The sequence below is a fragment of the Pygocentrus nattereri genome, chromosome 6 (assembly GCF_015220715.1).
Source record: "Pygocentrus nattereri isolate fPygNat1 chromosome 6, fPygNat1.pri, whole genome shotgun sequence".
NCBI lineage: Eukaryota > Metazoa > Chordata > Actinopteri > Characiformes > Serrasalmidae > Pygocentrus > Pygocentrus nattereri.
The window spans coordinates 32,184,202-32,256,290 of NC_051216.1; the positions used below are offsets into that span (position 1 = coordinate 32,184,202).

Below are 72,089 nucleotides of genomic sequence, written 5' to 3' on the forward strand. Positions count from 1 at the left end.
TCCTAAAACTGATCAAATAAATATAAATCTGTTTAATCTATGTGATTTGTGGTAAAAACTTTCATAGATTAAATTCAGTGGCCATTGAGTGGACAGTGTTTAAAAACTCCAGCAACACTGCTGTGTCTGATCTACTCATGCGTATATATATATATATATATATATATATATATATATATATATACAAGAATTGGAGCTGGTTGGACACAAAAAATACTAAACATAAATACTAAAAAATGTTATATATATAATTTTTAGTATTTATTTTTATCACATTTTTTAGTATTTATTGTGTCCAACTAGCTTCCATTCTTGTTTGTCAAAAAAACTGCAGGGATATTTTTTTGACACCCAAATGTGAGTCTTAGAAGTTGGTTACATTTTCTGCTTTTCTTAATCCATATAATCCCACACACATTCAGTGATGCTGAGGTCTGGACTGTGGGCTGACCAGTCCGTTGTTCTGAGAAGGCCAGCAGCTTTTTTGTTTGATTTGTCTTTTTGGTCTATCTTTTTTTCTCAATAGCATCTTCTTGACACCTACAGACTCATAGTTTTGAGTGGTCTTCTTACAGTGGAAGAGTGGAGCTTGATTTTCTCAACTCTCTCAAAGACGAAAGCTTTAGGTGCTGTTTATCTGATGGCAGCAGGTTTTGTACAGTTATAAAGTTTTTTTTTAGATGTTTTATTAATTCTTTGAACTTTTTTTTTTCCTCTTCCTTAAGCAGGTGGATTACCTTCTATCTAATCTTCTCAGAATATCTCCTGAAAATGAATAACTTGTAACCTAATGGCTGCTTTGACTGGACATTAAATAAATGAAGTTCTCTGAGTTTTATCTCATGGGATTCTTTTTGCACACATTTAAAGTAATTCCACACTAAAAGTGTGGAAGTACGTCTGGTATTAACTAGTGTCATACGTCATCATTCCCATCATCTGCTGTAGTTAAGAAATAAGATCATGTGAGTATTGTATTTACAGTCTGTGGGAGGTAGCTGGTGATGCCTACAGGATAATACCGTCAATTCTACAGCAGGACAAGACATGCAGCTTGTTTATGGGGTGTATCTCCTGCTGGAGCCCCACAGGTAGACAGGGACTGAGTAATTGTGTGAGAATGCGCTCCCACCCATACAACGGGGTGGCAGGGGTGCCAAACCGCTTCACCAAACCCATGGCTAAGCCATAACGTGTGACTCACGCTGGGGTTTAGTAACTTGATACAAAGGGCACCGTCCTGTCTGAGCCGAGTTGGAGCTGCTAAAGTAAGCGACTTCCGGCTCCTGCAGGGCTGATCTTTTATCATTAGCTGATTTGCGTCAGTCAGCCTTTCTCGTAAATCATTCATACCTGCTTTGCAGTGCACACTCAATAAACATTTGTTGACATTTATGTAAGGCTGTTACAAGGGTGTTACTAAACCTTCAAACCTATTAATTTCAGTGCCAATATCACAGCAGGTTGTTCTCTTAACTCTCTCCATTGTGTATATATCACACCCTCTTTTCAAATATTGTTTCATTTTTTTCTCATAGCTCATTTAAACAAGCAGGTTCTAAAGTTTCAGTTGATGGCACTCGTGTTCTTAACCCCTTAAATGGCCAGGGGCCAAAGTTTTATTACACTTCCATGACCTAAGAATAGCTCAGCCGGTTTGCATTGAAGTCCCTGTAGTTAGTCAATAATAAGCTGTAGTATGTAATAAGCCTGAGGAGTTAAGGGCTTAAGTAGACCGAAAAAACATACTTTACCTGTTTTTGCGATTTTTTTGACATTGCAATGAAAGGAACGAAATGAAAAAAGACTAAAACCTCAAACCTCAGTATACATAGTAAACTCTAAATATACATTAAGTCAATAAATTAACATAATTTATTAAATGAGTAAAGGTAGTTACATATAAATAATTATGGAATAAAAATGAAATACAGTACATAATAATAATAATAATAATAATAATAATAATACTAGTAATAATAATAATAATAATAATGAAATATTACACTCACATTTTCTAAGCTGCTTCTCCCTCAGGGTCACGGGGGGGATACACCCTGGACAGGTCACCAGTCCATCGCATTATATTAATTATAATATAATATAATTACACTCTTAAAAAATAAAGCATTCTTGATGCCATAGAAAAAACACTTTTCTCTCCTTAAAAGCACTTTTCGTGGGATGAATAGAGAACCATTTTTATAAATGACGTGAATGAATATGCAGAATCTTTTTCTAAATTCGAGCTCCACAAAGTAAAAGTGCCTTTGCACCAGCTGTTAAAGGTTCTTTACACTCACATGTCTTTTTCAAGCATGGCACCACTTTTAATTCTGTAAAAACCTTTCACTGGATGGTTCTTTAGGAAACCAGTTTTGCAAATCAGACATGTAAACGTGAAGACCCTTTTTGAAGTATTAAGAACCTCCACGCTATGAAGAGGGTTCTAAGAAGAACTCTAAAATGTATATAGAAGCTTTGCATTATCTAAAGGTTCCTTCACACTTGCAAGTCTCTTTTTATGCATGGTTCTTTAGGGAACCAAAATTGTTCTTCTTCTATAACATCAAAGAACCCTTTGTGGCACTTTTTTTCATTCCTAAAATTCAAATTGTTTAAAAGTGCTGTTTGCGCTAGGCTAAAGAACCACAGCTGGTTCCGTGAAAACCTTTCGATGGGCGGTTCTTCAAAGAACCATGTTTGAGAAGGTTAACTGTGAAGACCCTTTTCAAAGAATAAAGAACCTCCACATTATTTAGGTTCTAAGAAGAATTCTTAAATTGAAGCTTTGCGTTATCTGAAGGTTTCTTCACACGCACAAATTTCTTTTTAAGCATGGTTCTTTAGGGAACCAAAAGTGGTTCTTCTATGACATCAGTCAAAGAACCCTTTGTGGCACCTTTTATTGTCAGAATGCATTCCTAAAAATAAAGGTGCTTAAAAGTGTTCTTTGCACTATGGTTCCCTAAAAACCTTTCAGTGGGTGCTTCTCCAGAGAACGTTTTGAGAAGGATGACTGTGAAGAACCTTTTAAAAGTTTAAAGAACTTCCACATAATGTAGAGGTTCTAAGATGAATGGTATCATTGATGCAGAGCCATTGAAGGTTCCTCACATTCACAAAAAGGAACCAAAAGTGGCACTGCTCATCCTTTGTAACACCTTATTTTAAAAGATATTGCACACATGACCAGTAATAATGAGATGATCACCTTGACATAAGCCCTTTTTCGCTGCATCGCTTTTTAAAGATCATTCAGTGGGAGTGCAGTCATTGTTATAGAATAGACATTTTAATTAGAAAGGGCTAAATTCTCTTGATAACTCAATTGGCTCCTCTCGTGGAGCAGTTGGAGGGAGGCAGCGTTCACACCAAATTCCTTTCCAGCTAGAACGGCTGGTGGATGCCGGTCTCCATGGCACCCAGTGGAGCAGATGGAATCGACTCTCGGCAGTTAAGTGAAATGTAGAAACTTCAGTCGTCAGTTTCTAATCTGCCCCTGGCTCGGGGGTTTATGTCAGCTCTGCGCTGATATTAAGAGCTTCTCTATGAGTCACTCAGGTATTGAGGGAGAATACAGTGCCCGTGCGAGTGCTTTTTAAGGAGGGATTTTATTACTAATATTCTCATGTGCCATGGAAAATTTCCACACCGCCTCTGTAGTATCTCTGATATAGACACTTCCAAGAACATTTCTCCATGGCCACACAGATGGATAGCACATAAGTGTGCTAGATAAAAGCAAGCCTGGCTGTATAGATGCAGGAGGCCCATCTTTGCAAAGCATTTTACTGTGTGTCAAGTGGTTCCCTGCTGTATTTGTTTATGGCTTGGTACTAGAGCCAGAGGCCTGGAGCATAGAGGACAAGAAGACACAGGGTGACTATTCAGAAAGGCAATTTGAATGTGTCCCTTTTCATTCTGTTTTTCCTTCACTCCGTTGATCTGAAAAGGTCAGGGTTGACTGAGATAAATGTTTGTCATGACCTTTTCTTTTCACAAGGTGTTTGGGCATTACGCCATATTCAAATCAGCTTCATAGGTGGCAGTATTTTTTATTTTATTGATCACATTTCCCTCAAATACCCTGTTGGATGTTATGACAACTTTTGGATTTGTTTAATGGCCTTAAAAGAATCTGTAAGAAACAGAAAAAGAGTCTTTAAAGGTGCCAAAAAGGGTTCTTTAGAATGCTACAGAAGAATCTCCTTTGATATCCCAACTAACCTTTCAATGCATGGCTCTTAAAGGAACTATTATTGAAAATGTGTGAATGTGAAGAGTCTTTGCTTTATGTCAGATTCCTACAATGATTTCTTTCTTAAGCCAAAAACCATTTAGGAATGCAGCATGTAACAGTGATGCAGTGACATTACTTGCCAAAGACACTATGTCATGAGCACATGACATCAATGACATCATGGAGACAGAGATTACTCCGCTTCACCTTTGGCCTATAAGAGCATAATGCTCAGTTTGAGGAGGAGCAAGATAAAAGAGTGGCCTCTGCTTGAAGCCTTCTGGATCTACTATCAGTCCCTGCTATAGCCCCAAGGAGACCCTAGCAAAGCATAAATTAGCATTCCGTCCATGCCCCAGCATGCCCCTGGAGGACACCCGTTGATGTCATCGCCCGGCGCTTGCCTCAGAAGTTATCAAAGGAGCGATTTACTCCCATTACACACCATTCAGAGGTTTACATTTCTGACATACTTTCACTCTGGACGGCTTCACCCTCTGGAGATCCTTTTTCTCATTGGACTGAGAAGCTAAACTTGCCATCACAAGTCTCTTGTGATAGTCATAACGCCTGTCTTACAATGCAATTACAGCGTTGTTGTTTATAGAAATCTGCAATTATCTGTAAAATTTGTGGACCAGTTAAGTGCACGCATTAGTGACATTAGCCTGTTTAAAATCAACGTACTGTGCTAAAACTAAATTGCAGGAGCCAGTATCAGATCATGGCTTCACTAGGCCCCTGAGTTTCTTTGGAGGACACCTACACTTTGACATGAGCGCAAAAATAATGATTAAAAAAATTAATTTGAAAAATATATTTAATAAACAGATCGTGTACAGTTTGCACAAGGTTGGGGAAAAAAACAATAATTGGAAAAAATATTATAAATGCTTAATTATTGTGCAATAGCCTAGTGTCTCCTGCATAGCTTTTGCACTTTTTTGAGTAGGAGGGGTTTTATTTAAAATTCAGTTGCAGGTTATGGACTGAGGTTCCTTTATTTCATTCATTTACATATTCAAAAGCTATTTCTTCATCTAATTTTTGCATATGCAGTGGATTGTACCCTATCTTTGAGCTACCACAGACCTGGTGGTCTAAGACCCCTTGCAGTCAGGGGCCCCTGACCTTGTCATTACTTGAACCCTAGCAGTGACCACATACTTGCACTGCGGTGCCTCTAGTAAGGGTCAACAGACAGAGGGAAGCTGCCTGTTCCTGGATCAGCTCTGGATGTGTTGACTTTTTTCCCGTTGTTTCACTGAAGTGGTGGCCTGGGCTATGGCACACATGTGGCCCCCATGACCACCTGCACTGCCTCCACATTCCAAACAGTAGTGTGAGGGGAAGCAACATCATTGGAAACACCTGGGCCCGACCAGGCCATTAGCGCACGCCCTGCTGTAGCCCGACTCTGCCGGCTTTGTGCTGGCTGCCTACCCCTGCTGAGCGCAGGCCATATCCAGGCACAATAGAATAAATGGCAAATGCTACAGACTTGCAAATGTAGAACTACCGCTGGGAACCACATTGTGTGCTCTATTGACAGCGTTCATTGAGAGGGTGCTCCCACCTTTCATATATTTTCTGTTTATTCTTTTTTGTTAACATGCATGTGTTGTGTTTCTGAAGTGTTATTTGTTGTATTAATGTGGATGGCTTTGTGATTTGTTCATTTCAGGTTAGCTATTGTATTGCAGTGATAAGGTGGTGAAAACAGCTTGTGCATGCATAGCTATTATAGCATCGAAATATGGAGAATGAAATGCAGCGCGGGTGTGGGAAACACAGCTCAGTGTTCCTGTGAAGGGTTGCGTCAGTACTGTCACTGTTCATAGGAAGAGTCAATGAACAAAGTTCTAAAAAAGGAGGTAACACTTTAATGCTATAGGGCATTGTTCATAAGGCTACATGACACCTACATAAGCTTTCCATGATAACTAACATAAGTTACATAAATCTTTGTGAATTGGATTATTCCAATAGGTCTTGGCTGTCATTTTTTTTGTCAACTTTGATGTCAAATTGACATGACGTTTATATCAGGGGATATCAATTATTTCTGACATTAGTTTGTAACATGATGCTTTTTTGAGTAAAATGACATTTCTATTACATTTGTGTTTCTGAAGTGCATTACACTTTATTCACTGTAACATACATTAAGACATAATTAGATATCTTTAATATGACAAATGCTAATAATTGCATTATTGGCTGTAATAACCCACAAAAAAACACAAGAGCTTGTAATAACAAGCCTGTCTCATCTCATTAGTGTATAATTGGTGATATATCATTTCTACAGGTTCCAGGTAGAGCTGTGTTCCATATTTTCAATTTTTAGTCAACAGGAGTTAGAGGCTAAAGAGCACTAAACAAGTTTTCAGTAAATCTGCATCACAAATTTAATACTTATTGATGATTACACAAAAACCTGAATTCTTTCAGAGTTTCACTGTTGCTGCATTTGATTATTAAAACTGATTTAAACTTAAAATATTCCCAGTTTATATGTTTTTGGCTACCAAAATGCCACAAAATTATTTTCATGTTAGATTATGAGAAGCAAATTGACTTATTGAAAACTTATTTAGTGATTAGTGATGACTACTCTATGGAAGATTTCAGTGTTTCTGACTTATTAAACTCTTATCATCTGTAATGCTATAACCTCTAGAAGTCATTTTACCTGTATGATTAAATGTTGCCAATTATACTGCAATAATATGTGAATGTAGGTGATTAACTTGCAAAACAAAGTGTTTAATGTGCATAATTATGAACAATAATGGGTTTATTCATGATTTTGACATAACAGACCTCCAATTATGTACTAATACAGGTCATAATGAATAAAGCCTAATACACAGTGAATAAACTGTTTATAGGTATCTTATTTGGACTTCACTGAACAAATAAAAAGACCTCAAATAACCCCCAATATGTGTTCCTTAAAATAAAATCTTATTGTGGGATGGAATGGAAGGGAAGGTGTGGTTTTGTGTCACGTTTTAGGTTCGGGTGGGTTTATTTTTTGTGTTGTGAGAAAAGAGAATCTCACAGATGAATAATGACGCTAAGGATAGAGCACACTGTTGGCATATCCAGGATTTGGTTTTAATCCTTGGAGAAATTCTGACAGTCTGTCAAGTCTCATGATGGACCTTGCTGCCCTGTAAACACCATTACTGAAAGCATGTATACTCAAATAGAATACTCCACACTGTACGCTCTCCCCCAAGCAAATAATGAGAAACATGCAGCCATATCAATGTGCATTCCGTTTCTTTTTATTGTGTTCTTCATATTTGTACACATTTAAAGTGTGGATCATTACTCACCGTTTCACTTTTTTGAACTTGGAGGTAGGGTGAGAAGAATGCTTGGCCAGCCTGAAACCCAGCAGACAATGTAGCTGTAGATTGTACCACACAGAAATCTACATTGTATGCCAGGTTCAGGACAGCACAAAAGGATCCATCCTTCGCGCTCGCGCGAGGGAAAAAAGTGACGGGTCCTCGGCTTCACGTTCATTATTTCTCAGCCGTCAGCAACTGAAGGCATTCACGCAAAACACACAGCCGCTGTGACAGCCTAATCACATAGAAAATGTGACATCTCGCCTTTGTCCTTTGTCATTGAATCACTCAAACTGAATCTTCAACAATCAGCAGAGAGACAATGGCTGGATCCATTCATTGGTGCAATGCCGCTGTGTCAAAACATGAGTCTGCAGTAATTTGGGGTTGCTTCAACAATGCCTCCATATGGCAGAATGTATGTCAAATTATTTGCAGAAACAATAGGGCAGAAAACAGCACACTGATAGAGATGTACAAAGAGGTCAAACGTCTAATGCAGAGACACCGTTCTGGTGGTAGTAGCTAACGCAGGGGGGAGGGGTCCAATAAGGGCCTTCTTTAGTGCCTGTAACACAGAAAGAGCGCTATTCTGTGTGGTCACAGGATGAAGCCCACATTGTGATAACATACCACACAATCTGAAAGGAATGTGCCAACAGGAAGTCGAATGCCATCAGAGACCCAGTAGCCAGATGTAGCTGCTGATTGCAACACAGGATCTACACTGACTACTGAGCACCTCATGAACAAACCAGCATGGCACAGGAGCTTCACCACCCGGCAATGTCTTCATCATCCAGTCTTCATCAAAGTCTTCCTCGCCTTCGCAGCCTTCGGCCACTGAGAAAGAGAGGAGGGGAAAGAGGTGGTTAGGCAATATGAAGTCGTGAGGACAGTCCCTCTTTAGGCTTGTGTTCAGAGCAGCGGGGTGGGTGTGGGGATAATTTCCTGATGGGCATTTCTAAGCACGCTGTTAAGACTTGCAAATAGTTCTCATTCTTCTCCATTAGCCTGCAGGCAGGAAGGTAGACAGACAGAAGCTGTGGCTCCGCTGCATGTGAAGCGCTTCTGTGCTCATCGCTCCTTGTTAACCAATCAGACCTGCTCCGGCTGGGGGGGGGGGGGGGGGGGGGGGGGGGGGGGCAGGCATTTTCTGTTCAGACAATGCTTTGTGCTCTTATGAATGAGTCGAATTCAGAAATGCTGAACCGAGTATTTAAATACAGTGGCCTCCAAAAGTATTTGGACACCTTTTCACCATTGGTAAACTTTTAACAGAATGATATAAATTCCAACCAAGCATAGAGGTGGAAACGTCAATGTCTGGGGCTGTTATTCTTATAGTGGTGTCTGTTTTGCATAAGAACACCTCGTAACTTATATTTTTTAAAATTGTCTTACACTTTTGCATATGGCTGTACGCGGTATTATTGTATATGGTGTCACCTCTTGCATGTCAAAGATAAACCTCCATTGTATGTAACTTCAATGAATAAAAAACAATGATTTTTGATTCTGACTTACACATTTGGAAAGAAATGGAAAGACCTTTTTATGACCCTGGACAAGGCTAAAGATCACCACTAAGAATTGCAGGAATGATTGAGGCTTGATCTGCATAGTCTTTGACCATTGTGAACCAAAATTTTATAACAAATGTAGTCACAAGAAGTTAATTCATGACACTCTAGCATAAAACCAGCAGTAAACCTTTGCAATCTCTTTCAAGCTTTTGCTGGGACATATGCAAGTACAGTCAAAACTAGACAACACTTGGGGATGTCCCCGTCCCAACATGCTGACCTGTGCTGTACCAATCTGCTTCATCGGATGCTATAAGACGAATGTGAAAGTTTGTATGAGATTATGGTAATTCTTCAAAACAACCCTCCTCACCCCTGAGTGAATTCAGCAGACAGAGCGGATGAAGGCGCTCTCTCCGCACCCTCTTGTAATGGCTCCAGCTCAGCATACCTGAGACCTTGTGACTGTATTGATCAAACATTCTTTGACCAGCTGATGGTCACTTGACTCCAATTTTTCTCCATTAAGGGAAATGCTCTCCCTCTCCGTCCCCCCTCTGAATTCCAGCACTTTGTCCCTGCTATTGCTGTCAGCGTCTAGCGGCTGCATACATAAGCAGCCTCTGGCACAACCTCTGGTGGGTAATGCTTGCCCACATGCTAAGGGTGGCACAGAGATGCAAAGAGACAGTATACACTCTCCTGCACCATTAAACTGCTTGGCCAAACCATAATCTATACTCCATACAAAGTTACTAGGATAAAGCTATAAGGCTCGGTATTCAATAATGAGCTGTCCACTGTCATGGCAGAGGTCCCTAAAGAGAAATGGTCAGCGTGAGCACTGAAGAAAAAAAAAAGTAAAAAGTCAGACTTGTCACTTCCAAGAAGCTAGTGCAAAAATTGCAACATGTTGACTAAGTGGAATGTGTGTTTGTGGTCTGATTTATAAGCTGTGCTGACAACACATTGTGGTATTTTAAGACACTGTCAGCCATATAGCTCCAACATGAAACTCTACAATGCTATAGCTTAGTAGTCTGTTAATAATGGTTAATAATTACTAATTACTTCTCTCAATCTGTAAAGGGATACTTATGACATAACGAAATCTTTTTACTCATTACTTTGCTTCTGCGTTACTGTTGTCTCTAAAAACCAATTAACTGACTGGAAAGAAGAAGGGAAAACCCAATAGCATTTTCAGTACTTTACTTGAAAAGCAAATAGCCAATCACTGTAAACATCATTTAGAAGGCCTGTTGCTATCTGTGTCTTTTAGCAACACATAGCCAGTTAAGCTTAATTAAAAATATCACCAGCCTATGCTGTTTTAAAACATAGAAATTCATCACTGCAGACAGGTAAAAAACTGCTACCTCAAAATAAAATATTTATGAATAAAATGTAAGGCTTACAGAGCTGTTCTTGTTCCTGTTATCCATCAGTTTCAAATTAGCATGGTTTGATGCTAACTACTTTCAGAGTTTATGCCGCTTCCCCTATTCCCTCTGTAGTTCTTACATTCACAAAGTTGCACAGTCAGCTGTTGCAGGTTTGTGCATGCAAATGCACATTATGTACAAGAACATGGATGGATAATCTATATAGAGGAAATTTACGCTTTAATTGCATCATCACATTACTGTAACACATTTCTTTGTGCTATGTTACCTCCAATGCTGAAGATGTGGTAGGCTCAGGCTTGCCATTTCTACAAATGTTCTAATTGGTTCCAAACCCAGTTTAATAAACTCTGTTGATAGTTAGTTGGCTGAAAAGTATGCGTACTGATACTGAGTGTCAAAGCAGCTGCTAGAGTAGGGGTTTAATGCTAGGGATATATTGTGCTAGTTGATATTACTAGCTGAGTATCAGATATAAACTCATAATCTTTGGGTTAATATTCATCACTTCAAACGTGTTTGTTTGCTTGTCATTCAAACTAAATTTCGCCCCCGATGCACATGATGGCAAAGTTATATGAGCAAGTGATATGTGGTATGTGTGTGGTGTGATGGAGGAAAGTATTGCCTTAGGTTCCCTAGGGAGGTATTTGCTTCCTGCTGCAGCTCTGCTGTCGGCCCCTAGGGACAAGCCCCCACCCTGGAGAACTTAATAATGACCTGTAGACACCAGGAGGATTCTGGCACATTCCTTCATAATCTTCCAGAAATAACATTAAGCCGGGGGCTGGCCAGCCAGACAATACATGGACAGAGAAAGGCCCAGTGGAATCAGGGTGATGTCTTATGTAGGTTAGGAAGAGGTACAGTCTGTAATCTTGTCCACAATGTAAATTATTTTGAACTAGGTATCAACTGGAACTCAGCAAATCAATAACGTTTAGAGTGGTTCAGATGCTGTGTAGTACTTTTACACTTTAACCGCTTAACAAGCCATGGGTAAGTCCAAAGTTTTATTACACACTTTTATAACCTAAGAATAGCTCCATTAGTTTGCATTGAAGTCTCTGTAGTTACTGAATAATAAGCCTTTGTATGAAATAAACCTGGAATGTTAAGGGGTTAATGGTTATCACTTATCACCACTCAATGAATTATTATCTTGAATAGGTTATTTGGTGTTTTTTGTGAAAACATTTGTGTAATTTAAAATTTTGTGTAATACATAAAACCGACACACCTATGGATACATTTTAAGGGCTTATGCCAACAAGCATCAGTTGTCACAACATTTTCTGGGGTAAAATAACATCGAAATTCAGCCTTTATCACAACTGATGCTTGTTGGAATAAGCCTTTATGCTAATGAAGTTTTATATCAGTTGGCATGAAGGGCTTATGTAGGTTTAATATAGCCTTATGATTGCTACTCTGCAGGAAAGTGTTATTATTATTTTTTCCTCTACCTGTGTGAATCATGTGATAATATATGAATAAAGATGCATTTTCAGGTATGTTTAGGCATGTCATTTCTACCAAATGTTCAGCAACAAATATGTCACTGCTGAAGTTTCTCATTTTTATATATAAACAAAATATATTACACATGTAAAATGACTTACTTAAGAATTTGAAGTGATTGTTTGTGAAGTGAACTGGACCTTGTGAACAATCTGGACCTGCAAGAAAGAAAAACACTGAGTAAATATTAAATTTAACACATTTAAATATAAATATATTCCAAAAGCTTCAGAAAAGCTGTAGAACTCACTCTGAGCGGGCTATTGGTAAACTGACTAAATGACAGCCAGTAGGCCCATTGCTATCTATGGCTATTGTTGGGTAGAAGTATTAATGGTCAAGGTTGACATATAATGGGAGGAGCATGACCCTCTAATAATAAAAAATGGAATCCTTAGGAATGAGAAGGAGCTGAACCAAGCCAGCCCTCTCAAAAAGCATGAAGCTTAAGCTAATCTATCAATGCTCCACAGGGAAGATCTTTCTAAGCCAAAGAACACTGCATACTGACTCTTCTGACTAAGAGATCTGCGACAAATCTACCTTCATCTACTTCCAAAGAGATAAAGACATAAAGAAGAGAACAAGGTGCTATCACCCACTAACGTTACAGAGACCAAGACTGATTCAAGGAACCACTGATTCAAACCATGTCTCATCCAAGAGTAGATGATCAAAAGGAAACAAGTACTGAGCTTAAACCTAAAGAAAAACAGAATCCTTTAGGATCAATCACAGCAAGACTGAAGCCACCAAGGTGTGCAGAGATGTTTACTGTTCAATCAAGTGAAATCTACTACATAGCTTCTTTAGAAGGTGGTAATAATACAGCATCAATTATCATAATCAATCAATTATCACTGTAAAAATATTCAACAAAAAATGTGCTATTCATTGGCTGTTTTTAAATATAAATGCTTGTTAAATTACTTTTATTGCCTATATTCCACAGCTGTGTAAATAGCTCCCTCAGACATATTTATGTAGGTAATGTATTTTTTAATGATTCTGAATCAAACCAAAACACTGAACTGAATTAAGTCTTTGAGAAATTTCAGCTTGTGTGATGCTTTGAATCGTTTCCTAAACAATCATGGGCGAATTAGATCATGCGGTCACAGATTTACACCCTTACTTAGGAGCAAACTTCATTCTCTTTTTTGGATTTCTTCTCATTACTCACATTCATCTGTTAAGAAAACGTCCTCTGAATGCTCCTTAGAAATATCTGCTAACACTAAGAAATGCTGACTGAACTTGCGTTTCTCTCTATCAGCAGTGCGTAGCTTTGAGCTAGCTGTGGATCGTGTTGATGTTGTTGGTGAAGCAGATGTCTGGCAGATCCACAACTCGCTTTTTGGGTACTGCTCACACTCCTCACTATTTTTACTATCTGTGCTCGAGGGCTGAAAGTGGGTGGGGAGGTGAGAGGAGGGAGGGGGTGGCGGGGGTAGCCTTGCTGGCTGGGCTATTCCTGGAGCCCCAGCATGTTTCAGTTGATGTGGGTTTCCTCTGAGCTGCCTAAGAGATGACTGAGCCTGACCACATCCACATTTCGAGAGGAGCAAGAGCCGAGCCCCTGACCAAAGTTCTGTCAACGTGCTCTGCCACCGAACAGGAACTGAATCATTACCCTCTCCCAGCAGAGGAGGTGGGGCAATGGTCGGGGGGCAGGGGATGAGAGAGGGGGGGAGTAAGTGCTAATGGGTGTGCAAGTGTGTGTGTGCGTGTGTGTGTGTGTTCCTCTTTGGGTGCAAGGCCAGGGTTACACGATACAACCTTCATGCAATGTTTGTCATTTGCAGTACAGTTCTACTTTGCTTGCTTCAATTGGTCAACCAATTGAAATCACTACTATCTCATGCAACCCACTGTAAGCAATTTCCAATCAGTGAGCTCAATAAGGTCAAATGACTAAGCACAGAATATTTGAAGTTAATCAGGAGACACTGGACAGGTGCGCCAGTAAACAAACAACTGTTTCATGAAAAAAACATGTACAATACAGCTGCATGAACAGCTGTCTACCAGCCGTGAGACCTAATCTACATAAATACTTCTTTGTGCAACTCCATCCTAATGGGGTATATTAGGGATGTAAATGATTAACCAGTTAACCGGTAACTGTTCACTGACAAATGCACAATTGTTCAACCAGCTAAAATGTTAATTTAGTTCTATTTATTTACCAAAAACAGCAGCTCTTAGCTGAAGTGATTTAACATTCAAATTGAGGAACATTTCTGAACTGTACATTTGAGGGCATGGTAGGAAACTTTTTACTAAAAATTGTTTTTAGGACCACTTTGAGAGTGAATGACTAAAACAATGTATCATATCCAAAGCAAGCAATGACATATTTCGTCCATGTTCTCTGAGAGAATGTGATGCATGGCAGTGTGAGGAAATCACACATGAGTGCGTAAAATTAGGACATTAGGACAAAATTAGGACAATAGTGCATTGAGCCAAAGATAGCCCCGGTCATGGCATTTATGTTAGTTTTAACTTGAGCTAGTAATGATTGATAAATATACCTATAGAACTTTAGACTATAAAACGTTCAGTAGACCATCACAAATTATTTCATCAGCTTTTTAGGTTGCATAATCGTGAACACATTATATTGGGTTTTCATTTCAGTTATGTTTAATCGTGTTTTGGGCCAAATTTATCCTGGCCCCACTTATCAGTAGGATTCCACAACCATACAAGGAACACATTTTAATATCTTGTTGCATTAATCCAAAATTCAAAGTTGGTGTGTGTGCTGATAAGTCAGGGCCGGCTCTTCCATTAGGTGATATAGGCAAATGCTAGGGGCGCCATCTGTCCAGGGTGGCGCTGGCGTGCATGTTTTTTTTGTTTTTTTTTACACATGAACAATGAATAAATATGAAAACAAGCAAAGTCCACATAATCCTAACTTCATTGTATAATAATATTAGTCAAATTAATGATTATTACAATAATAACACACAACACCTATCAGGTAATATAATATGGTGAATTAACCATATGTATGTTGTACAGTAAAAGTTCCTTTCAGAAAAATAGTTACTAGCTAGCAAGTGATAGCGTCAGTTACCCCATTCCCTAAACTCATTAAAGAAATTTGAAAAGACCCCCCCCCCATTTTCACTAAATAAGCAGGTCTTAATCCTCCTTGATTAGAGACTCTCTACAATAAGCAGAAAGTTGTTCTCTGCACTACTTTATGTAAAATAGTTTTAATATATTTTTTGTGCAACACCTTTATATTTATTCATTGTTATACAGTTATATTTATAATTCATTTACTTTTTACTTTTTGTTTCTTTAATACTGATTTTACTGTTTTACCATTGTTTTTGTTCTAAAATAAAAAAAAACTCAAAAACATAAAGCTTTGCAGTGTCTGTGTGAGTGTATAAACCCAATGATTGATAATGCAGGGGGCACTAACTAAAATCTCGCCTAGGGCACCACATTGGCCAGGGCCGGCTCTGTGATAAGTGCTCGTACAACAGGTGTGTTAGAATAGCTTTGAATGCAGCTCAGCCACTCAGATTTCAGAACTGTAACTACTGATAGTCTCATAACAGTTGTTTTGATTAGCTTCTTTCTTGACTTTAGGCCTAACTGACTAGGCTGACTAATGATGGTCAATTCTTGATTAAAAGACCTCACCAAAATAGTGTATTTAATGTCAATTAAAAAAAACCTTCTTAACCTCTTAACATTTTTCTCCAAGATAATAAATGGGGGCTAGTGGCATTTAGATCATAATGGAGGTACAAGCAAGACCTACAGCCTGTTGCATGTCATAGTTACACATTACAGTGATCATTTAAAAAGAAGTGCACGCTGTCCTGTGATATTTCACTAAAACTTTTATCAGGAGCCTTACTGACACAATCACAGCCAACTGGACATTTTTTTGCTACTTATGGCACTGTAGCAGTACTCCCACTTTAATGTCAACGTGGCTATATCTCTGCCAGTCAGCACTCATACTCTGGCCGAAATCGATTTTCTTCTGAAGACCCTCACTGCGTTCTCTGTCTTCCACACCTTCCTGTCCCAACGGTGGAAGCCGTCTAAAAAATGTCGGTTACAGTTTCTGTCAGGACTTCCTGTGAAGATACACTTACGAGCGCCTTGAACATGGCTCTGTTCCCAGAGCAATCCGCACAAAGAGGGTGGGGGTAGGGTGGGGGTATGCCGGTCAAAACACAGACATATCGCCTTTGCCATGAGGTGGACCCTTTTCATTGCAGAAGCTGACAGGTTGTTGTTAAAGTCTAATTCAATTTGAAGAAAAGCCAGACTTCAGCTGTGACAGACTCGGTGAAGGCTTGTGTCTGGGCGGCCTGGTGTTGATAATTTCCTTTGATAGGGTTTCACTGATACAACAATATTTAGAGGTTCACCAGGGATCTGAGCCTTCATCAGAGGCCTGGGAGAGATTAATTTCAGTCCCCTAAGCCTACTCGCCCCACACATGGAGAGGCAAGACACAGATCCCTGCTCGTGTGTTCGCCTTTCCACCAATTAGCATGTAATTTCATTAGCCCAGGAGCCTATCAGATAAGGCCATTTGCTCTGAAATTGGAAGGGATCAGCGTAATTGGTTCTGACCAGTTTCTAAAATGTTGCTAACCAGTGAGAGGCCAGGGGAAAGGCACAGTCTCCATTTCTCTTAAGAGGTCATGGAACATGAGAGTTCCCTGCCATTGAAGGCTGGCTGACAGGACGGCTGGGATGTCCATGTGCTTTATGGCTCTTTAATGTGGCTCTTATTAAAGTGAAGCTCTATGGATGGGTCGAGTTCAAAGTGAAAGGCAATCCTTCACCGCTCGGCTAAGTATAGTGACGTACCACCCATTGAGGATAGAGCACACACTCAACCTGCCGTCCAGGTTGAGCCATTGGAAACTTCACTATTACAGTTCTGCTGAGAACAAACCCCTTTGCAGTGTTGATGGGAGCGGGCTGGCACACTGCAGAGGCTACAGCCCCTTTACGAGCTCTTGGAAGGGTCACGGACTTGAATGAAGGAATCTGGCTCATCAGAACACCACTCACACACACTCTGGACCTTAAATCCTCCAGCGTGAATGACTCCCCGAGTTGCCCCAGGTTCAGCTGCGCTCTTGAACCACGCTCAAGCGTATAGCATTACGCCTAAATGAAGGCCGATAAATTCTGCTCCATTAGAGCAGCACAACTCCTTAAAATAGCAATAATGCTCACTCTGTTTCAGAGCATGCTGACCCTGCCGCTGATATCTGAACCACATCCACCCCAAGCGCACATCATGAAGGCAGTAAAGAGTTTTGGGAGCAGATTCTCAGTGGGGCTGCCAGTGCTCCAGCTCCAATGCTTCCGCCAAAAGCATCCACAAGGCTGTTTCAGGGGCCTACAGAAATCAGAGCCTTCAACAAAACATGCATTCTGTTTGAACAGCTCTCTCTCTCCCTTGAGATAGAAAAACCTCAAGAATATACACTGCAGCCTGGAACTATTTGGACAGCAACACAGTTTTTGTTGTTTTGGCTCTGTAGTCCAACACGTTGGACTTGAAACAAAACAATGGCTCTGAGGTTGAAGTACATGCATGTCAGCTTTAGTTTCAGGGCATGTATATGTTTATTGAATCATGTAGGAATCCCAGCTTTTTTATGCATACCCTCAAATGCAAATCCCTTCTAACCAATGACTGCTAAATATATATAAATATATACACACACACACACACATAGAAAGAAAGAGTTTTTTTTTAACATAAAAACCTTGGTGCTGATTAGCCAGACAAGACTATAATGCTATCATTTTCAGTTCCTGATTCCTGATTGTTTCATTGGGTTTTTGTTGACATTGTTCTTTATCAATGGTTAATTTTTTTTGTCAATGGTTGAGTAATTGATCTAGCCAGCCAAAAGCATTCTAAACTCCATAGCTGATTTATCTACAGTTTTCATGTCTTACTGTGAAGTAAAGTGCATCCAATACATTTTGAGGCATGTGGTTGAATCTGAGCTGCTAGGATGTTCCTGAGATGTTTCTGTGCACTTCAGAATTCATCAGCTGACACATCCTCAATAAATACATGTAACCTGACTTTTCTGTTCTTGAGACTTAACAGTGGTTTGCATGTTGTGCCAAATCTACTGAGGTTGCAGTGGTGTATTCTTTATTTTATGATAATCACTACTTCCTGGAACGTTTTCTTGATATTTTAAATTGTTGAAGATATTTTTTTTCTTTATAATTGAAAGTAGGGATGAAAGATATATTATTGAAAATAGGCCTGATTGGAGCTGGCCAAGCCAATTTAATGTTGGCATATTTCAGTATATTATTTCAATTAAAAGTTCTAGAAATATGCTATTGTGTTTATCCTACGCAGTGTGATGTGTGAGTTTAAAAAGTCTAATTCAAACAGATCAAGAAAAAAAAAAGCATACAAGGCCAGTCACAGACATCCTAAGTGAAAGCATTTGTTGGCCATTCACTTTTGTGGTCTTTCATGGTCATTCTTGCATACTTTCTTTTTAACAATGTACCAAACAGTTGATTTTAACAGCTAGTGTTTTGGTTATGTCTCAGATTGATTTATTCACATTCCACAGCCACATGATTTGCTGGCATCAACACTTATTTGGTCCTTGTGTTGAGAGACAACAGCAACAGATTCCAGATGCAAACACCACATCTAGAATCAACTCTAGACATTATTGTAAGTTTTTTTACATGAACTAATGATGTAGCTACACAATAAACAACTGAGACACCAATTACATATGGCCCCCTAAAATGGAGGGGAGCTAAGCATAAAAAGGGCTGGAATTCCTATATGACTCACTCAATGTAGATTTAAACTGTCTTGGATTAGAGCTGACAGTCTGCACTTTAACCTCATATACACTGTTTCATATCAGATCTGTGCTTCAGTATAGCGCCAAAACAACAAAAACTGGTGAGAGAAAGACTGGAGAAAGATCTCCATTGATTCTTCTTTTCCATGACATGTTTCCACTTGTGGAGCCTCTTCCTGACCACCCTGGGCTTACTGGAATTCAGTGCATCTCCTGTGTGTTGCCCAGGTGGGGAAACACTGCCCAAATATGGGCAAGCTGACACACACAAAGCAGGGTGTGTGTGAATGTGTGCCCTGCCATTACCTGAGCACTCACGTCACACACACATACACACCCAACTCTCAATTTCACACTATCGTATCTCCTACCATATCTCAACTGTAATTACCAACAGCAGTTAGGTGTGATAACAAAAAGGGAGGAAATGCAAGCAGCTTAAGGCATACTGGTCTTCAAGACCATGCATTTTTAAGCTTGAGAGACTTCAGTTGTTGTGTAAACGAAGAAGTGTAAGGCCAGCAGAAAGAGAAAAATCTTTTCTCACCTTACTCATGTTATATAACCTTGACCCTATGGCAAATTTATGGTGGGCATGGCACAATGACCTACTTAGTGACATCACTGTTGCAGGTACACACCCCTATATACATATACGTGTTACCTTAAGCTCTCCACCCTGATGGAACGTGCCAACGTAAGCAAAGCACTCCCCCTTCCACCTGCCACTCCTGCCACAGTGAGTGTAGGTGTAGCGTATGACAGAGCACAAGTGAAAAATGAGCATTCTATTCTCTCTTCCAAAAAAAAAAAAACCTAATGGTTCACCATGGCCACCGAAACTTCAACTACTGCAGAAGTGTGACCTCAAAAACTCCATGATGACACAAATCAACATGTACACATTTTATGCTACTTACTGTCAAAGCATCAGGGGTATGATTAGACAGAATAATGTGGCTAAGAATTTTGCTAATGAGGAAGGGCTGAATTCTTTTATCTGTTCCAGTCCCCAAAGTTAATCAAGTCATCAGAATACTATCTGTACATCAGGTTTTTATCAGAGACAGCGGAAGCCCTGTAACATGATAAGACTGTGCTAGCACTTAGACCAACAGCAAGCACTTTCTCAGACGGAAGCGTGCCAGTTTGTGACTTTCACAAACCAACTCGCCTTCCTTTTTTTTCTTTTTCCTTTTTTTCACGTAGGGTAATCCACAGAAAGAACGCACGTGTAGGGCGGCCGTGTGAACGGAGCCTGCCTGAGCTGGAGGGAGGGGTTTGGGAGTGGTTAGTATTGTGTAGCGCCAAAGCACAAAGGGCGTGAGGGTGTATGAGGCTGAGGTGGGAGGGGGCCGCACCTTCCGGTGAGAGCACGGCCGCACGCACAGGGGTCAACGTGTGACCGGCGCATTCCTTTCTGGCGGGACGAGGCGTTGGTCCAACAGAAACGCGCACACACCCTCCCCACGCCCCACAGCCTGCTCCTCTATTTCCGGTTGGGGTCTCCGATGGTGGCCACTAGCCTTGAGGTCTAATTTTAGGGTGGCCATTGTTTGCAGTAGTTTCCGGCAGGAAAATAATTAGGTTAGTGTGTGAGATGGCAGCCTAGCAGACTTTGCCCATTTTCTTTTAGTCAGTATAGCTGAGTTGCAAAGTGACTTAGTAAGTTAGCAGTTAGCAGAGACGTTTGTGGCAAATATCTGCACATTAGTTACTTTTAGAATATTTTAGAATATTGGGGTATCTCTCTCTCTCTCTCTCTCTCTCTCTCTCTATATATATATATATATATATATATATATATATATATATATATATATAAATCATTATCTGACCATTATGTACTAGACCAGTATATATGCAAAATACAGACCATACTGACCAACATATTGCCATATTGTCATTTTAAGCCTTTAAATAACACTCTTAAAGCACTCTTGGAGTTCTTTTGTAAATAGTTTCTTTGTAGGCGCAATGGGCAGAACCTCCTGAATGTATAAATGGTTCTGTGCATGGTAAAATGGTTCTACTCTAAGATGAAAATATGTCAGACGTCCCTGAATTCCATAGCTTTGAAATTACTCAACTAGCTCACGCAAGCTTTTTGGTGGTTTACGAAGGTCAACTGTGCATTTGCTCTGGATGCTGAAGAATAACAGCTGGACAGGAGTTCGAGTCCAGCATGGCTGTCTATACATACTCTGTGTTTGTCCAGTGACTAAGTCCACATAGACAAACACACGTAGCCCAGACCTTTCGACCACTGATTCATTCTGCGCTCTGAGCCGTACAGACTCATGAACACATACGCACACACACGGACACACAGCCTCGCTGGCCCAGCGTCACTGTAACAGCTGGTCAGTGAGAGGCAGAAGGTACTGTAAATCTAAACACCAGTGTCTCCACCCACCCAGTGACAGCCAGTGGGCCGGCCGGCAAACCAGAGAGTTTGTCCTCTGATTACCCGAGAGTGACTGACCAATCAGAACTGGCTTTTGGCTGGCCCATTCATAAAGAAGTGGCATTGTGCTGTGTAGGATACTGTATACATTGTTCCTCCTTCTGAGTTCACTAGAAGCAGCCGCAAAGCCATGCGCTTACTCAGTAGGGGGACACCCGGGGGGAGAGAAACACATTGTGACAGCCACCATGGGGGATCCCCCCCCCTGAAAAAAAAATTTAAAAAGGCACTACCACATGTAAACCAGCTTTGTGTCAGCCTTAAAGCGAGAAGAAGCAGTCACAGCACAGATCAGCCTGACCTATCTTGTCAGCTCAAGAATCAGTTTCAGTTACAGTAATTTCCCCCTTATAAGGTTCCTCATGTGACACATTGAGAAAAACGAGAACACTTCATAAATGGCAGTCGAAGCCACACTCACTAACATACTCAGACTCATACTCATGAACATACAGCCTTAACATATAACTTTCTTTCACAGTCATTTCAAAATTGTAAGATTTGTCAGAGTCCCTGTCCTGCGCTCTCTTCAGTTTCAGAACAGTTCTCAGCCTAGTTATCACAAATCTGAAAACAATTTCTCAATTTTAACGTGCACCATATGATATCCATTAGTAGCCAGCCCTGTGCTTTCTTTTTTTTTCTTCCCCCCTTCGTTCACTTACTCAGTCTGGGTGAAAGGAGTATTTCCTGATGGCTGAACGGTGTTGCCTGTGCATGTGCCGGGTCTCCTCCGACTGCCCCCCCAAGTCCAGCCTCTTCTGGAGCCGCAAATGGATAAAGGGAGCGGGAGAGGGAGAGAGACAGCAAGAGAGATCAGATTCACAGGCTGTCATTGCTCCGGAACTACTGCTAACTCACTGCTGGAAAATAAAAGACGTGCTCCACTCAGCTCGGCTCAATTACCGGCATTCTCCGTAGGAGTGCCAGCCCCTGAAACGCTCTGTCTCTAAGTCTCTCGCTCTCTTTCGTCCCCTCTCTCTCTCTCTCTCTCTCTCTCTCTCTGTCTTTCCAGTCACATTCTTCGGCGTCTAATCAGTAACAGTCTTAAAGTGACAGCAGCAGCAGTAGCCATAGCTGTGGTGGTGGTGGTGGAGCCAGAGGTGATTTCTCTCCTCTTCAGCCAAACACCTCTCTCCGCTGCTTCAGCCAGAGCTGACTATCACCCTTATCACTGTCATCGGATTTAAAAGCCTAGCCTTCCCTCCCTCCTCCCCTCCCTCTCCCTTTCACATTTACATTGCTTCCCTCCCTCTAGAGCCACCCTCCCTTCTCTCTCTCTCTCTCTCTCTCTCTCTGTCTCTCTCTCTCTCTCTGTCTCTCTCTCTCTCTCTCTCTCTCTCTCTCTCTGTCTACCTCTCTTTCTCTCTGCTCCTCTGCTCGGGTGGTTAGACGCTGCAGGCCGGCTCGCTGAGGTTTTATAGCTCTGCTCAGAGGGGCTGAGCATTTTTGCCGGCAGCCTATCACTGTTCAGGGCAGTGTCCTGTTTCAGCACTCTGAATTGAGAGGTTAGACAGAGGACACTCATTGAGAAAAAAAACGGCGCAAAAGGGTAGGAGTGGAGAATTGAAAGAGAGAGCAAGACAGCGAGAGAGAGAGAGAGAGAGAGAGAGAGAGAGAGAGAGAGAGAGCCGCAGATCCTCCAAAGCAGGAAACTCCCCTGCCTACAAGCCTGAAGAATGGTCAGTGTCTCTAAATAAGGCCAACGTCTGGCACTCTCTGTCCAGCCGCTTCCCCCTCGCTCAGTGAGCCTAATGAGGCTTTATGAAGTACAGCACCGCTCTCTCCACGGGAACCCTCGCAAACCTCACACGCAAGCTATGACTATGTACAGCTGAAGAAATAAACCCCTCACCGTGCAATAGTGCTTCGCTTTAGACATTATGCCATAAATATTAACCCCTTAAATCCTATGCTCAAACTAATCTTAGGATTTATTATCTAGTAATTACTGTTAATTACACAGTAACTACTATGGAGCCAATATATAAGGTATGCAGCTGTGGAGCTGTAGGAAACTGAAAGGGTTAACACATCATTGCTGCCATAACAAAACTTTGTATCTTTGAAATGGTAACTTAAAACTTTTAATGAATGTTAATGTCACAAGATAGTATTCCATATCATTTTAGTGCATTTCTGTTGGTACGTCTCTGAAATGATAACTTCAAAAAATTTGTTATATCTAATGTGACTGATTTCTGTTGGTCCATCTCAGAAATGATAACTTGAAGCTTGTAATATATGTTAATGTGACATAACAATATATCACATTGTTTTTCAAACTTTTCTATCAGTCTATCTCTGAAATGGCAACTGCAAATCTTTTTATACATGTTAAATTGACAAAATAGCGTTACAAGTTTTAAATCATTTCCTTTGGTCCATCTCTGAAACAGTATCTTAAAACATTTTAATATATGTTGTTGTTACAAGACTGGGCCTTGTCATGTTCAATCATTTCTACTGGTCACCTCTGACATGGTAACTTAAAAGCTTTTAATATATGCTAAAGTGACAAAATAGTAGTTCAAGTCATATTGGGTCTGGTACATTGGTCCATCTCTGAAATGGTAACTAAAGAGCTTTTGATATGTGTAAAAGTGATGACATGGTATTTCAAGTTATTTTGGAATATTTCTATTGGTCCATCTCTGAAATGATAACTTAAAAGCTTTTAATATATGTTAATCTAACAAGACGGTGTTCCATGCCCTTTGGATTCATTTCTATTGATCCACTCATCATGAAATGGTCATACAGTATGAAAATCAGCTGGCATTTCCTAATGACATTAATAAAAGAAACAAAGAAAACACTACAAAAAGTAGTGACAATATATTTTACTGGTGTATCTGCTTATGGAGAGTGAAAATAAGCACGCTGTCTCCAAAAAAACGGGTTACATATTTAACCTTTTCTAATATTCAGATTCTTGTGCCCTGAATGAAACAAACCCATACTAATATGATCCTTATGGCTTATGGAAATCCAATAAAGGCAAGGCCACAATTCTAGTTTGCTTTTTGGCCAGCTCGATCTCTTTCATCTGCAGCCCATCACTGGCTGGCATCATCTCCAGCAGCCACCTCTGCACCTCTGCATCCATGACAAGAAAGTACAGGATTTCACACGGGCTCAGGGAAAGCCTACACTGAGCAGAGCCGTGACACTATACGTTCAGCTCACCTTTCAGCAGGAATAAAGCAGAGAAAGTGACAGACAGGGAGAGATAGAGGAAAAGAAATTACCAATCCACCTGCCTGCCCGTCTCTGGGCGGCCGTGAGGAAGCCACAGTGGCGCTGAAACTACTTTTAAACTGCCATATTTGTGCTGTTAGTCACTGAGATGGTGAGTGAGTCACCCCCATGCGCTGCCGGCTGGGCCAGGCGGAGATCACATACAAAACCTTGCTTTACCCCCTCTGTCCGACACAGCCCGGCTCACTGCCTGCCCACCGCTGCCCGCTTCACTCACACACAAAGCCCAGCCCTGCTTCACACACCCCAGCGGTTCCTTACACACTCCAACACACACCCACCCAGCTCCTCGCCCACCGTCGCTCTTCGGCACAGTGAGTCATGTATGAAGGAAAATGACCCATATCCACACACTTCACTTACAAATTAAAATATCATAAGACATGTTTGTTTTAGCTTTCAGTAAAAATACATTTTACAGGATTTTTAAGCTGTCAGATAGTCTGAATTCTGTTATTATTATTATGAAGCTACTGCTCTACAACTTTAGAGGTTCGATTTGCTGAAACCTGTAAAAATGAAGGAATTTTAGCTGTGTTCAGAATGATGAGCTGTAGATGATTCTACAAACACTGAACAAGCTATAAAACACTAACAATGAAGTTATAATACAATAATTTCAGAGGAGGGGTTCAAATTTTGAGGGAGGAATTGCAAGCATTTGGGATCACTTTCTATATTAATAATTGCTGTTACTTTATTCAAGAATATCTGGATATTATTGACATAGTATAAGCTAGACACTAGAAGGTGTTTAAGATGCTTTATTCAAAATAATATACTGTATTTTTCAAGGAACTGCTAAATAGAAAACTAGTAAAAAGATAATTATAGTATATTATTTATCAATTAAAGACGTCTTCCTGTTCCCACAAAAATGAAATATTGAAATAATTGAAATGCTATGGTCCAGGGTTTCTTGAGGAGAGCTTTGGAAGTGGTAAATAAATTGTTTATCTGTTTGCAGTTTGTTGTATTTGTGTTGTTTCTAACATCTAGTCTTTTAGTCTTTTCTAACAAGTCTTTTTGAATATATTATCTATCTATCTATCTATCTATCTATCTATCTATCTATCTATCTATCTATCTATCTATCTATCTATCTATCTATCTATCTATCTATCTATCTATCTATCTATCTATCTATCTATCTATCTATCTATCTATCTATCTAATTGACAGTGTTTTGTCCTGACAGTGACTACATTAATTATAGTGACTATAGGTTCTATATTACTAAGCATCCAGGTAAAAGTTTTCTTAAGCTTTCTCTGCACATAAACACATTGTTTTATCCTGTCTGAATGAGTAGCCTACATACTATCAGTACCCTCAGATCTCTTTTCTTCGCTGCTCATCTCTCCATCTCCATGGCAGTCTGTACATGGCAGACGGTGTGTGTTGTGTGTTGTGTGTGAGTGTGTGTGTGCGCGCTCTCCCGCTGTGTCAGTCTGGATGGTAAAACTGAGCTCGACCACAGCACAGACAGCTTGTATTGAAATAGAGGGGAGGAGGTGGCGGTGAATCACACATCGTAACGTGTCAGCGTGTCGTTTTTCTGCTTTTCAAACCCGCTCGCTCTCTCTTGCTCATTTTCTTGTCAGTGGGCTGAATTTTGGTGACTCAGGAGCTTTGAAATGTAACTACAGAGCAAGCTGGGGCACTTACTGCCGTTAAAGACCTGTGCTTCCCACTTGTTTCATTTAGGGGTTGAATTACTTCCAGAGGGAGTAAAGGAGTGCTCCTACTTTAGGAATTATCTTAACTACCACCTTAGATATTAGATAACATGACTTCTACTGACATACATGTGTGGTATTTTGGCTGGGGAATATCATTGGCTGAGCGGACCATTAGAGCGAAATCTCTCTCTATCATGTGGGAATTCATATTTTTTAAGTCAACTGATTGTGGATTACAGTGTTTAGTTAAAGTTAAAAAATGCATCTACAGCTATTTCTTACTAATTGTTTTAATTGGAATATAATTTGTTATATTTCCATTTATTCTGTTACTTGTGGCATATTCAATGTGTAAAGTTAAAGGGAATTTTACAGGTTTCTAAACATTTCTGCATAATTCAGTCACTGAGATGTGAACAAAGATATTCAGAGGGGTTTATGTGAAATGTGTGCATCGTGAAGAAAATTATCATCTTAAATTTCTCAGCAATGCTGGTGATAAGAACCAGGGGTCATAACATCTACAGCGCAAATATAATCATTTTAATTATGCTGTAATAAGTGTCTCATCAGATCTACCTAAACAAAATACTGTATGTGCTAGCAAGCAATTCAACTAAAACCATTTTCAACTAAAAAAAAGAATCATTCATTCAAACTTTATTTAGGTTGAATAAAAGTCGTTCATTTACTTCTCACCACACAAAGTAATTTTTTTAGGTAGATCTGATGAAACACTTTTTACAATGTAATATCCAAAATGACCAGTGAGCTTAGTTGTGCCTTCTGAGTTTTATATGTAATGTTGATGCTGGTAAATCTGGAAATAAGGTTTCTTTGGGGACTATTTTCCCTCACAACATCCTTCATGTACCTCTCTGCCTAGAGTGGCCTTCAAAACATATTTGTAACTGTGTCTTATAAAGGCTTTCTGTTAGGGAGCTTTTAGAGGCATTAAACACTTCAGACGTCTGGTTCTTATCACCAATACTGTGGACAGTCCTAACGTTTCTCTAGAATGGTATATTTTACATTTTACCATTCTGAAGTACTATGTTTACATGTTAACTATGAAATGATGCAGAAAATTCCTTATCTTTTTTATGTGGGTGCACCTTGAATTAAATTCTATTTGATTTTATTTAAAGTTTATAAACCGAGTAATCAGACCTAACTCTGAATTTGTGGTGAGGTGAAAAAAAGGTTAAAGGTTAGCTGAAATTGCAGATTGTTGATTTAAAAACCTTGAGCATCAATTTCTTTGAGAAAATAATGGGTTAATTCTTAAATTTAATGACTATATTTTATGAAGAAATCCTTTTAGTTGTTCTTGTTCAGTTCACTGTAAACAGTTTTTAAAAATAAACAGCAGAAGTGAAACCATCCCATTTCAAACTGTTCAAAATGTGTGCAAATGACATTAGATGTATTTTTTTGCAATATAAATAATAAATTATAAATTAAACACAAGTCAATTTAAACAGTATTTAGTCCAAAAAAACACCCTGATTGCAGCTTTAATCTGTGTAAGGTAATATTTATACGACACTGAAAGGCAGGAATGCTCCTATCTTTTTGCAAATAATGAAGATAAGAAGCTCTCATTGGAATACAGATGCATTCTTGCCATTCCTCTGTTGTAGAAGGTGTAAGCTGGGACTGCCAACAGCTCCATAAAGGTAAAGATTAAAGAGAGTCTAGGACCTCTCCCACTGACCTCTTCACCTTCACTGAGACCTCACCAGCCTCCACCTCAGGAGGCGAGGAGCAGAGTTAAAGAGCTCTAGGTCCAGAGAGACAGCACTATCCAAACTGTTGTCATCAACATGTAATTAGAAAGTCATTCCTAAATGATTAGAAGTGAGTAGCGATAATAACAAAGTACATTACAATGATTGTTATCATTATGATCATTATTCTTGTTTTACAAAATAGGTATGGAAGAGGTTTCTTACAGTTGTGCAAAAGTTTGAACACCCTAGCCAGATGTAAACACACATCTTCTACAGTAAACAAATATAAATGTGCTGTTGTTCTACAAATTTTAGTGCACAGTTGCTATTTATTTTCCGAGTTTAACGTGTTAAATTTAGCAAATGAATTTGTCGTCAACAAAACATGTCATTTGACCAGGGGACCCTAAACATGTGTATAAGACTGTATCTGTTCAGGTTCAGTAAGCTGTTTTAAGGCATATGTTATTAAATTAATGTTTATCTTCATCTTTATTACTTCATCTGCAAGTCTATGAGCAAGTATTCCATGACCTATAGTATCAGTATGTTCTTCAGTACAATCAAGACTAATTCATTTTGAAGAGGACTTGTGTAACAAATCCAAAATGTGTTTACAAAGAAAGCCAAATAATCAAATTTGTGACTAGCAAACTAATGAGGCAATTATGAAGAACACAAACAGCACACAAACATTTCTATAATGAGTAAGCACTCATCAACACATGGGCAGTCACACTTTCCTCACTGGTCCAGAGAAAACCTAACACAGGCCATTGACACAATGGGCCAATCACTGCCAACATCAGGTGACCACACCGAACGTAGAGGAAAAGTGCGGGGCACGGAGACAGTCCGCAGATGGGTTACATTTCCACACATGACTGCATCCGGCTGGGCTGAGCCATGTTGGAATCTGGGCAGTCAGCTGGTGAAGGACGTCAGTGTGACGTAACTACGCCCTCCACCCCTCCCCACCCGTGTCCTCGGCTGAATGAACTGGGCCACTTGGCTGGCTGCGGGCACTGCATGGCTATATTAGGTGGCTGGAGGCTGGTGGTTGGCGGCAGGAGAGCGGCAGCAGAGACGCGGGTGTGATGTCACGGTCACGCCGGCATGGCATGACTTCACAGGCCTTATCAGCTGCAGATATCACCGCATGCTTGTGTTATATTCCGCCCTCGCGCACATACACACACACACACACCCACACACTCACACAGAGGCCTGCCAGTGCTTTTAAAGGCACAGGACATGCCACACAGATGCCTAGTAACCATGCCAACCGATCTGTTTGAAAAAACTGACAATGAACGATTTGCACAGTGCAGTGGAGGAGAGAGAGAGAGAGAGAGAGAGAGAGAGATACAGAGAGACAGAGACAGTTATCCAGCTAACGAGAATGTGACACACTCACCGCTAAGGAAACGGTAAAGCTATTAATAATTACCATTACAGCTGCGGATATAATTATCTTATGTATTATGTCTTACAGAGTTACTGTGCCTTGCAGTAAAAACTGTTACTGATTCCTCTCAGTATTGCTGTCAGTGTCATACCAAATTGGTTTCTAGAATCTGGATTTCAATCAATACATCAGTTCATATTGTTGAAATGATAACTTTATTGGAGAAGGAAGCTGAGATGTACACAAAGTCATTCAGAGTGGTTTGAAGTGAAATGCATTATAGAGAAAGTTGACACAGATGTCTTTAAAGTGGTGGTGATAGGAACCAGAGATCACAACTCAAATACGGCCATTCATTTTCTGTAGAAGTGACTTAGTTAGCCTACAAATGTCTTCTGGGTTTTATATGTAATGCTGATCATTGTTAAAAAGTGATAAATTTGGGGAAAAAAACAAAAAACATGGTTTTCTTTGGGGACTGTTGTGCTTGACGATGCCCTCAACTGTGAATACCAGAAAATATGTTTTAGGCCAAAACCTCATCTTAAAACTATCATAAAACAATTCCTCAGGCATCAAGCAACTTTTATATACAATTTTAAAGGGAGCTTTAAGAGACATAGGAACCAGAGATGTCTATCACCACCACTGTAAACAATTATGAGTCAACATGTTTCTCCAGAATGAAGCATTTCACATCAAAACAATCAGAATGACTTTGTTTACAGCTTAATGGTTTCATTATGTGCACATTTTGAAAAATCAGTGCGATTCCCCTTTAATGTGTGGTAAGATCATGAGATTTTAATTAATAAATGTTGTGAAGTGTTAAAGGCAGCTGTCGCTTTGAAGCAGAGGAGTAAAAAACTGTTTTTGATTTGAAAACAAGGATGTTTGAATGTTGAGCATTAGAGGAGAAACTGGACAAAGAGAGAGGTCCCATCACCTGCAAGTACACCCCACCTTTATAATGACTCATCTCTCAGCCCTGTGTGGTACTCAATAGCTGGCATTTGTTCACATTTTTACATTCAGAATCACTCTGCACTCGCCCAAATAGAAAATACTTCCAGCTTGGTGGAATAATAACAGGCAATTAGCCTGTATGTCTCTCTGAAAGCCTATAATCCCTGAGTGGTAAATCAGTCAGGTAAATGGCCGGAGGGTTATGGCTTTCCTGTCCCCTGTCACAGGGGGACTGCAGGGCTCTGGGTGGGAGTTGGGTGGTGGGTGGGAAAAGAGTGTGAAAGCATTTAATGGAGCCTGCCCGTCTGCTCCTCCACCCTTTTGGCTGGCCCTTTAAAAGGTGTCAGATGAAAAGCAGCTGAGATTGTTGCTTTCTCTCTCTCTTTCTCTCGCCCCCTCTCTCTCTCTCTCTCACTCGCTAGCATTCTCCTGCTCTCGCTCGCCCCCTCAACACCCACTTCTTTTCTCTCCTCCTCCTCGGCTGCCTACGCATTCGACGCTCACACACGCTCACTCATTCTCGCTCACACACACCCACACACACACACACGCCCAGCCTGCCGCCTCTGGTTTTGTCCCCACACTGTAAAGTCAGGATGCAGGACCCCCGCCTTGCTCCTTGCTGACCCCCGGCCCGGCTCACGCTCTGCTCATGCTTTCCCTCCGCGTACATCCTGTAAGAATTGGGCCGTCCCGGCCAGCCCAAAGAGCCGCAGAGCAGCTTCCACATTCTCCACCTCTGCTGCGCTGGCGACGGGGCAAGAAACAGAGAGAGAGGGAGAGAGAGAGGCAGACGCCCTCATCCTGGAAGTTCTGAGCGTTTCTCTTTAGAAACATTCCATTCTCTAGCCGGCACGCCAAGCAGGGTTTCCTGCCTGCACACATACACCCCGGCCCCCCCCCCCACCTGGCCTACAACACCCACCCTCCACCCTCCACTCCCAGACAAGGGGACTCTCTTTCAGGGGGGGCTTCCTGGAGTACCACCTTCAATTATCTCGGCCCGCTGGGCCAGGGAGAAAGTGCTGATGTTATACAATGCTGATAAAGCGAGCCTCTGCATTCATTCGTTGCTCAGGCAGAAGTGGCGTAATCGTGGAGGCTGAGCGATTACTCTGTTTGGCTTGGCCAGCGAGCTCAGGGCCATGTTGAACAACAGCAAAGGGGTGACAAAGGAAGGGAGCGACGAAGACAGAGGGAGAGTGCTAATGAAGGAAAACTGGTGTGAGAAAAAAAAGAGTGATAGCATGGATCACAAGAGAAAAGAATCTGGGTGCTGGGTTAGCACATTAATAGTGTGGTGCTTATGCTGATAGCTTCTAGTTCAATGGACCAAATAAGTTATAGTGTAATATTAAAAAGAAAGCCACTGATTTTTAACATATTTCCTAGTTTGAGCCTTTGAATCATCAGTAGCTCCAGGCTGAAGCCCAGCTGCTCATGTGCTCTGTGTTGCTTTGATTCTACAACTGTACTCTACTCATTCAAATACAGCTTTTGGGATGGCGTTCTGGATTAAGTGAGTCTGTTTACACTACATTGAATCTGTATGTATACATACATACATACACACATATATATATATATATATATATCAGACAGTATAAAATTACATTTTCCTTCTTGGTGAATAATACATCAGCCAGTGATATATTGTGTACTCCTAGTTCAAATAATACCATAATATATTGCCACTGCCATAAGAAAACCTTGTAAATTCTTTGTTGTGTGTTTTTGATTTCTTTATGTCACATGACAATGACATCTGCCTTTTACACTGTGTGTACATTGAAGCAAAAAAAATCTCATTTTCAGTTTAAAAATTCACTCATTCTTACAGTACCTGTACAGATGTAAAGTTAAAAATGTTTTCTTCCCTCTTTGTCAAAGACAACATCTATTTATTATTATAGCATGGATGTGTTTGTGTATTGACTTAATAGACTGATTTATGATAAACAGATTTGAATGCTTTGACAGCAAAGTAAATTGATAAAGTATGGCTAATAGAGCGTATTCAAGCTGAGTTAAGAGAGAGTGAGTGAGAGAGAGAGAAAAAGAGAGAGTGGGGGTAGTGGGGGCCCCTCTCCAGCTGTTTACAGAGCAGAGAGTGACTGGGGTTCATTTCCTCCAGAGTGTGCACGTCTTTATCTAGCCCATCTTCCGGCGGAGATGATAGGGGTCTGGGGGAACAGCAGGAGGGGGACAGTAGTTTGTCTGCCTCTCTCTGAGACCCCCTGGCCCACCATCACTACTTTAGAAGGGACGCCTGGCCCATATCTCCAGCAGCCTTCCTGGTGCTACTGTATTGTCCGCCTTTGCCCTCGCGTGTGACTGAGGGTGAAAGCCAGACTCCTGTGATCCGGCCAGTGTGTCTCCATCAGTGTTGTGTCTGCCGACACACCACGACTTCCTCACACACGCTTGCGGCTCCCGGCGAGCACCACAGAATTCAAGGGGATTTTCACCAAATATCGCTTATCGGATACTATCCAACATCCTATAATAAATACGATATAGAAGCTGTGTGTTTTTCTGGTACTTTTGAAACGGATTCCCCCAAAAGCACTACTTACTCTCAGCTGTAATTACTGATGAGTAATGCATTCAAGGAAGACCAATAGTCCAGGACAAAACAAAGGCAAGGACTGCACAGTCATATCAGGGCAACAAAGATCTTCTGTTGAAACACAAATGTCTTGCCAACACACAAAAAAATAGAAAAACAGAAAAAAACAATTAAATTATCTTTGACATCTGACTCATGGATCTTCCCCTAACATGTGTAACATTACTCTCTCGAAGCAACACAAACAGGCACTAGTCATAGGTCAAGCACAAAAGATAAAGTGTCACCAGTTAAATGACAAAAACTGACAGCTGAAATAATAGATCAGTCTCACATCATTACCAAAACTAAGTGAAACAATATCAGCAGAAGAAGATGTGAAAAGAAGAGAGGAGTGTAGAAGAGAAGAGAACAGGGGAGAATAAAAGAGAAGAGGAGAGTAGAAAAGAAGAATAGAAGTAAACAGGAGAAAAAGAAGAAGAGAAGAGAGGGAAAGAGGAGAGGACAGGAGAGGAGAGGAGAGAATAGGGAAAGATAGAAGAGAATAGGGGAGAATAAAGGGGAAGAGAAGAGATGAGAAGAGAAGAGGAAAATAGAGAAGAGGAGAGGATAAGAGAGGATTTGCCCCTTGTGGGTCTGAAGGAGGATGACTCAGAGGCTTTCTGCCCACTCACCAACCCACACAAGCCCAAGTGTGGGTGTCAAACCACTGGACTTGGAGCCTACGGGCGTTACGTTTAGGATCGCTCTCTCTGTCTCTCCATCTCTCTCTCTCTCTCTCTCTCTCTCCCACTCCCAGTAAACACTCTCTCTACCCACAAGCTGAGGCTACAGTAAAGGAGCGTTTATGATGTCACTGAAAAAAATAAAACAAAAATAAAAAGTGGGCACACGGGAGCGTGTGTGGGCTCGTTTTCTCTTTGCTTGCGTGTTTGGAGTGTGTGTGTGGTACTGTATCTTTGGGAGACGATTTGGAATGACCTTAAATGTCTTGACCTTATTTAATTTCCACCACTGATTTTGAGACAGCAGCTCTGAAACTCCTAGTTAAATGCTTCTCCCACATCATGAGTGAAAGTGTTTCTCTATCTCTCCCATAATCCATAAAAACAACAGCCTTTCACCACCTATAGCTACATTCTGCCTTTCTCCAAACTCTTTCAACTGCCTTCCATCTGTACGTCTACATTTTTGGCACACACTGTAAATGGACTCAGCTGTATAACATTGAGATAACAGTGCCAATAACATGTCATAGCAGATGTCATATGCTGTCATAAGGTATGATATTATGACAGCTAACTAGAGTAGACTTAGCAAATGTAAGCATGTGACATAAGCTGGTCATAGCATCAAGCATTATGCCATCTGTCATGACATTGACAGGTAATGGTAACATGACACTTTTATTACTGAAAAAAGTCTGTCATGAAAACTTATTGCAGCAACACATATTTATTACATGTTTATAGCATGACTATGATAATGTTGTATAGCACAATTCAGGTAAAGTGTAACCAAATCTTCCAAACAGAAAAAAAATCTAACTTACCAGCATTTCAGGATCTAGGGTCATCTAGGGTCCAGTTTCAGTCCCTGACAGCATCTAGAAAAACAGAGATATGAGGAGACGTCCTGTTAAAAGCATACGCAAAAATGTAGTTATAACATGTAACACTTCACGTTGATCACATAATACACAAACTACTTTTGAAAAAATACTTATTGGAGTTACAAAATATAAACTTTCCACACGGATGCAGATGCCTTCACAAACACTAAGATGACCGCTCTATTGATAAAGGAATAAACAATACACAGCTTAAACCAAACAGCTAATGTAAAATGCCTACAAGCGATTATTTTGTAGAAATACTGGCTTGATAACACTCAAATGAGACAGATTGCTCATTAAAATATTTCACATTTGCGTGTGTGGGCGATCACTAACAGCTATTCTTCTTCAGGAGCTCTCACAGTCTCCGAGGATCAGAGCTTCAATCACAAAAATAAGAAGAAGGGGAAAAAAAAGTCTCAAATCACTAGTATAACTGCATATCATATACCCAGCTGAATTACAAGAGGATAATTACACATTTTATAGGGGAGAATAACCCATAGATACAGCACATCAGAACTCACAAATTCAGGCATAGAGAATAAAGCTGGAAAACTTTAAAATCCCTTTGTGTTTTCAGCCCCGTCACCTTCCTGAACATAATTGAACATGAAAATGTGGCAATTATGGAGCCGCTTCCATAATGGGGAAGCTTTTTGGTGTGAAAGCAGGAGTGAGGTACTTAACTGAACTATTCTGTGTTATGAATCATTGGTATTCTTATTATTACGTTAATTGAGGCATTGGATCCATTAACAGCTCTCTCGGGGGAAAGGACCCTGTGACATATCTGACAGCGCTCATAGACTCTGTAATTGCAGGCTGATCAGATACGGTATTAGCGTCTGAATCAGTTCCTTTCATGTTACATGACTGCAACGCAGGGAGCTAGCCTGATCGCCCTTGTGCAGAAGTGACAGAGTAGACGCGAGTGCACTGCAGGCCGTGTTTTAGGCCATAAGACTGTCATAGGCTGCCACTTTCACGCCTGTTTCAAACTCAGGATGCCAATGTTTAACAGGGTAAGAGTCCCCCAGGAATGAACTACTGACACTGTATAACTGCAAAGCGTGCCATCAGATGCAGTGCACTTTACCCGCTCTAACCTGCTTATGCAACCGAGATCACTGTACAAACAACAAATACATCAATGCTTTTTGCTGAAGCAGTGTTGAGACACAAATTAAGCCTGTGTCTTTTCCAGACATAGATGGCATAAAAGTGTCAAAACCTCTTGTAATGCATTTGGCCCATTGAGTGGAAACAGTGGAGATCATGTGTCTCATGTGTGCCCCCTGATGGAAAACATCTGAAATAAAAAGGTGTATAAATTCACATAAAACAGGTCTGTGACACTGTTACGGTCCTTATCATCCCTTTTCAAAGAGATATGAAAAAAATTGTAATTCATGTTGATTTATAGTTATCTTACAGTTACATTTAAAGCATTTCAAACCAGGAATCACAGTGTCTCAATCAAACAGAGAACCAATACAGTGTTTCCCGCAGGTGTGAAACAAGTTTGGGGGAGTATCTTGGAGGAGGTGGTTGTTTGGGGGTTTGAGGGCTTGAGAAAAAAAGAAACCTCAAGTATCCCCAAAAAGACAGCTTTACAGGAGAGGGCAAAATCTTATTTACTATTAATGTGAGCTAAAGAGATTTTATCCCTAGCAGTTTTGGAACACTTCTGTTGGTCTATTCGTCATGAATCATGACATTTGCATAAAATGCAAAGGACACCTGCTGTGCTCAAACTTGAGATTTTGAGATTTCAAAGTTGATAGTTGAGATTTTTTTGTTTGCACAGCAGGTCAAAAATATAGCTTATGTAAGGGAAACACTGTAATAATAATAATAATAATAATAATAATAATAATAATAATAATAAAGAATGCATTGATTTGTACTTTTACATGACAAATCAGTGCATAAACATTCGTAATATTTAAATAAATAAACATGTACAATATTTAGAAACTGGGCATCAGTGTTAGTATTACACTAAGGAATCAACAATAGAACACTTTTTACTGTAGTGATGCAGTAAAATGAAGAAAAATGCAGACATTTTAGCGCAGCGTCCTCCGTGTCGTCTAATAGTTGTGCTCCTATAGAACAATCTGAATATGTCATCAAGTACTGATCACCTCAAAACATCTGTGCGATACCGATGATTTATTAAAACAATGATCTATTATATATGCCCATAACCATATGATATCATTGTGGATCTCTAACAGTCATAATTCAGCCTGTTATTTTAAAAATTACATTCAAGCAAAAGTTATTTGTTCATTATTAACAGGGAGCTGGAGCTGCAAACTCCTTCTCCTGTCCGGCTGTATCCTTGTCATGTGGAGTCGTGTAAAGAGGAAGGGGAAACGCGCCCCTTTGCTTTTTTCTCACTCTCTAAACTCGCCCCTCTATTTTATTCCCCTCTTTTTTCCTTTTTTTCAGTCACGAGGTCTCCCCCGGGGCAATCACATTCCAAAACACACACAAGAATTTCCTTCTCCTCGGTTCACATACCACCCCTCCTCCCTCCCGGACTTAGAGAGAGAGAGAGAGAGAGAGAGAGAGAGAAGCCCCATATCACTGCACCAGTGGTAGCAGCGCAAGCCAAATGAAGCTTCTGCAGTACAGACCACTCACACACTCACTGCAAAGTTTCTCTCTGTGCCAGCACACTTTTCCAGACTGAAATGCATTTGTCAGAGAGAGAGAGAGAGAGAGAGAGAGAGAGAGAGAGGGAGAGAGAGAGAGACCACACAGACCACACACTCAGTCCATACATTCCGCTCTCTCTCTCTTTCTCTCTCTCTGTCTTTCTGGGACACACGCACACACACAAACACCAGAACAGCATGCTGTGATTAACTGATTAAGTCTCTCTGATAAGGCCTCCGGATCTTTTAGCCGACAGTAAGCAGAAAGCTCAACGTTAACATGAGAGAGAGAGAGAGAGAGAGAGAGAGAGAGGGGGGGGGGGGCAGTAAAGCTCCTACCTTTGTTAGTCTGCTCCATGCAGCGCCAGTATTCAGCCTCCGCTTCAGACAAGCACCCGTTCTGCAGCTACTCCACACAAGCATGCAGGAGAAGAAAGGAGGAGAAATGAGTCTCACAGAGTGGAGAAGCAGCGAGCAGCGCGGTCTACACCGCACAAGCGACCCTCACAGTGCAGCAGCAGCTCTGCTGAACACTAATGATGTGCTCGCACAGGGCTCGGTTTGAGCTGCTCCATTCACACACTGCCTCCTCCAGCTCCCATAGGCTAAACCCTGCAGAAATCCCCCTCTTAGCCGGGGCCGTCCCTCACACACACACACACACACACACACACACACACACACACACGTATGTGTGTGCACTGGCTACATTTTTGAGCAAACATGTCAGGAAACTCCTGAGTGTAAAAGACTTTTCTTTGTGCAAGACAGGCAAAAGTTACCGTACTGTAATCATTTCTAAGAAGCATTAAATCTTACTGGAGTTCTAAGAAGAACAAGCACTGACTGGAATAACACTCATCAGCATTAGTGAAGGTTATTTATCATAAAAGGCTATTTAGTGATTATTAATATTATTATTATTATTATTGCTGTTGTTAAGCTGTAATTAATAATTAGTAAAATATCAATTACATTATATAATGCAAATATATGTATATATATACACACACATACACACAAACACACACTCATATATATATATATATATATATATATATATAATAGCAGTATTATAATTTATAATAAAAGTACTCTTGTTCAAATATCAATTACTTAATGTTTCATGAATATCATTCTGATATATATATATATATATATATATATATATATATATATATATATATATATATTTAAACTCTATACAGTTCTCTCCTGTTTTAAACACTGAAGGAGGAGATGTTTTAATCAAAATTCTAAAATCCCATTATTTCTTAAAAAGTTTTAACTCCTGTCCATTTCACTGTAAAGGGGAAAAAGCATTTTGACGGTGGCATCTTCTTATCTAAACTGCAAGACTTAGTTCTTTAAAATTGCTCAGATAACACAGAAGCACGCTTAAACTGCCTGGAGAACAATGGAAATCTTCAGAGCCTTTTTACGCTTTCATAAAATTGAATATAAATTGCAGCACACGCCAGTCATTCTGCTTTGAGTGCTGATAAAAAGCGACGCGACTCTGTGCAGTCAGATATGTTGAGGGAAAGCACTGAGAGCGTGTTTACAACATGATCTCCTCTCCTGCCGCCCCCCACACCCCCCCTCCTCACATACACTTACAGTAGATACCCGGGGTTTCACCAAACAATATGACAGGCAGGAAACACTCAGAATGGGAGTTCACCTAAGCGACCACATCATTTCATTCACGACATGCCATGTGCTCTTATCTCCAGCGCGCTGTCAGCCATGTCCCGAGTGCAGATAGGATGCTCAGGGGAAATACAAGAACTGTGGGAGGTGCCCAACCATTTACATAAAATTTCCAAAGTGCCAGAATGGCATATGAGAAAGCTTGTTATTTCCATTGTCCCTTTCACTTTTTCAAAGAAGCCTTCAGAGCTGTTTTTCAGTACAGAGTGACAAGGCGATGATGCAGTTGGGGAAATTTGCAGGACTGCTTGACACGTTATTTAAGTAATAAGTAAGACTGAATGGTCCCCAATGTTTAAAAAGTGCACTGCCTGTGGTTCACCCAGGTTGACAAATTGTTCTCAAAATGGCACAAATATTTGATTACAAGAGCTTTAAACATCTAACTAAACACAGCTAAATAAATCTAAAATCTAATTATTAAAACATCTTTTCTAGATTTATCTACTTATTCAGGTACCATTTCTTTGTAAATATATTGTTATATAATGTTCTCCAACACATATATGAAAATAAGGTGCAATGCCTGAAGAACTGCTTCTTTATAGAACCATTTTTTAAATAAATGATATTTGACTGTAAAAAAACTTTTAAAGGCTTAAAGAACCTCTACACAATGTAAATGTTTTAGGAAGAACTGAATGAAAGATTGAATGAAAAATTCAAATTTTGAGGGTTTTAAACCTTCGCACTCTTCCTGTCAAGGTTCAAATCACTTTTAAATACATATTTAGGGATCCAAAAATTGGTTCTTCCATGGCACTAGTCAAAGACCCCCTTTAAAAATGAATCTACTTTAGTACTAAATCTAATCTTAGCACTGAAATGACTTATAATAAAGCTCCATGGTAGTTACAATGTAATACTACTATTATACCATAAGTTCACAATCATAGGGAGTTAGAATTACATCACATCAAAACTATAGTTATATGCCTGTTCAGCTCTGGTTGCTTAGATGCATCTACCAACATCTTTCAACTACTGAGCCGTAATGACTTCCCTGATAGTGAGATCTTCATTAGTGGCTTCTCTTTATAATTTGCTGTCAATACACTTGTCTACAAGCAGTAGAATACATAAACACACCTTGTTTATCTTCTGCCCTCCTTACAGAATAGAATAAAGTGCATCTGGATTTGCAACATAAATTATTTGCTTCATCCAACCAGTTATTAATGGTAGCCTGTGAAGGCTGCATGAAGAACATCACTTCTATTAGATGCACAAATTCTAACATTTTTTTATTGTTCATTGAAGGTGGTTTAATCATCAAAACCTCAAAATATCTTCCTAGGCAACGCTTCCCAAAGCAAAAGCTAAAAACACCAAAGAACAGAGATGTTAAACAATGTTGCTGTGGAAACCACAAGCTTTAAAAACACAGGTTATGAAATGATTTCCCTTTTTCAGTTTCATGATTTAACAAAGTGGTCCATCAATCCGTTAATAAGAATAAATGACAGACAGTGGTTTAACTACATTTGGCAAAAGAGAAAGTGATGATACGCATATAAACTTGATGTAATTGAAATGTTTTTCTCCAACAAAATCAATACCTTTAAACATGTAAAACCCCCAGACTTTGGGTCTCAGTAGATGGTTTCTATAAATGAGATGTGAAGAACATTTTTTAGAATTTGAAGAACTACATAATGTAAAGGTTCTTTATAGTTAAATGTTGTCCTAGAACTGTACATCCTAGCCAAAAAACATTGAGACACCTTTATTATTAAGAGTGTGTAGTTTAAAGTGTATTTACATTTAAAGTTTTAGGTGGGGGGGGAACCTAAACTTTAATCCTTGGAAGTTGTCACTAATAACAACAAATAATTACTTTTTAAACATATAGAGATGTACTATTTCTCAAGAAAGAATAAAGAAAGCAGAAGCATTTCAGTGGAAAGAACAGATTTTATTCCTTCAATCAATACCACATTTGTGTTTGTAAGCAGAAGAAGAGATATTCTATTAGTTTTTTAATGTGATGAAAAGTTATTGTTTTGCATACAGTGTAGTTTTGGAAACCTTCCTTTTGTCCGTTTTTGATATGTAAACAAAAGAATACAAATCTGAATAACCAAATGTAAATGTAACACATTACATAATTATTATATACTACATATATATTATGTAATTACGTTTAAAGACTGCGATAAAGCAATAGTAATAAGTTCTAAGACTTCCAAGACATAACTATAAAGGCTTCTGTATTTTATCATATCTATATATCTATCTATCTACATATCTATATATATAGATAGATAGATAGATAGATAGATAGATAGATAGATAGATAGATGTTTTTACAATGAGCCACATAATTATTAGTCTAACATCATCATTGTAACAGTATGATGTCACACTTTTAATGAAGTCAATTATATACATTGACGGTATATCTCACTAGTATATCTCTTCCACATTTGCATTATGAAATAATGACATAATGTTAACAGAGTTTATAGGTCATTGGTCATTAGCCTATTGTCAACAGAAAAACTAGCTGCTACGTTGACGTTTACTGACCAAAATTCCCTGTGTTGGTTATGTGCACACTTGCAGTGACATAAGGAGATGCTTTGTAGCAGCATCTGATTGGCATTCTCTCTACTTCATGCACATACACTGTAAACAAAGACATCTCTTCAGTATTGATGCAGCAGATAAGAACATCACTGCATTTCAACTTCTATCAACTGTAACTTCAACCCACTGCCACTGGAATTTGTTTAACCGTGGTGTAAAGGACACATTGCATTTATTTAGTTAGACTGAGGCAATTGTAATGAATAACTACGTTATATAGTAGGATTTTTTTGCAGTAGTCCCTCCTATCTGTCTTTTCTTCAGCAGTTATTTCATGTCAAAGAGAGCATATACCCTCTCACTCATAACGAAAACATGTTTTGCAACTTTGGTGACAAAAACCTGTTTAAATCCCTTATTCACTATTTAAAGCTCCATAATTGGTTCAGTCAGATTGGGACTATCGTAATGAATAACTGCATCTTTTGTATAGACCCAAACTTGAATAGATCAGTCTCTTGTGATTTCAGAAAGAATGAAATGAATGTGACTGAGGGGATTGAGCTGTTAAATGGTTTCATCTATGCTCGGGAGACCTGGTGAGTTCCTTTTCATTCTGGGCTGGGTGCTTTTTCTTTCCAGAAAAATCTCTCCAAAGACTAAGTACAAACACTCACTCATCATTACCTGCATGACCAATGACCTCGGAAACATCAAAAGAACGAGTATTACAAAGCTTCTGGTGAACTTTCGCCTAGCAACTTCCCACCCTGCGTTTACAAGGTCAGCTACTGCATAAGAGTTACTAAACACTTAAACAAGTCAATAACATCTTCCAGAGTAGTTTGAAACCATGAACATATCCACATGAATACCATCACCTCAGACTTTCAAACAATTACTAGATTTTTTACCAACTATTTCTGCCTATGACAGTGAGGTTAACATGAGATTGTTGACAAAATGTCATTCATCATCATCCTACACTGATGAAACAAATCATTTAGTAACTGTAGAGGAAAAGGAAAAACATTAAATGAACATCAATGTAAGGCAGTGCTATTCCCAGCAGTTTAAAAATGGTGTTAAAATGTAAAAGAAAAAAAAAATCAAGTTATGAGGTTTTGAAACGATGGACAATAAATGACTAAATTACAAGATTCATATCATTATAAAGGATTTGTTTTGGAAATCGTGCTTGAAAGCAGAGCTTATGGAGATTTCCTCCCTATTTCAATTCTCCAATTACATGACAGGTGAACTTCTAGCATATAACTCCCTTCCCTGCATTTACACTGTCAGCAACAGCATAAAAGCACTCACAGTCAGGGAGAGAAAAGGCTCAAACACATTTTTCTTTAAAGCACTTGAATTACTCTTTTTTTCTAAACATAAAGTCATTCAGTGCACTCTCACGTTAAAATTACATGGTCTGGTTTACGGCATACATCAAGAACATTTCCTATTCAGTTGCTGCAGGAGGACCTAAACCAGCGGAGACAATCAGAGGCTCAGTCACAACCTGACTTAAACTATTAATAGCTGTTAGACCTTAATTATTTCATCTTTTTTTTGTTTCACACATTTGCTTTTGAGCTTGTTGTAGTGCAAGCTAATAATTAGCGCTAATACTTTCCCACTATGTGCAGTAGACCCCTACTGTGCTTGTCGCTAAGCCAACAGAATGACTTTATCTAAAAAAGGTCTTCCCAAATTTTTAGAATGGCTTCTTCACAGCTAGCCCATTAACAGTAATATGTTAATATCAAACATACAGCAAATTCATAAAAAGCAATTCAGTACGGCATCATGCGGGTAGACATTACATCAGAAAACATGAAAAACAAGTTTCAACCTTCAAAAGCAATTTAAGACTTACGCAATTTTAATTATTATTGTAATTGTAATTTCTTTAGCTAATATCTTAAGACAGAGAATATTGTAAGCCTAGCTGCATAAATTTGCTAGCAATCGGACAGGAGTTATTGCTATGCTTAAGTGGTGTCAGAAGTGGGAAAAGACTAATTTCTTGATATTTAAACTGCACTTGAAAATACGATAGGGTTTCTAGACAAGTAAGCATTTCACAGGAAAATTGTTCTGAAAACCATACAGCAGATGTTCATACATGTTTTAAAATAGCAAAGAAAAAAGATACCACATTTTCCATGTTGTAGACAGCATCAGTTAAGCTAGCCCATAATAGCTAATTTATTATCGTTATCACTGTGAATCTACTACTGGCTTCTTAAAAAGTGAGAATCGTGAGGTATCTATAACATATAAAAGGCACAATCAGGGACTTGGATTTGTGTGAGCACATCTTACATTCATCCATGTTTGGGTACCTACACCATAAAGATTTACAAAGATAGCCCTCCTTGTCCTCAGCATTCTCTCCAGTGGAACATTAGAATACATGTGAGACCACACACCGCTCAAATACATCACTGTGTTAATCAGTGAACTGGAAATGAAAAATATCAGCAGCCCTGCGGGGCTACAACAAGCAAGTCGTTTCCCCACTGCGAGCAGACTGAAACAGAAGAACTGAGAGCGCCACAGGTGGGTCTCTTTGTGTCCCCTCCCAATTGTGCCCCATTTTGGGAAAGCCCCCTCAGCGGAAGGCTGCAACCGTCTCCAGCTGAACCTGAAATACAGGCCGGAGCAGCCGGATTTTCCCAGCGCAGCCGGGGGGGGACCGATTCCCAGGGATCCATCTGAGCTAAAGCCCTCTTAAATGTCCCCCTGGCTTTTGTCTTCACGTTTCAGCTGAAATTCTCTGCATTCAGCATGGGCTCAGGGTGCGCAGGAATGCTCAGAGGTTTGACAGGCGCCCCAGCTTTGGACTCAGAGTCTGTTGTATGGGGAGTATTTAATGCCCACACACACACACACACACGTGCGTATACATGCACGATTATCCATGTTTCTGTGAGCGCACACACATGCACTCAGTAACCCACACATGTACAGCTCTACCCCACCTACGCAAATACCTATATCCAAACGCCCACATGCTCATGTGCTCTTGTGCGCACATTCACTCCACTGGGCAAACACACACGCTGAGACACATTCGCACTAAGACACACATCCACCCACTCACACTCATGTGTGGAGACACAATAAGTTTCGCATGCTAGCTGAAGTGCTCGTTCTGTGATCTGGTTTCCTCTGCTAAAGGAGACTGGCAATAAAACAAACAAACACACACTCGACGAGAGCATTCAATGTGTTTGGAGCAGCTGCTGAGAAGTTTGAGAGGTTTTGGGCAAATGCACAAAGGTGTGTGTGCAAGCGTACATTTGTTTTTATACATTTTCAAGACATTTTCCTGACACTGTTGGAGAAGGAGGGTTAACCTTCAAACATAATGGTCTTCATTTTGTGAAGTGCCTTTGAACAAAAGCCACATGTTTCTTTTTGCTAATTAAGGTCAAAGTTAGAAGTGGGCTTAGGATTAGACTTAATAGAAATCCATATATATAATTACATATGTATAGTGCATATGGGACATATTATTATTACATATAGGCTATTATATTTATATACTGGATATAGGAAATGTTATGATATAGGTAGTTACATATTGTTATATACAACGCTCCATGAATAGGCCAGAAGAAATGGTCCAAAATCACTTGGTAAAAACACATTTTTGACTAGTTCTAAAATTGACTATACATATATATATATATATATATATATGTGTGTGTGTGTGTGTGTGTGTGTGTGTGTGTGTGTGTGTGTGTGTGGAACATATTATTTTATGTATAGGAGCTTATTTATGTGTACACATATATAATTCATATAGGATATATGTGTGACTCCATGTCCTGACATTGCATTAAAACAAGCCTGTGTGTGTATTCCTGTGTGTTTGTGTGTGTGTGTGTGTGTGTGTGTGTGTGTATGTGTTATTCATCTCTGCTCTCTAACTGCCGTGCTGCTGAAGAGAACAAAGAGACAGCACTGGGTTTCTGTCCCTCACATTCCATTCCAGCAGAGACGCTCTCACCGACAACAATCACCGCTCACACATTCGCACCCAGAGCCACTCCAGCACTCTACAGCACACCAGCTCATCAGTACACTCCACATACACTCTCACACACACTCGCATACACTGCAACTGCATTGTTCTGCCGCTACACACACTCACTCTGACTGACAGCAGATTTTACAGGATCCTCGATAGATTTTTAACAGGCACAGAAAGCGAGAGAGTTCTCAAACTGAACAGAAGACCTAGGTATGTTAAAGTGCACTAGATAATTACTGGATGTTTTAACAGTAAATTTATGATGTATTTTAGTGAGGAGGTTTCAATGGAAAACTTAATGTAAAGAAAAAGGGTTTAAAGAGTTTTTGGAGTTGTCTTACCTGCGCACATGGCTGGGTTCCATATGCCAAGTGCTTTGTCTCCTCTTTCTTTCTCTCTTGGCTTCCTCCAGCGTGCGGCAGTTACAGGCAGCCTGCAAAATCCTGTGGAGGTGCTGCTGTCCTGTGTGCGTGTGCGTGTGTGGGTTTGAGGCTGTGCTCTTGCTGCTTGCTGTGTTTTATCTGTATGTCACTGTGTGAGAGTGGCTTATCCAGTGGGTTTAACTACATAGCATCTCTCCACCCCCGGGGCTGTGTAGTAAGCATGCGTGAGCGTGGAGGCTTCCTGCCTACATACAGCTCTCTATATCAGCTCCCCCTACACAAACTCACTCACTCTCACTCACCTACCTTGAAATGCCATCACCTGACCAACCTACCACAGCAAACCCCACGCACTCACTGGCCTTTCTTTCCAACCTCCCTCCTTCTCACCATCTTTTCAGTATCACTCTTTCTTCTTCTGCTCAGTCTTTAAACATCTGTTTATATAACGTACAGTGTGTCAAACTTGTATGTGAAATACTGAGTAAATAAGGTTGCTCACATGTTTTTGTGTGAGGCGTCTCGCTAATCCAAAAGATTAAAACGTTCAAATGGAGGCTTGTATGAAGACATTAATATTTCGACTTTTTGTCCAGCTGCTATAAATAATTTAGCACCCACAATGAAACTAGAATGTAAGTTATGTACGTAAAAGAATGAAGAGTTAACCAACTCATGCATCCTGTACCACAAGTGCATTCTTTTATAGCAACCTGTTATGAGGTTGAACTATAAAGAACATTGGCAATAATGCCCTTTAGCCTAATGAGAAAGTATATATTATTTACATGATACTGGTGTATGATTTCATAAGAATTGCTGTAAAACATTGAGTTCAGAGTCGTTATAGCTAACTAAATATAGGCAGATCGGAAATCTTGTAATGAGAACATCTGGAGACAACCATGAGAAATTTTGGGGTAAATGTGGGTGGGAAAATTGACAGAGTGTGAAATTTCTAAAGCAATTCAATGCCTTATGACTGCAGAACTCAAGGTAGGAGGTGATGGTGCGCTTATCAACTTTCTTGGATGGAGAACAAGCCTGCCATTAGCCTATGGATGTTAAATAATTTGGCATGGCTGAAAAGTCCCGTCAAGCCTTCATTATGCATGTAAATGTGTGTTGTGTGGAGAAGAAATAAAGTTTACTGTCTTGAAAAGGAAAAACAGTTCTTTTAGTTAATGACAGCATTTCAGCTAGCTTGTTTAGTTTGTGCTTTTGATTGTGCTCCGGATATTAAAAGTCATTTGTTTTAGTTTAGTGCATTTATTAGGAGATCACATCTAGTCTCATAAGTAGCTGAAAATGAGAGCAATACATTTGACATCATGCTAGTATTAGTTTGATTAGCACAAAATATATGAAGATGACAAACATAAACAATAAAACACAACAAAACAAAATACCTTATCCAGTATATTTCTACAGTGTGATCTTTCATACACCTACAAGATACATTTAATTTTAAATTAATTTCTCACTCTAAGTTAAAAGTGTACCACCTGCTAGCTCAATGGGGCCTGACTAAATACCATGTTTCAGGCTGGTTTTGGGCCAGTTTTTCACATGGAAAGTTACCATAAACTAAATAAAAAGGGAATCAGGGAAGGTACCTTTGTAGAAACATTATGAACTGGTTAAGTACAGTGTAGAACAGGCAACAGCATTCTGAACTATGACAGCTGTAGGAATGGCATGCAGTCACTTCAGTGACACTGAATGTGGATGCAGCATTTCCACAACCATGTGAGTGGGTTTGGGCTGGTTTCAGGTTTGTCAGTCAGTCAGTTTTGGTCTCAAAGTCTCGGGTACAGGCCAGGTTCAGGCTTCAATTTCATGCATCTTCAGGCCTCTGCTAATGTAAGTATTTTTAGGTTCTCCTGCAAATTTCTATTGGGTTGAGTTGCCAGTGTTCTGTAAAGCTCATAAGAGTTGTTATGAAACAATGAATTTGTGGGTGGATTATGGGTAGACTGATTGAAATCTGGGCTACAAACTGGACCTACAGAATCGTAGGGATATCATGAGCAATAATGTGAATAAAGTGAATCCCCAAGTCTTTTGCTATCCTGAAAAAGCTGTTAGGACTCCTATGTTCTACCTATCATGACATTCTCTGGCTTACAAAAAGAAGGTTCACCTAGACATGGAAATGTTTTGTACATCTTATAAACAACCCCATAATGCTGTCTATGTTACTGGATCAATCACTCACACCTTAGAATGAAAATAGGTCACGCTATTCATCAACACTCAATGAGCTTTTGTATATGGCTGGCTTTTCTACAAGCTTCCAATGGTAGTCAGTTTTCTTTCGATTCTGAAAGCCATCCTCCTTTAAATGCTTATATTTTCTGAAAGAATAACTGTACCTTTCTTCCAAGGTTCGTATAAAAACACAGCAAACATACACTTTTGTTGACAATGCAATCAAAAGTTCCAAAGGCTGCTTATTGAGGTAATGAAACAAAAACATGGCATGGCCAGGGAGAGCTGTTGTCCATTAACTGCCGTTGTCTTTTCCATCAGCTTCAAAACATTATCCACTGTTTCCATTGACCTAAAAATATTATGACGGGAAAGTGCTGTGCTGTATATGAAGGGACAGTGCTGCACAGTGTTTTGTAGTATGTGTGTTGAGGGGAGATTCCATTTATTCATGTTTCTGAGAAACCGTTGAAGGCAGTGTTCTGGTCAAACACTCCATCAACTTACATATCCATGCTAAACTTTCAGCTTCCCATAAAAAGGTCAGAAATGTGAATCATGTCACTTTGAGAGACGCCGTTTATACAGATAATGCTGTATTACACAAAGCAGTGCCATGTAGATATGCTGCATTATCTTTACAGCTGTGCATTAAGAGCATGTGGGTGTGTGGGTGACTTTATGATTATTTATCCATGTTGGTGGACTACTTGAAAAAGCATGACTGAAAGAATACATTCATTTACATTCAGGCAAAGCGCATACAGGTAAGAGGCTAAAATTACCCGTGGGCAGATGATGGTAGAGATGCGTTCACTCTCTGACACTGTACGAGGAGAATGCACAGTAGTGATGCAGTCCACCTGTTACTGCTACAAGCAGAATTCATTATCAGTGCCTTCCACAAAAGCTCCAGCAGTAATAGACATATTCAGCTGCTACAGTTGAAAGTTGTTAAAGATCACTGTAAACCTGGTTAATATCCTGGTAATTAACCTGGTTAATATCAGGGTGATTAAGAGTATGGAAGGACTAAAGTAAATACATGAGCCCAAGTTACAGAGCAGCCACTTAGTATGATAGCTGTGGCCTCTGTAAAAGCACTGTGCACAACAGAAGCATCATACAATGGCAATAATAAAAAGGTTCTGGAAATGAACATAATTATTATCTCTCAAAGGACTGGTGCTGTCTCTCCATCAATAACAAGCAGAAGAGCAATTAACATGTATTACATTTAGGCAGCTTCTGACTTCAAAATGCTCTGGAGAACAGATGAAAATTAATTACCTTCATTATTTACAATTATGAATGACTTTCCTTTAGAAAAATGGTCCTCTACATGCTCAAAACATTAGCTTATGGGTTTTTATGTTTGTTAGTTGTTGATTGCAAAATGCTTAATGATTGACTAAAGAGAGGGATTAAAACATTCTCAGTAAAGGCAATGCTAAAAATGTTCAATTCAACCAAATGCACTCTCTAAAAAAAAGGTTTTTAGAGCAATTTTGGTTCCCCAAGGAATCGTTTATGAAAAAGACTTTTGTTTTTCAATTTTTTTCCATTTTTTTTTCAAAGATTTAAAGAACTTTCACTTTATGTAAAGGTTGTGGACCAATTCAGTTTGGTAGCACTTTACTTGAAACTGGCTATAATAACATTGTCATAGCCATTTCATAAACATATCACAGCAGATGTTATATGTTGTCATGAGCTTGTAGGACAGAATATGTCAATTACTCCAAATAAACTGCCATGGCAACTGAACAGCATAAAGACATGTTTATAACATGGCTATGACAACATTATTTAGCTGGGTTCAAGTGAAGAGTTACCAAAGCCTATTCTTAGAACCTTTACTCCATGTGTAGGTTCTTTAAATTTAAATTCTAAATAATACAAATCATTTACCTAAATTGTTGTCAGAACAAAGGTTCCAGGTTTATTAGATAAAAATGCTTATTATTCAGTAACTACAGGGACGTCAAAGCAAACTAATGGAGCTTTTCTTAGGTTGTAGAAGTGTATAATAAAATCGGTACAGGATTAAGGAACCAAAAGTGGTTCTTCTACAGCATCCAGCATAAGGCCCTTTTGCCACCTTTATTTTAAAGATTGTTCAGTAGTCAGCACATACAGACTTACCTCAACATGAAATGCAGTTCATTTGATGTCACCATACTGAGTTTGTGGGTAAACAACCCCCTTGGTAATTTTTTTCGAGTGTAGATGCAGAGCCTGTAAGAAAACACCAGTGAATTCAGTCAACTAATTACTAATCAAATGCTGAGAAGTGGAGACCCCCACCCCTTCAGCACATTTTCCCGACAAACCTCTCCCACCTTCACCAAATTTCACCCACTGACAGACTCATCGGCCCTGCCCCTGTTCATACATGACCCTCCACACACAGGCAGGTAGTGTTTTGCATTCAGGGCTTTTTTCCTCAACACTACTGAGATGAGTGCTGGACTTTCCATCCAACTGTCAGAGGAGAGTTTGCTCAGGCTCAATATGGCCGGACATCTCAGTGAACAGGCTTCATGCTACGAAACCTGAGATGTATAACTAAGTACATATATGCTTCTCAAAATGGTGGGTCATGGTGGGAACCCAGAAATTGCCCACTAGTGCTTTGACTGAGGAGATACTTTGTGTCAGAGGCTGCCCTCGATGACTGCAATTGTCAACGTGTTTTAACTAAGATTACTTTTCTTTTTCAGGACTTCCACACATGAGCTCAATCACAGGAAAAGGTTTTCACTGCTTTGACTGCATTTATAAACATTATTCCAAAAAACTGGTTAAAAAATGAAGCTTGACCAATAAATTCTGGCTAAAATGATAAAAAACAAGAAAGCTGCAGTGTTTTGCTGGCTGTATTAATGAACCGAATCTGTGGATGTAATGGATGAAAGACATCCATCTTAGGCAATAAAATTTATGAGAAGAGTTGTTTTATTCATGCCTTCAAGTCATATTAAAAACAAGTAAATCAAAGGCAGGCTTGGGATGTACTGGAATATATATATATGCATTCAGAATACAACATTAAATATCTGTGTTCAGTCCACATTTCATTTTGAAAAGGCTGATTTTTATACTGTTTTTTTTATTTTAAGAATCATCTTGAATTTTTTGCACAATGCAAAGGACAGATGCTGAGCTTAAATGACACAGAGAAGTAAAAATCACAAAAATGGGGCTACATGGTTTTTGTTGTACAGCAGTGACATACATCAATGAATATACATCAGTAAAAAAAATGATAAGTACCCAGTTTTCTAGTTTTTTCCTTAGAATGGAAATCTCTCTTCAAAAAAATAAAAAATAAAGAAAATGTTATTAATGAATTAGTAATGAATTTCAATGTTTTAAAGTGAGTTTAGTAAGAAAAAAAACAGTAGCTTCAGGGTCTATAGTATCCAAAAATACAAACATTCAATGTAGTTTTAACACATTTTCATTTAAGAAGTTTGCATTTTTCATTTAGGAATCTTGTAATAACACAAAATGCAAAATACATTTATAAAAAAAATCTCATATTTTTCTGGGAGAGGGGATTGTGGAAGCAGCACTGGACTGAAGCAATAATGAAAAGAAAGAAATAAAAATTACAACAGCTGATTTTTGCCCATGTGCATCATTAAGATGTTCTTTTTTTGGCATTTTTTCCACTCCCCCCAAGTTAGTTGTCTCCAATCCCACCCATTAGCTAGGTCCCCCCAATCACACAATGCTACCAGCACTAGAAGAGTGAAGGGAAGCTCATGCTTCCTCCATGTCATGTCAAATTCATTCATCACTGGACAGCTAAACACACTTGGATTAGAATGCTAACTGTCTGTTCTGTTATGTCAGCTAACATGGCAAGTATTACACTGAGTAAAGGGGAAAGGGCCACCCTACCCACCCAGACAGAGTGATGCCAAATGTGCTCTTTGGACTAAATGAATACATCTAAATGAATTAAAATACTAAATGTAGCTTTTTACACACTATAATGGAATATGTTACTGAATACATTCCGAACAGTGCATTTAGCATCCATCGGTAATTTTTCCAAAGTATTCTGCCAACTATGAAAGCAAACTTAGGCAAATCCTAACAAGAGAAGGTATATAATAGTACCTAATGGTATATAAATATAACACATAGAAATACAAAGACCAAGAACAAATCTAAAAATACTACAGGCCACAAATGGATCTTGGGACCTCAGGTGTCATGACAAACCATTTGTAGCATGATTCTTTCACTAAGTGAGATGCAAGTGTGAAAAACATTTTGAAAGTTGAAAGCACCTCCACATAATGTAATTCCTTAAGAATCTCTTACTGTCCAAACCAAGACCCATGTAAGGACCTTTATTTTGGAAGTGTAGAACAAACTAGGAAGACTTCTCAAACTACAGAGGGAAACATGGGAGCGTATATGTTAGTGTTAAACAGTCCGTGAATGGACAACAGGTGCAGGTGAAGATGGGGCAGGTGCCAGGGAAGAGGACCAATACGTCAATACAATGGATAGGTGCTAATCATAAATAAAACCAGACAATTCTTCAATTGTTGGTTTCTGGACAGGTCTTAGTGAGATATGTATTGTAAACCCAGTTTAAGGATCGGTGACAGTACAACAAGATCAGCAGTTATGTTTTCAAACTTACTCACATGACTAGAAATGCTAAAGCAATACATTCTAAAAGCAAAACACAGAGATGATTGACTGTCAGTGGAATATTTAATGAAGAGGGGGAGGTTCAAACAGTTCCTCAAAACCTCAGACAGTCAAAATCCCTGACAGCTTGAAACATGAAACTCCTTCTTTAAGTCTTTGTCAGGGTTGTAAAACCTAATGTGTTTCATTCTGGCCATCACAGCATTAATCAAATATGTGTAATCTTTATAATCATAACATTATGATGTCCTATCAGGTGCTGCAGATATGGTAAGTTCTGAGGAGGAGGGCATGCTGGGTAAGATACTCTCATTTTGATGGTGGAGGGAATTCCCCCTGTAATTTCACTGTAGTTCAAACAAAGAAATACATCAACCCAAGGCACAGTGCCTATTATCAGCATGGAAATTATTCAAATTTGGGCTGAAGAAACCAAGAGGAGATGATCTAGAAATCAAAGCTGCTTGGAATTTTATCTTATACCCTGAAACACAGTACTGTTTCCATTCCAGAGAATTGTCCCTTGACCTTCCTAAGAAGTTTACATTTAGCAAGAATAGGATATGTAAATAAACAGGGAGATTTTTAAAGCCAATTTCTAACTTTATGCTAACTGCACTGCTTAATAATCTAAAATATCATGTGTCACATCTACAGTACATGGAAAATGTAGTATTTTCAACAACAAGCACAATTTTATTCTTGACAATCAAAATTTGGTTTGATTAAGGCAGTGAATATGGTGGCCGCTGTTTTCTTAAAACAGTACAGGTTACAGTCAAAAATGTGTTTTAGTAAAGCTGATGGTCAAAACATCAAAATCAAGCAAACATTTGCAACACAATAGACTTTCATCAGAACACTCTTTGATCCATACTTTCTTCATAGGCTTCTGCAAAAACAGAGCCCAAAGTTTTACATCAAACAAGTCAACTCAAAGCACTCGTTTATAATTGGTCATCCAAGTACTGCTGAATTGGCTCTTCAGACCAGCTTGATCAGCCAGGCGAGCTGACCCAAACATTTTGGATTTTCAAGAGGGGTCAACAGGGAGTTTACTGAAGGACTTGGCTTCATGTTATCTATGTATAATAAACTAATATTTCTATTGTCTTTCCCAAAAGTATGACTGTGGTTATATGTGGTATAAACTGATAGTGTGACTTACAGAAAAAGTCAACTCTGACACAGAGAAGGAACATGAAAGAGATAAGAAACTGTGAAACCTACAGAGTGATCAATGAAGAGAAGAACTGATAAATCTTCAAGATTCATAAGATTCAAAAGCCCTGAGATTTTGTCTTTCAAATATGCTTTATCTCATTTTCTTTCGTTCTTTTGTTCTTTTTTGTTTGTTATAATTTCTGCAGGCATTTCCTTTGATGTTTACATTGATGTTTACATATGTTGTGGATGCAATTATGTAATTAATTTACTATTGTTTTAAAACATATAAAAATCTAACCATGTATAGATTGAAATACTGTAAACTACACAATAAAATCAATGTTTTAAGTTTAATCAAAGGACTGTATTGCCAGCAATCTTTGTCTTTTTTAGTGATGTTATTGATGGTAATACATCAGCAGTTCTGTTTTTAACTTGCTCACATGACTAGAACAGTGAAAGCAAGATATTAAAAATGAAAAATGTACAGGTAATTAACTTTTTGTGGGACTTTAAATGAAGAGGAGGAAGTTAAAAGTTTCTCAAAACTTCTGACAGTCACTTACTTAGAAGAGTAAAATGAAAACTATTTAATTGTGGCCACTATAATGTCATTAAAGTAAGTGCAACTGTAACTATTTGGCCACAATCTTTTCTAATATCAGACATTTGGGATATTAATTTTGTTGTAAATTCATTCTCAATTCTCTTCTTAAGTACACTCTTAAAAATTATGGTTTTTCAAAAGTTCTTTAGTAAAGGGAATGGTTCCATGTTGAACCATGGATTCTATATCCATAAATCGGTCTTTGCATGGTGAAATTGTTGTTCATATTGATGAAAAATGTGTTGTATATGATTTGATATCCAATCTTTTTGATGATGGTTCTACATAGCAACAAAATTGTTCTTCTACTGTTACATTATCAAGCTTGTAAAAGTCGTAGAACCCGTTTTGGTGCTATACAGAACAATTTCACTATGCAAAGAGAATGCATGAAATGGTTTTAAATAAAACTCATGGTTCTAAATAGAACCATTCCCTTTACTAAATAACTCTTGAATAACCATCTTTTTCAAGAGTGTAGGCTATGGAAATAGAAATTGTAATATTTTATTAATGTTGATTTTGTTTTTCAACATAAGTCGAAATCTTTTATTGATAACTGAAATACAAAGACCTATACCATTTTTTTTAATTTATTTTAAATAACAGATTTATGCATAAATCTAGTATCATGTAAGATATTTCCTTCACGTACCTCTTACAACAAAAACAAACACTAACAGATGTAACTGGACTGAGGACAAGACGGCTCTTACAGAGAGAGGCTGCAGCCACTAAATGGAGAGTATGTATTAATATCAATATTAATAACAACAACAATACTAATAGTACTGCTACTATTAATGATAATAATAATAATTATTATTATAACAACAACAACAACAATAATAATAATAATAATAATAATAATAATAAAATGGCATCAGTAAGTCATGGGGATGTCAGAGAAGGCAAAGGTTCACAACATGAATGGCATACAAGAAACTAGAGATTTTTTTTTTACTAAAACCTATGTGACACCATAGGACAGCAATTTGAATACTTTTTTCATTTTATCACTTTCAGTTTCACAGTTGATGGAACCATAGCTCATCACAATATGACTATGGAATCATATACAGCTCTTTTCATCATTGAAAATAGTTTTTACAACTTAAATCAAACCTTTACAACAGTGGCATCACATGAAAATCATGTTAATAAATGTATCTGCAGCAAAACTGGTTTTATACTACTGTGATTCCAAACTTAGTATAATGAATTACACAAACATTCAACTTGCATAGAAGCCGTTTACAACTTCCATCAATGTGTGCTTTCTGTGATGAAAAACCAAGTGTGAAACACACCCAGTAAGCTTTGTGATTGCATTATGATCAGATCACTCAAACTGTGCTGAGAGGTGGTCAGAGACAGATCTTGACCACGTTCATAATGTAAATTAAACAGGGTTTCTACATCCTCATATAATTACATAAATGGAAATGCATCTGTTGAGGCGGAATTATAAACTAGGATGGTATCCCACTTTTCATTGGGTTAGTATCCTCAAGTGTAATTTAGTACCTTTAGTTAATAAACACAATTGTACCATGTTCTATTGCATTTAGTGTTAGGTTGTGTATGTTTGCATTGTCTGTACTATATACACAGCTTTTTACTTTATTCTTATATTTTAACCTATTAGGTTAGGAATAGGTACAAATCTGTACCTTTCCACTGGAATAAAACACAGTTGGACATTAAGACTACTATTGTACCTTTGAAGGTACATATATAGTTTGTACCTTGGTGAACAAAATGTACATGCACAGTACCTTGTTTTTTGACAGTGTATGTGAGGCTGGAGTTATGCTGAAATAAATCTTCATATACTCTAGGCAACTGAAAGTGTCTTAGCCAAGCTTGTCAGTTTCTTTTGTTCACTTGTTCACTCAACGCATTTTAGTGAAAAACGTAAATCAGCTTTCACCATAGTACAGTATATTCATAGGTGTAGATTTGGTTGAGGGGACTGGTTATCAAATTGTTTTTAAACAAGTAGACGACCCTCCACAGAGACTCAAATGAATCCATATGGGATCATCATCTTTTATGTTCATTTACTGGGGCAGAATGAGCCAGCGCCATTCTTCTAATGTTCAAGACTGCCAAGGATGTTTAAAGGTGAGGTAAAATAAGCAGAGAACCTGTGATAATGTAAGACGCTGCCAGGTTATCTATTGCAGACTGTAGCATTCCCCAGGATTAGTTTTAAGTGACATTTTTTAATCCCACAAATGGGGAAGTTTCACCTCCGCATTTAACCCATCCATGAAGTGAAACACCACAAACACACTAGTGAGCACACACATACTAGGGGGCAGTGAGCACATTTGCCCGGAACACTGGGTAGCCCTGTCCATGGCACCCGGGGAGCAATTCGGGGGTTAGGTGTCTTGCTCAATGACATGGACTGTCAGTACTGAACCGGCAACCTTCCGGCCAGTTCACTAACCTCCAACCCACGACTGCCCCAAGAGACTAAAAAGTAAATACTATGGTATAACAACAGTAGGTTAGCTTACAAAGTTTGTTCAGTGGGTCTAGAAGATGTATTTATTTTGTTAAACACCTTATACTGTGCTTCTGTATCTGCGTTATACTAAACCAGGGTTGCCAGGTAGACTATAGACTGTGCTGTTCTAGACCTTTTTCTAGCTCCATCACCCAGAAGTTGAAATAAAGCAAAGTTTTCAGTTCTTTCAATGTCTGCTCGTACAACGAAAACATTTCATCAAATTCCAATCACTATAAAGAAGCTGCTCTTCAATGTACAACCCAAACATGCATTTCATTGAAAAACTATAATCTGCACTTTCAATAGAATTTATAAAACTTTTGTCAATGAGAAATATTTGACAATGACTGAGACTTCAAGATATGATTGTTTTAATCAATTGTCTTGGCTCAACTGCTTCAGTGAATCAAAGAAAAACACTCGATAGATTGTTTCAAATGCATAGCAAACATGCCAAGCAGCTAAGTGCACTATGTTTGACACGAATAATTGCTCTCGAAAGAAGAACAAGTGGAGTGTGATACGCCCCACTTGTTTGTCTTAGTTACTGTTTTCACCTGCCGGCATCTGGTGGGAGGACTTTCTGGCGGGGCTTAACCCACTTCCTGAAATTTTTAACGACTGGCAAAACCAAAGTGCGGTTAATGACAATGAAGATCACAGATAAGGAGTAAATAAACGTGTCTGCCCTAACTGTTTGAGCAAGAAGACAACGTTGGTGCGACTGTTCTCATCTGGCTTTGTCGTTAAGACACTCCCTGAGTCCTGAGTTCCCGCCACCAAAATCCAGTTCCTCTTGTCAAACAGTCATCCACCCACAATGGAATTCACCTCACAATGCGATTCTCGGTTTAGGCTCTTCAAAAGGCCCACTGGCCATACAGACAAGTTAAGATCAAACGGTTGAGGAATTGGCCTCCAGCAACCTTAATATTCTCACACTGGCTATTATGTGCATTCCAAAAAGGTGAAATCTCCTATTCAGCAAGCTTGCCACATCAAATCCTTGCAGTGCTTCTGCCAACACTTGTCATGACAAGTGAGGGCATAGCATCTCGCTCCAGAAATGTCGCCTCAAGACTGGTTGACTCAGACATAGAAGGCAGCCCCTGATCAAACATACCAATCATAACATGCGCCAAAGATCATTGAAACATAATGCCAAAGATGGTTTAAAAATAATTCAGTGTGTCGAAACAGGTGATCTTGACATTTAAGGTGGTTAGGGTTTCTTGTCTGGCATGAAATGCATTTCATTCAAGTACAACCCCAATTCCAATGAAGTTGGGACGTTGTGTAAAACATAAATAAAAACAAAATACAATGAATTGCAAATCCATTTTGAATATAGGTTGAAAAGGATTTGCAAATAATCATATTCTGTTTTTATTTATGTTTTACACAACGTCCCAACTTCATTGGAATTGGGGTTGTACAATGCTTGCTTTTATGGAATAAAAATAGTGGGGGAAAAGTGCTTTGTGTGCAGTACTGTGCAGAAGTCAGAGATTAGCCTTCATTTTTCAGTTTCCAGTTCCAATGGCTGTTATGTGGAAGTTAACTTTTAAAGAGACATTTTTGAGGAGATTAGATATGAAACAACTCAAGTCAAAGAAAAAAAGTGAGAAAACAGGAGTCAAAAACATGAATAAAAGAAAAAAAGTGGTACTTCAAACAAAGAAGCTGCAGGCCAAGAACAAGAACTGACCATCCCAGAGTCCATACCTGAACCAGACCTGATCATTGAATGTGTTTGGGATTACTTTAATCATGAGAAAGAAAAAGTGCACCCAAGTTCTATGACTGAAACTTTGAAGATATGGAAAAACATTCCTGCTTTCAGCTTTTCAAAAGTTTCCTGAAAAGAATGGAAGCTGTAATAAAGACAAAGTGTGGTGACACTAAATGGAGATTCTAATATTTTCTGTTAATCATATCTGATGCATTTTTCCTGACGTTAAAAAAATAACTTGTCCCTAGTGGCTGAAAATTAAATTAAATTGAAGATCTCAGAATTTCATTTTATTAGTACTGATTCATTTCTGTCAAAAGAAAAGCAGCTCAGGGTTGTTCCAGGTCTTTGACACTGTATGTTAACACCAGCTGCCCTTTTATATTGTTTGAACATTTCATCATAAAAGGTCCATCACAAATGGCCAAATATTACTTGGAATAAACACACAGGGGGTACAGAGGGGATCAAACTGGGTTCCTTCCAGATCACAGATCTGTAGAGTTTAGCCTAGCCATCTCTGCTGAGCTGTGGCCTGGAAGGAACCGAGTCTGACCCTCCTGGTTTAGAATGTTCTTCATTTTCTTTTTGGAAAAGGTGCTTTGAATTTGGTTCAAATAAGGAAGAAGGTTGCACATGAATCAAGCATGTCCTATGAACACAACTGTTAGCAGACACTTTACTTCTCTCAGCAAGAATTTTATCGATGTAAGACATTTCATTCATGTGAAACCGATTGACGCATTTGAATCATGTAAATTCAGGATTTCTCATAAAGGAGATGAAACACTTTGTATGTTGCAGTTATCCTTCGTTAGACATTCCAAATCAGAGTACACAGCAAAACGATAAAATGTGTTTTTTATCTGTCTTTGTTTTCCTGTGGGGCTTAAGGTCTGACAGGCCCTGATGAAAGAGAATTCTGAGGAATGCAGACTCTTCTCCCCCTCATGAGGGTTCATTTTGTGTGGGAAACCACCCTTTCTTTGTTTGCCGTTATCGACTACCCTTCCTCCTCCCCCCCTTCCCATTACAGTACAGAATGCTTTCTCTTCAAGTGACCTGTGACTGTGTCCACTCCACCTTTCCTCCTGCTGGTGATTTATGTGGGATTCCCTGGCCAGTGTGGCACTTGTTCAAGTCCCACTCCCTGCCTGAGTGACTCCCTATGTTGCCTCCTCTCCGGAGCTGAGTCAGAGAGCCTGAGGTTTCCGGTTCTGTGTGTGACTCATGGAGTATGCTTCCAGACCTCCACATTCTCGGAGCGAAGCTGCAGCCAGCCCAAACAACTCGGGAAACCTTCAGATCCCGGAAATACATGGAAAGAGAGCAAAGAAAAATCGGAAAAACGGGAACAAGTCTCTGCCCAAAGTTTCTTTCTTTCTTTTTTTTTTTGGCATCCAGTCCTAGAGACCGAAAACTGGAATCACGTGAGGGATTCCTGTTCAGTGCAACCGCACATATCATAGCAACCACAGAGCCTATTTAAAGCCACTGTTCTTTCTTGCATTTTGAGAGGTGTCAGCCTGTTGTGATAGAAAAGACATGAAGGATATATCAAGGGTAATGTTGAGGGAGAGAGCCGGAGGTAATTAAGACATGATTTCACACATCAGCATGCTTCAAGTGGGCGCTGAAATTCTGAGCTTGCCTGCTTTTTTTTGCTTCAGTCTACACAGTTACATCACTATTTCATATTCAAACATCACACAGCCACATGACACGGTGTCACAGTACTGAGACACAATACTAAAGTTATTGCACATTAAAACACTGGTTTGGGGGATGCGTGATCTTCATGAGCCTTTTTATAGTATCCTTAATGACCATGAGGCACAGCTTGGCCAACACAGTGTGAAATGTAAAGTGTAAAACCACGATGCTAGCGTTCCCTCTGCAGCATCACTGTGCGTGTGTACCAGTGAGCCTGAACTGGTGGTGACCTGTCCTTTGGAAGAAAGTGTGCGTGTGTTTGTGTTTGTGGGCGTGCAAGGCTAACGGGTGGGCTGGCGGTGGCAGAGGGGAAGAGCAGGGTGGAGGAGGACGTGGGTGGATGGGTGCGAGTGAGTGGGCGATGGCTGCAGGAAGCCCTCGCAAGAATGAGTGTTTGAGTATGCATGCGTGGTTTCTTATTGGAGGGCGGGGGCGAATGGGTGGGTGGAAAGCAAAGGAAGTGTCTACTGCTTGTGGATAGCAACCACTTAAGGCCTGTCGCCCATCATCTAATTGGAGAACGAGCTGTTGAATCACAGCTGGGAGTGGTGAAAGTAGTCAGGAGAGCCTTTCAGTCTGTCTGCTCTCACAAGAATGCTTCAACTGCTGCCTCAACTACTGAGATGGACATTTCCAACACTCATGCTGCCTAAACCAAGAGTTGTGGAAGGATTTATCCCCAGCAAGGCTCTGAATCGGTATGAACAGTGAAAAACAAAAACTAGAAATTAATGGTATTTTGCTAAGAAAGTCCTAACTCATCCTTGACTGCTCCAGAACAAAAACAGCCATTTAAAATCTTTTTCTTTGGTCAATAACATTATTTTTTGGTTTGTGTAGCCCACTAACTTATTATTATCTCACTTCCAAACTAAATTATTTTAAGATCAATATTAGGTTTATAAATATAAGATTTGTGGTTAGACTATAGATTCATTAAGGAATCACATTCTATAAGTTTAAATTATAGATAATTAGACAACAGTAGACAGCTCTGAATGTTCACTGTGTTCATTTGTAATACACAAAAATGTGTGTTATATAAAAATTTGTATATATACATAGCTATTTGTTACTGAATCAAAAACAGTAAAATCACTGTTAATTAAAGTTTCATTATATTATGCCTACATGATGGAATTAACCATTTTATCATCCACTTCTGACTGTTTAATTGGTATATTGGTTCTGCTAGAAGCAAACTATTCTTGGCATTCACACAAGGCAAAGGGGGTAGGGGAGGCAGAGAGGCAACAAACAATATTCTGATCAAAGACTTACAAAACAAGGGCTATACGCATAAATACTACACAATCCAAGCAAAAACTAACTACACAATGCAGAAAATTACTATTGAAAAATCATCATTTGTTTTGAGGAGTCACAAACACAGAGTTCTCCCATGTTCTAATAGTTGACTGCTTGGCTCTGTTGAGCTTGGATGTAAGATACCCTACGCATATGTTACTGTACATTGTATTCATTACATTGTCAAACCAGGTTTGATGAGGCTTGAGAAAATTTTCTTTATCTACTTTCTTCCAGCATGGATCACATTTTTTCTACCTGTCACAAGGTAACCAATTAAAAAAAGAAGGCTGTTCAAACTGAACCGGAGAGCGAATGCATGGCTGTACAGTAGGACAGTTTTGCTTGCGTATGTGATTTTAAAAATGCTCAGCATGAAGATAAATATTAATATACAGGAATATGTATCATTCTCTACATTGACACAACTGATTTGCTAAAAGATCTTGAAAAGTAGCAACTACCCCTCAGCACTGGAGCTTAGGAGTATTTTTTTTAATGCAGAAATCTGATGTTGTGTTTCTTTGCTAGTTGTACTATTCAAGGCAGCTGATAATGCTACTGATGCTCCCAGGGGCTGATTCGAAAAAATGAAACCTGCTGGACTTTTCTTCTCACCTTTGTCCTCCAAAATGAAGTGCGGTAAGTGATCGTTTCTTTTATCTATACATTTAGTGTGACGTGTGATGTGGTATTGAACTTCCCACCCATAACACCAGCTAGAAAGATCCACTCCACTCCTTCTCTGCAATTGCTAGTCATAATATCCAGTCATAATTCTCACTATTCAGACACAGAATTATTGCAGAACTGCCTGAACACAGGCTAAATCATAGATAGGACAGCGATATTAGTGAGCCAGCACATCATTTTGGAACTTGAAAGTATTTTAGAAAAGATTCATTAAACACTTTATTTTGATGGTCCCCGATAGATGCTGTACAGATATTTAATATACCAACCAACCTTCCAGTGATGTTCAGTTGATTATCAACAACATTATGATTAAGGTTAGGGTTAGATTTAGTTTAATAAGCTCTTTCACACTGAACTTGATATTCAGTTGCATTTAATGGATATTTCATTGAATGTTACCTAAAGACACACTGAGCATTAACAAAGCATCTACAGTGGACCATCCAAATAAAGTGTTACCAAAATTCCCATCTGTGGCCTTATTTACATAAACTATTTGACTTTGTTGGTTCAAGACAAAATTCTTTGTGTCTCTACAAAAATAATCAAAAAAAGATAATAAAACTCATATTAAAGTTAGTCATTTGTTTGATTTTGTAGATGATTGTGAAGGTTCTTCAGGAAACCAAAAGTGGTTCTACTATGGCATTGCTCCAAAGAACATGAAGTATCAGAAGAACATTTTGCCTTAAATGAAGAAATCAGTACCATGAACACAACAGTACAGTCGCAATGAAAAAAATCCCACAGATGTGATGAAAGGTGTTGGTGAAACCTTACATTACCCACAGTAAACAGACGGCTTTCTATTGATCTACTGATGAGAGACCAACCTGTATGGAAATTCCTACTCCCTTCACAAGGCTTGAATTGTACAGTAACTCACTTGAAGCCATGTATCTCTCAAACAGTGAGATTACAAAGACACTTTCAAGCTTTTCATGCTGATATCAAGCACGCTGCTAGCTCGTTGTGCTATAACCAGCCGTACAGTCACTCCAGTTACTCCACCCTAGACATGGCACAGATGAGAGAGGTCTTGCAGAGTGTCATCTGCTCAGTGGGAGTGCTGGTGGTGAGGAAATGACAGAGAAGATCCAGAGCAGCGCTGATGGAGGCCACCCCACAGAGCCCATCTACTGAACCAGCACAGCACCACGGCCTTTTACCAGAGCCTCTAGAGAAGCAGCAAAACCTCACAATGTAGCCCAGAGCTCTGGAGGATGAAAGTCAATGGAACTTTGGGTACACAGCCAAAGCGACACCCACGTGCAGCCTGGAAACCACAACCGATTACGCAGAGGAGAAAAAAAAAAAGAAAAGAAAAAAAAAAGAAAACGAGAAATGAAAAGCTTTGGTAGGGAGGAAATGGAAAACAGTAGCAGACTGCAGTGTAGCTATTTGTTTTTATATACAGCAAAATGCTACTTTGTGCTGTCAGTGTTTTTTATTGGATGTTGCAGATATCACCAGCAATAACCTGTTGTAATTTGATATTAATGATTTCTCACTCATAGCTCATTAAAAAAGGAGATTTATTTTGAAAGAGCAAACCTTTAATTAATCCCATGTAAGCAAGATCTTTACATTTGTACATTTTCAACATTTTTACATCAAAACGAACAGAAAACAGTCAGAATGGAGTGTCAGTGTCCTCAACCAATTTCTTGTACTTTTTCTAATTTGTCTTTTGTCATTTAAATGTTTCAGATCATCCAACTAATTTAATTTAAGATAAAGACATCATGAGTAAATTATTATTCTATTCATTATATATAAGGAATTATTTAAAGCCTTTATCACCCATGTGAAAAAGTAATTGCCCCCTAAATCCAACAACGTGGCAACTTGTGCTCTTGTGAGTCGTTTATATCACTGTGGAGGAGTTTTGTCGTTTTTTTTTTTGAGCCGTTCAGAGGTGGATGGCTTGCCTGCTTTGGATCATTGTCCTGCTGCATGACCAAACTGAACTTGAGCTTTAGGTCATGAACTGAAGGGTGAACATTGTTCTTCAGGATTTTTTTGATAAAGAGCAGAATTCATGGTTATACCAAATATGGCAAGTCATCCCAGTCCTGCAGAAGCAAATTTGCTCCAGACACCCACACTACCGCCACCATGTTTAACTGTTAGTATGACATTCTTGTAGTGGAATATGGTCAAGCTCTACAACAGATGTAACAGAACCCCTGCCAAGTTCCATCTTTGATTCATCAAACAGAATATTATCCCAAAAGTCTTGGGGTAATCTAGAATGCAAGACATTTGTGTTCTTTTTGGTCAGCAGTCGTTTGCACTTTGCAACTCTCCCATGGATGCCATTTTTGGCCCAGTGATCTCATCTGAGGCAAGTGAGGATTACAATTCTTTAGATGTTCATCTGGGTTTTTTGTGACCTCCTGGGTGAGTTGTCAATGTGCTCTTGGTGAAAATCTGGTAGGCTCACCACTGTGCTAAGTTTTCTCCATTTGTGGATAATAATGCCTCTCACTGTGGTTTGCTGGAGTTCCAGAGCCTTAGCAAGGGCTGTGTAACACTTTCCAGACTTGTAGATTGCAATGACTTTTGTATTTGAATCTCTTGAGAACGTGGCATCATGTGATGCTTATTGAGACCTTCTAGCCCACTTCACAATACCAGAGAGGTTTGTTTTAAGTGATCTTTAGATTCAACAGGTATGGCTAGTGATAATGAACCCAATAGTTAATTGAATTTAGTTTACTGGTTGATTTAGTAGCTAAGGAGACAATTACTTCACATAGGACCAGGTAGGGCTGAACAGCATTTAAATCATCATTTAAAATCATCATTTAAAAACAGCATTTTTGTTTACATTTGTTTTCTTTGTGTGTTATGAAAAGTAGTTTGATGAGATGATTCCAATATATTATATATCAAAATGTTCAAAACAATCTTAGCTCTCTTCATTATGAGGCCCTTTTGATGTGGAGCACTATGTATAAGAGATAATTCAGCCGTAAAGCTGAAAAATGCCAGTTTTAGATAATCTTAACATCTCTTGTAAACACATAGTTTTCGTTATTTAGACAAATTGTTTCGGTGCTTGAAATGGGTTTACCCTCACAAAGGTTCACAAAAGTAGTGGATGCTTTTCTCATGGCTACTTTCCAAAAACGTTTCCAATTCATGTCTGCATTTAAGGCGACTGAATGAGGTGACGGGGAAGGTGTTAATGATTTCCTTTTTCATGCAATATATAGACACACAAATCAACTAATTACAGGTGACACACAAATCCTCCAGTTACACACAGTAAAAGGAAGATGGCGTGCATCTCAGCTTCTGTTCATTGGCTCATAACTACAGATGTGAGTCACATGCAATCTCATGATAAGATGGAATGGAAAGGGTGAATCTACAGATTCAGTAACTGGTTGTACCACATTTCTGTACTGTATTAGCCCAAATATATTATTATATTAACACCAAGAAACGTTTGATTTGGCATGCTGGTGCATTCATTGGCCTCTGAGGGTTAGTAAGATGCTTAACAACCAGGGATCAGGGATGAGAAGCTATAGTGTAAATACAGTGAAATCACCTAGAGATGGCACAATACCACTTTTTCTTTACCAATTCTGGTACTAGGCATGGTGAGTTACCATATTCTCATGATATCTAAGGCTTTACATGTCAATTTTAGGACACAAAACAAATGATAATAATTGGAATTACATATGGATGCTTTGTAGTGTTGGCACAGTTCAGTGTATGCATTGCGTGTTTTCACTTACAAAGTAACCCTTTCTGTCAGCTTGTAATAACAGTGCAATATTATTGTTATACAATATCATTGCAATATCAGATCTCCAACAGTGGAGGATCTTATTAGATATAAAAATCACTTAAGTTTGTTAAAACTGGCCTACATTTATAGTAACTGTTCTCAAACATGTATGTCTGCACGGAACACTTTGTTAAGGTTGTAGTGTACACCTTGCTCCATATGTTGACATTGAGCTACAGGACAGGGAGGCATTAGAGCAGGCCAATCTGACTGAGCAGGCTTTCACTCTACTCACTTAATTTGACATTGAGAGATCATTTCTTCTGGAACATTTACTTTTGCAGGTTTTGGACATTCTTAGCATCATGAATGAAAGAATTTACCCTTGGACGTCCTTTTTTTAATGAATGTGCCCTTTAAGCCAGAATTTCCAGAGGTTTACATAGGAGCTACAGGTCAAACACTTTCACAGCCCACTCAACAACCTTTCAAAACCCTCGCTGTGACCTTGTCACTTTTATGCTGTAGATGCAAGATTAAAAAACTTGCATGGAAGCAACATCACCTTTATCTGCTACCCTCTAGAAGGCCACATACTTCATTTAAGACTTCATTTAAGGCTAATGCTATTTCCACCATTCTCCTAGATCTCTTTCTTTGAGAGGTGGTGAGGGTCCACAGAGCTGGTGGAATGTTGTCGGTGCCTCTGTGGTGTAGGGGGCTGGCGCGGGGAAGACTAGAGGAGGGACGCTAATGGCTAACAGTGGATTTACATTCTTTGTCGAGCATAATGGGGGAGCCAGAGGGGCCGTAAGCGAGGAGGAGAGGTGCCCTACTGCGATGCCTCCTGTGAAAACAGCAGCCCCGTCACTCACTGCACAAGTGCCTCATTATCATCCACGGCCATTTGTGAACAACTCACCACAGCTCTCTGCTACAGAGGCTAGTGCTGCTATCAACACATTCATAACAAATAAAGCTTACATCTGTGAAAAAATAGAAGAAGGTTTACATGAGGAGGTAAAGAGACACATCACAGAAACATTACCGGTCTCTAGGCAACCATCTACTTTCCCTGCCTACTCGGAGCAAGATGTTTGGGGGGGGGTTCCTCTTATGGAAATTTTGTTGCAAAATTTAACTGTCGCACCCATCTTAGAGGATCAACATATGCCTAGTATGCTCTAGGTTTACATTTGCATTTACAGCATTTATCAGATGCTCTTATCCAGAGCGACTTACAAGAACTGCTTTGTCTATCTAGAGAAAGTGTCTTTGCTAGTTAGCAATAGGTTAGAGAGAAAGCTCATCCTGAGCTCAGATACTGCTAAGAAACAAAAAGTCACTGTTGGTACCCAGAGAAAAAGGAACAGAGCTGAACACAGAATAAAATACAATACATAAGTGCAGCACAATACATGACAATCAATACTTAATTCACACACACATTTTCTATGCCGCTTCTCCCTCAGGGTTGCAGGATACTTAATTCAGTGCTCATATAAGTGCTGTATAAAGAGATGTGTCTTCAGTCTACGTTTGAAGACAGTAAGAGACTCTGCTGTACAGACAGCCAGTGAGAGTTTGTTCCACCACTTGGGTGCCAGTACGGGGAACAGTCTCGATGCTTGTCTTTCACATGCCTTGAAGGATGGCGGGCCAAGCTGAGCTGTACTTAAAGCTCAAAAGGCTCTAGGTTCATTCAGAGAGCTTCTGAATCATATGTTACCTGTTGTAATGAACAGTTTTATGTAAGAGTCTGTCTTATTCCCAGATTTCTGCATGTTGACCAAGTGGCCCTTTCAGAAACATACAGCTTGTTTGATATCAACTGTTTATGAGATCTATTCGGCCCAGGAGGACTGTGAGCGGTTTGTGATGCAGCTGCTTGTGTTCCTGCTGAGCAGTGGGGTTCATGAAAGAGCATATATTAATGGACATAGGACATAAAGTACTGTCTGGAGTGAAACAATCAGGAATTTAAGGAAAAAATATGTAGTTCTTATCAGCCTGACATATTTACAAAAAATACATTTTCATCAAGTCATCTGCATTACTAAAATGTCCTGAATCAAATCTGATGCAAGAATTCTCTCATTTATATCTTGAAGATCTTCACTGAAGAATCCAAGTCTTTAACTCCTAACTGGTCATCTATAACCTCCTATTTCACTGAGCTATAAATATGAGGTCACCTGCTCTCTTACTCATCTATAAACATCAGGAATGTCAGTGAATACATAATGAAATGAGGCAAATGAAATGACCTAAACAAATCAGACAAGAGATAAAAAAACAGAGTTTCAAACGACTTTAAAAATTTCAATCAACTTGAGCTGTAACCAACTTAGAAAATGATCCTTGTATATTCTGCTCCAATACACAGTGAGAAGGATGATGATGAAAGAACTGAGAAGAGGCAAGAAACAAAAAAAGAAAGAAAGCAATCGGCAAGGATCACAGATGGAGAACTGCAAATGTTGGTTGAGTCTCGGGGTGACCACGTCTCCAAAACTAGGATAGAATGTTTCCTCCTTGCCAAGAAGCTATTGGAAGGCCTGCCAGAAAGAAGCATCTACTCTCATGAAACTGCTAAGTTCCCAAATAAAACTTTTGGTTGGAAATGGTTCTATAGACAGATAAGACAAATAAAACTTTCTGGTTGGGAAAACAAGTTTGGTGTAAAACAAGGGACAGTCCCAAAAATAGCTTAATGCCTACTGTGAGGTATGGTGGTGCATATGTTATGTTGTGAAACTGTTTTATTTCCAAGGGCCCTGTGAATATCGCTGGACGCCCATAGTGAACTCTCGAGAGCAGCCATAAAGTGGGTACCTCACATTAGACATTATGAAATGGTGTTTCTTAAATTTCCCTAAATAGTTCTTGGCTTGGATGTGCAGTTCTAGAAAAAAAGAATCGTTATAAAACCTTACCAGCATGTAGAGGTTTATTAAACCTTTTAATCATCTCTGATGAGGCCTAAGAGAGAGAGTTGTTTTGTTTTCCTTGCCATCCTGTTTTCCACTCTTTACTGTCTTTTTACTAGTCTGTATTGTCCTGCATTCACAGTGATATAGTTTGATTGCATTATGTATAGTTTACTGTCTTTTCTTTATTTATATTCATTGCTTGTGCTGCAGTTGTTGTTCTGTGTTAAATGTAACATCATGTTCTGGAGGAATTATATTTTGTTTCTCACCGTGTTGACACTTTAACTTGAAAAGGTTCTTCACACTTGGGCATCTAATTTACAAAAGTTGTTCTTTAAAGAGCCATCTGCTGAAAGTTGTTGATCTATGGCTGTACTCAAAAGAATCATTTTTGACAGCATTTTTTGAGATTGTACATAAATTAACTAATGTTCTGTAACTCATTGGGCCTCATTTGTCAGTCTCTTCTTAGGTTTTTCCTACATCAGATTCATGACATGTTTTTAAACTGCAGATTTTTTCACACCTTTGTGCTGTTAAGTGTGCATACTGTTCTTGTCTAAGAACAAGTCCCTAAGAACAAATTAGAAAACACTGGTGAAGGTTAGAATCTTTGTGAAATCTGTGTAAGTGGGTTTTCGGAAGAAATTTCTTTCTAACTTCTTTATAGTGGTCGGTGAATGAAGTCTAATGAAACTGGTACTTTTATTTCCTGATCCACCCCATCACTCTTAATCTCTTCATTCACTGATGTGAATAAATGAACCTCCTAAAATTAAAAACATTGTCACATTTCACCTTTGAGTAAAGATTAATACTAGTGCCACTTCCACAGTTTTGTTTTTTTTGTGTGTGTGTTTGTTTTGCATGCTTGCCCGTTCAGCAGTTGCGATGGTCAGACTACCAAGACAAGCCAAACTGGACATCTGCTGCTTTACTAAAAAGAATGGGCACTTAACATTTTTCTCCAAGTATACTGAGCTTCTTAATTAGGTTTGTTGATTTTCTGTGGCAGGCTTCCTACACTTGAAAGTGTTTCAGAAGAACACTTTTATGAGCTGGTGCTGATACGGCATGGTATGATACACAATATGACCAAAAGTATAATGATTGATTTTAGGTGCTTCAGCGGTAACATTACTGTCAGGTCTATAAAATCAAGCACATGGCCATGCAATCTCCATAGTTAAACGCTGGAAGTAAAAGATGTCGTACTGAAGATTTTTAATGTTACTAGTATAAGCACTGTCATAGGATGCCACCTTTGCCGCAAGTCTGTTTGTTAGATTTCTGCCTTGCTATGTCACAAAATACTTACTCACAAATACAAGCAAAACCATAGTGGATTAAGGAATTGTTAGCCTGTATATTTTCTCTGTCTTCCTGTGCTACAGACTAATACATACCTAAATTATGATTTAAGCACTTCAAAGTACTAGGTACTTTGGTACTTCAAGGTACTAGCACTTCAAATAACTAACCAAGAACTCAAGCACCCATGCACATTCCAAGATTTTTACACTGATATCATGAAAATAATATCTGTTTCTGTCTCAGTGACTTAAGCCAATAAATTTACTTGGCTGGTTTTAATATTCCTTGCTTGCCAGTTTTGGCATGAAAATATTATTATTCAAACAACCAAGATTCCTGTGTTTTTTAACTGAGTACTGTTAAGTGCCAACTACTGCTGCCAGTAACTTTATACCTCAGCCTTCCTTTCTAACAGCACTAACCAATTTAACTTGACTTAAATTGATGGAGCTGACTAGTGAACATGGAACAAGCCAGCTGTCTGAACAAATGGCTACCTCAGAAGTGACAACAGGCTTTGCAAATTCAAATAGATACCTCTCCAAGAATACTTAAGATTTCTTTTTAGATTTATCAAGATAAATAAAGGCATTTGATAGAAGGTGCTTAAAGGTTGAACCATAATGAACACATGCATTTGGGAAGTTAAAGTATCATAACAGCAGGATGGATTCAACACGTACTTACATGATTTTGAACATCAGTAGAACAATATTGTACTGAACAATTGCTGGATATGCCAGCAAATCTTTAGAAGAGACTTCAAGAATGTACAACTGTGTAGAGATTTTCAGTGTGGTTTGTTGCTTTGAATACTTAAGAGTGTATTTGGAAATGTTTTACATTTTCATCAAATTACAGCACCAGAGCTCAGCTCTGTTTGCTGTTTAGGCAAACTAAAGGTGTCAGAGCTCCACTCTGTTGCGCTCCAGCCATATGTAAGCCCTGCACATACTGTGTGCCCCTTTGCATCCCTGCACTAGCTCACAAAAGTGTTCTTCCAAAGCGCATATTACAGCAAAATGTATGTGCACATATTTTCTATGTTCTACATTTAAAAGCGCTTAAATTTTAGTAGCCACTCGCTGAGAAAATAAATTCGGTGGGTGCTGAAAATAGATGTTTGGGTGTTTAGGTCTGTGTAAAGATTCAGTGACATTTGTTATCTAACGTGAATTTTCTGTTGTAAAGTATGCGGAATATAACCATCTTTCAGCCATTTTGTTCTTCATTTTCTTTAAGTGCGCACACACACACACACGGACACACACTCACTCACTCACTCACTCACACACAGCGGGGGTGTTAGATTCACTGAGAGCCAAATTGAAATGCACTCAGTGGATTAGCTCTATCTGAGAGAGGAGTGCCTGTGAGAGGTTGAATATGCCTGAGGAGAAGTGACCTGTGCCCATCATGATTACAGCCTCCCCAGTTTGTTACGCAACTGCTCCACAAGTGCAGTCAGACAACTCCTACAGCTGTTTCATGCTGGAGTCAC

General features: G+C 39.2%; 2 long non-coding RNA genes across 2 annotated transcripts; both read right to left on the minus strand.

Annotated features, from left to right (window-relative positions):
* Positions 1 to 8,367: 8,367 nt before the first annotated feature.
* LOC119263607 lies at positions 8,368 to 22,550 on the minus strand. The gene is made up of 3 exons (XR_005130382.1): positions 22,054 to 22,550; positions 12,163 to 12,219; positions 8,368 to 8,451 (listed from the first exon to the last, which is right to left on the minus strand). It is a non-coding gene; the product is annotated as an uncharacterized LOC119263607 (long non-coding RNA).
* A 12,009-nt stretch (positions 22,551 to 34,559) lies between these two features.
* LOC119263608 lies at positions 34,560 to 46,186 on the minus strand. Its single transcript, XR_005130383.1, has 3 exons — positions 45,920 to 46,186; positions 37,631 to 37,697; positions 34,560 to 34,613 (listed from the first exon to the last, which is right to left on the minus strand). It is a non-coding gene; the product is annotated as an uncharacterized LOC119263608 (long non-coding RNA).
* Between the last annotated feature and the right edge of the window lie 25,903 nt (positions 46,187 to 72,089).